General features: G+C 39.8%; 1 protein-coding gene and 1 non-coding gene across 2 annotated transcripts; both read right to left on the reverse strand.

The window, feature by feature from the left end:
• Positions 1–6118: 6118 nt before the first annotated feature.
• On the reverse strand, positions 6119–6225 carry LOC136136751 (U6 spliceosomal RNA). Its single transcript, XR_010656686.1, has one exon. It is a non-coding gene; the product is annotated as a U6 spliceosomal RNA (small nuclear RNA).
• Positions 6226–9386: 3161 nt separating this feature from the next.
• Positions 9387–32160, reverse strand: ZNF365 (zinc finger protein 365). Its single transcript, XM_065894668.1, has 5 exons — positions 32092–32160; positions 29649–30404; positions 16981–17161; positions 10465–10502; positions 9387–9723 (listed from the first exon to the last, which is right to left on the reverse strand). Exons 2-5 carry the CDS (start codon positions 30389–30391, stop codon positions 9459–9461), a joined length of 1227 nt encoding a protein of 408 aa, XP_065750740.1. The 5' UTR covers positions 30392–30404; positions 32092–32160; the 3' UTR covers positions 9387–9458.
• Between the last annotated feature and the right edge of the window lie 39929 nt (positions 32161–72089).

The following is a 72089-nucleotide window of genomic DNA, read 5'->3' on the forward strand; positions in this document are numbered from 1 at the left end:
ATATGGAAAAAAAAAAAAGAAACAGAAGACAGGATTAATGAACAGCAAAAATGATCAATAGAAAATGCCTAAATTGAAGCACAAAGAAAATAGGAATGGAAAACATAGGATAAAGCACAAAAGATATGTAGGACACACTGAAAATGTGTAATACACATGAGCCCCAGAAGGACAGGAGAGGATGATGCAAAAGGAATATTTGAAGATATAATGGCCAAGAATTTTCCAAATGAAGAATGATAGCAACACACAAATTTATGAAACTCTGCTACAGATTCAAGAAGCAACCATCAGCAAAATAGATACAAAGAAAACCACACTGAGGCACATCATGATAATACTGGCTGAAAATCAAAAGGCAAGGCAAAGGAGAGAATCTAGGTTTACAGCAAAAGGCCAGAAATTGGAGAAAGGCCGTAGAAACAGAAAAAAAGAAGCTGGATTACTTGGATGATCCACAGAGTGGTACAGTTGACAAAGTATTTCAGAGATAGAGGTGAAAGCTCTCAAGAATAAAGAGACAGACTAACTTTGAGTTTTACTTTTAGTTCACTTGTGCTAAGAAGCCTAAGAACAGTAATGAAATCCCACGCAGTTTTTACACTAATTAATTTGAGTCACAGCCAAGTTTTTTCTCTCTCTATTATATACAAATAAGTTCATTTATATAGTTTATTGTTTTCTAAACACTTTAAATTTCAGGAAGGGTTTGCTTCTTGCTGGGTTTCCTGAATCTGTGAGGACTGCTGTCCCCGACTCTCTCAGTCAGGAGCCCAGGCTTGGAAAAACGGAGCCAAAGAAAGGAAGATCCAAGACAGTATATCAGTACCAAGGGGGACTTTTCCCCCTTCTCTCCTTTTCCAAGAGTGAATCAGAAATTCTGATAGGGGATGATGAGGAAAGGGCCAGTAATTGCATATTGAATGGCTCCCCATGTATTTGTCTGCCTCCTCCCCACCCTTGCCCTCATTAAGAACCACTTCTCTATATTGGTTCAAATGAATCCCCCAGAGATCCTATTAAAATGCAGATTCCAACTCAGTAGCTCTGGTGTGGGGGGAGGGGATCTGGGATTCTGCATTTCCAACAAACTCCCAAGTGATGCAGGAGATTGCTTCACAGACTACTTTGAAAAGCAAGGTTTTAGGTGACCCCCAAATCATCTAAAATTGGCTACTCTGGCTGTTAAATGTGCACTGCCTTAAGATAGATCTGAAGTTCTCCCAAGAAGGTGGCTGGGGGTGGCAGCGGGGAGGCCAGCAGTCAGTGATTGCAATTTTGAAATGTTTACCAAAGTATATTCTGAACACTAACTACAGTAGTTGCAGAAGATGTTAATACATGTTCCTGAGAGGAAATAGTTCCATGGCCAAATAAGTTTAGGAAGCATAGTACACTTTTCCCCCTCTGAGAGATTCACGATGCACGTTTGCATTTTAATGATTCTGAACCATCTGCAGTAGGGAAACATTTAATCTGATAATTTATTTAATTAACCATTAACACTCTGAGAACTAGTGTTCCATGGAATAAATTTTGGGATATGCAGCCATACAGAGCAGTAGCTATCAAACTTTGGTGTGTATTGGAATTAGCTAGAGAGCTAATAGAGGACACAGATGCTGTTACTGAACCAAACTTTGGTCCACTCACCCACCATGCAGCAAAGCCAATTTACTGACACTGGGTTGTGGTAAAGTATTTATTGCAGGCACCAAGCAAGGAGAACAGGCAGCTCATGTTCAAAAGACCCAAACTCCCTGATGGCCTTCAGGGAATGGTTTTTAAAGGCAACATTTGGGGTGAGGGCTGCAGGGTACATGACTGTCTTCTGATTGGTTGGTAGTGAGGTAACAGGGTGGTGTTTTAAGAGTCTTAATCATCAACCTTCTGGTTCCAACCAGTCTGGGGTCTGTGTGCTTGCAGTCACCCTCCTCTACCAGGGCAGGGGTCTTAGTTTCTGCCGAACAACTCACAAAGATATATATTAGATTGTTATGTATATTCCTTGAGGAGGAACTAGGATTCTGTCTTATCATTGAACTATTATCATTACTTATCTTGCTTAATTGCTTTTCCTTTGTTTCTGCATTCCCTCACTTCCCTAATTAGTAACTGCTTGTGTCTGGCTCTTTGGAACTCAGGGAAGGCCTAGGAAACGAAAGCCTTTTTTCTACAAACAAGAAATGGGGGACACGGGCCCCACAGGGTCCTGCTCAATTTCATTGCTTGGTGAAGTTGGATACATCCTAGACCTTTGTATTTTCACCGAATTCCCCAAGTGATTATTAGTCCCACCAAAGTTTTAGAATGACTGCTATAGTCATCTCAGAGGAGTTTCTGTTACCAGCTGGAGAGGTAGGGTTGCCTGTTAGCCCAGCTTCCCTTTTGCAGAAGCCTATGTTATCCCTGGGAGGACCAGCATTGGCTGCAAACTGCCTTCATCTAAGGAAGAAGAACATTTAGACCAGGTGGGGCACCCCAAAGATTCCTCTCTATGTTCTGTTGAACATACTGCAGGGATTCCTCCAAGTCTTTTCACTGTAACCTCCCAGTCATCAGTGGCTATCCATTAGCCTTGCTCCAAATCAGAGCTCAGGAGAAGGACTTTCTCTCTAGAACCAATTCACTGATTCACTGAACAAATTTTCATCAGTCAGAATTTTGGCAGTATTCAATGAATAAGATGGACAGGCACTCCCACGAGGCAGCGGTAGGGAACAGACAATAAACAAGTAAATGAATAATTTCAGATAGTAATCAATGCTGTGAAGAAAATAATGTCACATGTTGGGAAGCGGAGATATTGAATAATATCATCTGAACTAAGATGGAACTCTGTGACTGAAAAACGAAGCAGGCAACTCCATGAAGTGCAATTATGAAGTTTATTGTGGGTAACTTACATTCAGGCAGGCAGGATCAGGCAGAGAGATGATTCAGAGGCACTCGCAGCTGCACTCCGCACTGCCAAGGGGTACAGGGGGATATAAAGGGGCTAAGGATAAAAATAGAATCTGACTACCAAGTGAGAAGCACGTCCACACCAACTGGAACTGGGGGCTTTTCCTTCCCCCCGGGTAGGGGCAGGTGTCTCATGACCATTAACCATCTGAGTCAGCAAAAAGCACTCTTCAAGTTTTCATATCAGTTGAAGGTAAGGGTAAAAGTTGATAGGGAACTCCTCTGGTTTGGTGCATTCCTTGTGAGCTAGGCTAAAGCTCAGTCACTCAGAAAAAGAGATGGGGTAGGACTGTGGGCCTAAGATGGAGCTGACAAGATGGTGCCAGTGTGGTTCAGCCACATATCATGGGACGGAGAATGACTGAGTCAGGGATTCCATTTAGATACTGTAGTCCTGTAAGACTGCAGAAGTCCTAGGGCCAGTCCGGGTAATGTAGATCCCATTCCAGAAAGGCCAACAGTGACTGGGATTGGCCTTAATGGTTCAGAAAACTTCACCAGCTACCCCAAATATATCTGGTTAGGAGGCAGCCTATATCCCTTGTACCTACTACAGTGACTGACTCATAAAGGGCCCCCAGTGAATACTGGTGAATGGTTGGCTGGCTGGCTGGCTGGATGGATGGATAAGTGGATTGTTGGATGTGTAGTTAGTTCCAGTGATTTTGACAAGATCTCTTTGGTGAGAACTTAAAGCGGGACTTGCTGAAGCTATTGGGCCAAACTGGGCATTCACTTTGATGAACAGCTCCCTTCTAAATGATAAGGCAGTGGTGAGATATGCTATACCTGACCCTGAACATATGTGGTGTTCTAAGAGTTATGAGGCTGCCTTGGGGAAGTGACGACTTGAAATCTGAAGGCTGAGTAGAAATTAACCAGGAGGAGAAGAAAGAAGAAGGCATTTCAGGCAGAAGGCATAACCCAGCATAACTGTGGTGCAGCGGGAGAGCAGGATACTGGTCAGGCTCTGGAAGGAAGCTGGTCTGGAGAGGGGTGAGGAGAGGTGTGGGGCTAGAGGAGGTGGGAGAGGTAGGCCAGAGCCAGAGCCTGCAGGCAAGCTCAGGACTTTGTTCTGAGTCTCAGTAACTAACTGTGTGTCCACTCATTTGCCTTTACCCCCCTGTAAGCTCCTTTGTGTTTACGCTAGGGTGTCCCTCACCTAATAAGAAACCCAGTTCCTTCTACCAGCCCTGTGTTTAGGATTATATTAGTATAAGAAACTTCAGCTGTGGTGTCAAGTTACAGGCAGACTTACGTAGGGATAAAAATAAAGCGGTACATTCTTGAGAATAAGGGAAATGGATGCTCCCCCTTGAACAAAGAGGAGGGATTGAGACATATAATCAGCTCTTTCTCTATGATATATCTGACCAAGGTAAATGCAGTGCCCCTCTCATCAGTCAGCAAACTACCAATTTGAAGTATCCAAAAATGTGTGCACTAAACTCTAACACCCTTTAGATCTGAAACTCTGGAATTCTTTGGCAATTTGGGGTGGCTCTGTTATAAAGCAGGGGCTGTGTAGAAATTACGGAGTGGTGATATTTATATCCTCCACAGTGGCTTGCATTAAGTAGGTGCAATAATTGATAATAAATACTAAGCTGAATTTTAGGACATTGAGAGCCATTGTATAATCAACAAATGCATGCATGTAGGACCATTATCTGGGACTCTTGTCAAGGAAGAGGCACAACGTTTTGAAAGAGCCCTGGCCAAGACTCATGGAGACAATATTCTGATTCTTGCTCTGGCTGTGTCATGAAGGAGCTCGTGGCCCCTGGACAACTCTTTCAAACCACCATAAGCCCCACCTTCATTGTAAAATACGGTGAAGTCATAAGTATTGTTATAAGAATGGCAAAAGTTAAGTATCATCAAAATTATCTGAAAAATGTGTGAGGAAGAAAGTGCCTGAGGAAGGCGCAGTCCTGCAACCTGACACACCACACCACCTCTTAGTAAGTCCAGCATTGCCAATTTCTCCCCCAGTGTTGGAAACAATTGCTGTTGACGCAACTGAACGCCAGATGAAGTGGTTGGCTTGCATTGAGGAGCCACGTTGTAAAAAAAAATGTACCTTCTCTTTAAACACTAAAGCTACATTTCAGTGAGGTGTGATGCTTCCTGGGAAGCACCTGGTTCTGACTGAGGTAACACTGCCCACATGGATCTCTCTCATCTCCCCGGCTGCTGTTTCTGCATCTGTTAAGAGAAGAAAGTGATACCTCCTTGTCCCTACCTACCTCAAATGCATTTTATGAGGATAACTGTGGATACGTGTATAAAGTCCAAGTCAATGGGAAAAATCTCCAAAATCAATTTGTCACATCAACGCTGTTTTATGCAGCCAACATTTACAATAATGCAGTATCACACAGGACAGAATCCCAGGGCTACAAGTGTTCTTCGAAGGATCCTCAGTTTTCAACAAGGTGACCTACTCTGTGTTGCACTTAGACATTTTTCCTTTAATAACTTACCATCTGCTTCTTTAGAAATTTCACTCACTGTCTTAGTAATGTCTTTTGCAGCCATAAAAAATAAGTATTCTTGCCTGTGACAGCACTTCAGATTTTCAAGGAAAGCAGCTGTGTCTCCTCTTCTCACAGGACATGAGTACCAAAGCTTTCATTCACCATCCCAGATATATACAAAAGTTATTTACCAACGTCCCTATTACAGGGCAGACAGGAGAGCCGGGCCTGCCTATGTGTGAGGTTCTTTGAGTGGAAAAAACTCATTTCTGGTTTGGAATAATGGCTGCAAACCCAGAGTAAATGTATCATAGGGCAGGTTGAAGATCTCTTTCTTAAATGAAAATTTCAGATTTGTGCATTTTACTGATACCAAACATGGACAAAAAAAGAAAAAGAAGAAAAAAAGAAAAAAATTCACCACCTTAATTCACCAAAAGGAATCCAATTTCTGAAGTCCGCCATCTTTTAAATATTTGAAATGTTTCCAGGGATTGTGTTTAGGTCATGCATGCATGCCATCTCTGGAATTCATTTTTCAAGGATCCAGGTTGAACAGAATTGAGATATGGGGATTTATTTATGTTTTCTAATGCCCAGAGATAATCAAGAATGCCACAGTTATTTCTCAAGAACAATATGACCTGGTGAACCCATTAACCTTTTTTTTTTTTTTAAATATGGAACGCTTCACAAATTTGCATGTCATCCTTGCACAGGGGCCACGCTAATCTTCTCTGTATCGTTCCAATTTTAGTATATGTGCTGCCGAAGCGAGCACCCCATTAACTTTAACAGGAGTAGGCATAAGAACAGACTGAGGTCATCTCCCTAACAACTCCAACAGCTTCTGAACAAATGGAATCCCATAAATTTTCCTAATTCCGTGGTTCTTAAAAGACCAATGGCTGAGTAATTCTACCAATGATATAATTCTGTTAAGTATCCTGATCACTTTCTGAGCCTTGTAATGACTAGAATGTATAGCACATATAGTCTGGGATATACACTGTGAAATCTGTTCATGGTTTTTGCTAAAAGTTGATAAGTTTAAAAATACAGGGTAGGAAAATTACTTATGGTTGTGGAGGAAGATGGGAGAAAAGTGCCAAATGAGCTTTTAATGAGGACTTCTGAGTGTGAACATATGTAAAAAGAACCTTTAGATAGAAGTATTATGATAAACAAAAAAGATCAAGCTAAGTTCTCAAGAAAATTTATAGGTACAAGATCATAGTGTTTATATGTATAATGAACAACTTATTCATGAAGAACTATTTTGTTCACTGTTAATAGACAAGCACACTTGGTTCCCTGGAAACACTTCGACTAGACAAAACATACCAACATATTAGTCATAAATATAGCTTTATTTCATAATCTAAAAACTTTTTTTTTTAATCTGGGAACAGAACATTCCTACTTCCATACAACAGAATGACCCTGAAGAATACCGGAAAACAGTGTCTAAGTTATCTGAACTTTGCATTTAAGAATCTGTAACCTAGTTTGGGAAAAGAGAATGAAAGAAGGTTTGAAATAAAGATTTCTTCCTTACAAAGCAAATGATAAAATTAGATCCATTCTTCAGTTTAAACTTGAACATGTTTTCCCAGAAACTTTGGTGATTTCTTCAAAAAAGCAATTCTAAGGTTGACTGCCTATTAAGAAACAGAAAATATTTAAAAATAAGACCCAAGTTGGACATGGCACAAGACTCAGGCCAAGGCATGTAAATGGGATATCCCTTAGAATGAGGTGGCTCCCATGTCTCAAAAGCAAATTTATGGTCTCTAAGGAAGCACAATATACATAATGCATCTCCTTATGTAAGAGTCAGAATTTAGTTAGAACTTAAAAAAATTTTTTTAATATAATAAACCTTAAAGTCATTTCTCTTGTGTAATGTACATAGAGTAGATATGACATTATGGTGCTTTCTTAAGGTCACTGGGTACCACTGTCAAAGAGAGCTGTCATGCCCTCTAGGCATATTAAATGAAAATTGAAAATGTAAGTTACATTAAATTAAATGGGGAAAAAATCTGGCTTCTATCACCTTTAAAAGCAAACTGTTGTCATTGCACACACACATTATGGGACAAAGAGCATGCAATACAACAAACAAGTCAAGTTTTTAGTATGTAAAAGGCTAAAGTGCAATCATGGTATAAACATCAATAATAAATAACCTTGAAGGAGATTAATTCTCCAAATAAATAATTATTATAACGTTACGGTTTTTAGTGTTAGCCTAAACAGTGATATTCACAGCAATGTATTTTCCCACTTAATAGTTGCCTATATGCCACGTGAAAAGCCCACCCCCATGAGCCAAGAGTCAAGGTGAAGATTCAAAAATTAACATTTTCACTACGATAGGTTCAAAGCATTTGTATAAGTTACACTTTTCAATTTACTGGCATTTTAAGTAATTGCTTTGTTACCTATTTTTAATGCATTGCTAATCTGATGCTTATTGCAATAACAATCATAATTCTACTAATGTTAATTAGGTTACAGCTTTAATTTTTAAAATAAGAGAATTCAATTTACATGAAAATACATAGTTTAAAAACCACCCACCACAAACACACACCTTTTTCATGAGTATTGAAAAATAAATTATTAATATACTTGACATATATATTTTGTATGTGTTATGTGCTGTACATTTATACAAATAAATGTATATATTTGTGGACATAATTGTTCTTATTTCCAAAAGAATGTCAGCACTTGTAAACTCTGCAGGAGACCTGATGATATTGCTAATTTAAAAAAAAAAAAAAAGTAACACGGAAATTCATTCTTGAAGAAAATTGTAAAGCAGGAGGTTCGTAACAGATGGTTCTTTATGGAAACCAAGGCCATTTTAGGGAGGCAGGGTGGGGAGGACAATCTCAGATTCTGGATCCCACATGCAATGTTTATTTCAGAAATTACTTTAGAAGGCCGTATACAACAAATACATCAGATACTTGGTTGAAAGGTAAGAACATGTATTTTAGTCATAAAAGGGCACAGAAGCAGCAGGAGGTGGAAAAAGTTAGGCCAGCAAGGAGAAAGTCATGCCTACAGCTAACAGAGAGGATGCTGACACCCCCCGGGAAGCAGGTCTTAGGAAAGGGCTGAGTAACATCTGTGGTGTCTCCGGGATGGCTCACAATGCACTAAATGTGCAATCCACTGGCATCCAACCATTCAGACCCTGAACTGGTGATGGGTGCCGATCAAAAGTGTTTTACTATCCTCCCCAACCATATCAGTAGAAGCAGCTATTAAGATAGAGGCTGGCAGCTTGGTCTTAGGGTGCAGAATACTCAGCCAAAGAAGAGAACAGAGGTGCATCAAAATAAGAATAAACATGCATCCAGGGAAACAAAAACCTGCATGAAACAAACTAGAAAACAGTCTGTCGGAATGACAACTGAAGTCTGACAGAATGAGTCCTTGAAGCAGCCCAAACACTGAAATCTTGATTAATCAGAATACTCAGGGAAACAGCCTTATTTTGGAAGCTCCCAAATTAATTGAGGGTAAGGTTAAAAATGAACAAAAATATGTTTATTTCACTACTATTAACAGGACTTTACATTCCCATTCCTTGCCTCACAATTCAGAGCAGGGGGCACAGGTTGAGTTTTTTTCCAGTGCCTGACATCTTCTTTGGCCTTGGGCTTGAGAATTAACCACTGCACAGAACTCCAGATGTGGAAATGGCTGGAGACGGGCTAACCATCTTAGAAGGTGGAGCTTCATTTTGCTAAAAGTTTGGAATAAGACTGCTTGCATTTTTAAAAAATTCTTTCTGTAATTTGCCTCTTGCTTCCAAAAGGGACTTGTAAAAAATTCTGGTTCACTGAGATTTCCGTTTGTTAAATTCTGGTTAATCCAGGTGCCTGTATGGACATGAAATGTGTTTTATGATGGCTTGTGTCTAAAAGAACATTACTGACCCCTAGAACAACATTCCCAAAGCCCAGTGGTGGTTGTCCAGAGCCATCCACCCTTTTAGATGATGTTCACAATCGCTGTTGGCTTTTTTTTGGCTATTTTCGGCCTTATGTTTCCTTTCCGGGTAAATCCTAGAGGCTCCCCTTTCTTTGCTGGTCTGCAGAGTTCTCTTGCGGACTCGGCCTGTTCGTGCATGGACTTATTAGCAGGCTGCATGCTGGCTCTGTCATCCTTGGCTTTTTTCAGGTAGCTCCTTCCCTTTGGATGGAAATGGGTCTTGAGATCAGGGTGGTTACACACAGAATGTGGGTGCCCTCGGCTTCTACAAATGGTTGGGGGGGAGGAAGGAGATGAGCAGAAAGAAAGATTTCTTTAAATCCTTAAAAGAATAAAAACTACTCATGGAACAATCACTCCTGCATGCTAAGGTGGCAATAATGCTGCCAGTAAAACAAATAATATATATTGATATTTTTCTTCCAAAAATTTCTATGGCCTTCATGAAGTGATCTCATGATACTAAATTCCCAGGGAGATATTACTAGTCTTATTTACCAGTGATAAAAACTGAGGTAGAGAAAACTTAAATGACTATCCAGGGTAATACATACAGTGGTCTATGGAGAAGATGGGACCAGAACCCTCATCTCTTGACTCTTTAAGTGACTTCTAGGGGATTCAAACAAATCTGTAGTACAGCTATCATAAAGTATATGATTCACAGTACAAATTTATATATATATATATATATATAAATTATTGTGCACACTACATTAATAGTGCTATAGAGATATTACGACTACACTATAGCACAATAAGAGAAAGTTATATTATTCAATATTTTAAAAAGACTCCTGCATTACTATCATACTGCCGTATACTCACAGACTATTAGCAGAGTTAAAAGTCACATCCACATTTTAGAAAGTTAGGTACACAAGCAGGTAAATTTTCTCCTGAAACTCTCAAATCCACTTATATTATAGATATCATATAAAGTGCAACAGGAACACATATTATGCAAACAATATCAAATAGCCTAAGTATAAAAAGATATACATACAGGCATTTGGATTTCCTATTTGAGGAGATATCTGTAAGCTGAAGGAAAACAAATAAGACAAAACATTACTTCACTTAAAGGCTGGATTCGGTTTTTTAAATCCTCGTTGCTTATATTTTTAAGAAACTGTATTCCCATTAAAGAAGCCGGTAACTGGTATCGGGATCACTGCCCATGGCACCATCCATCACCGCGGAGAACAAGAACGTTTCATGCTCAGCTCTGCTTACTCAGGAAGCCTCTGTGGCTCCCTGTTCTGAGATTTCCAAGAAGCCAGTATCAGCAGATCTCAAAAATTTCAAAAAGTTAAACAGCCCCTCAAGAGAACAACACTTGAAGAAACATGTTTTTAAAAACTGGAATGATGTGCCATTATTTCTTGATTGATTCAGGCTGTATTTGCAGCTAATTTACTACAGCTATGTCTGGTCACAGTGTATCAACTACGGGGAAAATTGGCATAAAATGTTTATTGCCTAAAATACATCATTTCTAAAATGAGAGCATACGAAGACCAACTCCACAAATGTCCTGAGGCCATCTATCTTTGAGGTTATTTTCCACTCTCAATAAAATATCTGCATGCACTTTTGTGGCTGGGCTCAGAATATCATTTGCAGAATAAATGATAATTATCATTTTGTGTTCCACATGTCACCAGACACTTTATAGGCAAGTGTATTTATAGCATATTCCCAACCTCCCTCATGCAGCCTTTACTGAAAGAAGTGGCGTCACATCTGCAAGCAGACTGACGGAAGAAGAGGACGACAAAGAGAATGTGGAGAAAGGGCCATCCTGGCGCAGCGTGGCCAAGACATGCATCCCTCTATACTCAAATCACCGGAGAAACCAAGCTCAGCATAACAGGATCTTCCTCCAGGTCTTCTGTGTGAAGCTTGAGCTTTAGTCAGGAGCAAATCAGAAAGCAGCTTTCTTCAGCAGACTTCTGAGGGTCACGTGCCTAGGAAGGTAAGATGGGACTCCTGCCTTCTGCCTTGGGACACAACTGAAAGTCAGCATTATTGCTGACCCTGTCCACGCTGGCTGGGTTTGGCATGAGAGTAGTAAACATGAACAGAAAAAGGCACATTCCTTGCGTGAGGGTCATGAGGTCTTGCAATATACAAAGAAGGGGGAACAGATGGCTCCGGCAAACACCAGACTGGTAGTTTCCGGGAACCCCAAAGGCATCAGCATTTCTACCCTCTTTCTCCCAGTCCGCCTGCCCCCGCTCCCCATCAGCTGGGCTCCTTGAATGGGTTTTAGTGTGTATATAAACTCTGAAAACTTACAGGGTTTTCCTTCCTTTAAATACTTTCCCACTTAAAAAAAAATTATTATTATTGAGGCATGACAAAATATGTTCAACTTCATGTATGTATGCAAGCATATAGTGTAATGATGTATTGCATATGGGTACATAATTCCCTTTGGAACTTTATGCAAAAGTTGTGTGTGTGTGTGCTTCTCTCACAGGGAAAAGGCCAACAGTGATCTGCTAGATTATGAGGCTTGGGGTGGAGGTGGGGCCGATATCACAGGCACCAAAGAATTTCATGTGCTCTCCTCCCTGTGAACACAAGAGGCCTCCACAGCCTCAGGCAGATGGAAATGCTCTTCCCACTTAGCCCAACTACCTACCTCCATTTTCTCCTGGTCCAGCTACTTTTGTCTTCTTTTTATTTAGGGAGAGGAGAGTATGAAGATGGGGATCAAGAGAGTCCTTGGTCAAGGTTTCAGGTTGAAAAAATATAAATAACCTTGCACTGAGAGCCAAATTAAGTACTTAAAAGACAAATATGGTGTCTCAGGTTATTATAGGTTTTGGGAAACTGGACACCTAGCCCTCCTCCAACTTCCCCTCTGTATATACTCAATTTTTGAGGCCAAAACCTTGGACTCATTTTTGACTCCTCACTTTCCCTCGCCAGCTAAATCTAATCCTTCAGCAAGGCCAGCTGGTCTTGTCAATTTTCCTCCAAGAACATATCCGATACCCTTCACCTCTCTCTACTCGGTTCTACCCAAGCTGCCATCCCCCCTCATCTGCCACAACAGAAGAGCTTTCTAACTTGTCGCTCATTTTTGCACCCCTCCAGTCAATTCCCCACAGAGCAGCAGAGTGATTTTGCTAAAACACAGATCACCTCCTACTTAAAACCTTCCAATGGCTTCCCCGTGTGCAGTGGAACATATGCACACTCCTTATATGACCAAGAAGCCCCCGCCTGATATGGATCCTTCCTACCTCTCTGACTTATCACCCACCACTCAAACATGCCAAGCTTGTTCCCTCCTGAGGCAGCTGCATTTCCTATTCCTTTGCCTAGAATATTCCACTTCCAAATTCTCACAGAGCTGCGTCCTTGTTATTCAGGTCACAGTGCAAATGTTGCCTCTTCAGCAAGGCTTTTTTTGAAAGCTTTTTGCTAAAGCTAAAGTGGCCATCTCAAACATATCATCTTACTTTTTTCTTTATAGTAGGATCTTCACTATACGAAATTATCTTCATTATCTGTTTGCTTATTGTGTGCCCCTCCTCCCTGAGACCAGGGACCTCATCGATCTCGTTCACAGCAGTTTCCTCAGCACCCAGTAAGCACTGCATCCCCAGTAAATATGTTAAATGAATTACTGCTAGTCCTAATTTAGCAACCTCCAGGAAATAAATGCAATGCTTAAAATAAGATTATCCAAGCTATTTCATGACCTTCCATTTGAGCAGTTCTGTGAGTGATTTTGGCAGATGAGATATTAGGTCACTTTGTGTCTAATTCGACAGCATGTTTCTGAGCATACAGACAAATTACCTGAGTAAGCATATTACATTTTTAGAAATCAGCCAGGTGAAAAAGAACATAAATGCTCAAGAGGATTAAGGGAAAGATACATATGCCGAAACATTATTTCAGAAAAGGCACTAAATATGAGGGGGAAGGAAATTCTTCTAGAGCACAAAAGAATCTTAAAGCTAGAAGACATCTTAGAAAGAAGCAATTTAACACGTCAATCTAGAAATGTCACTACTCTCTGGAGGTGGTAATGAGAAAAAGAGGGAAGAGGAGAGAGGGAGGGAACTGGGGGCTGGAAAAGAAGGGAGATGACAAGGCCACACTGTTTCTGTACAGCAGCCTTGTTGGAGATGGCAAGAGCCAGCCAGGCTCCTGACAGCATTCCCCACTGTTCTGGAGGAGGGAGCGGAGGTGGGGGGAGTCAGTCAGAAAGTTCTGCTCCATCCTGGGGTGCACTGCGGCAAGGAGCTCTCCTGCGCGGGGCTGAGGCTCCAGAAGCCCAGGCTTCTTGGTGCCCTGCACTTTCATTCAGCTGGGCCAAACAGGTTACTAAAGATACGATTCAAAGGTTTTCCTGCTAAAAGAATCCAAGTTCTTCCATAGCCACAGATACCAGAGAGGCCAGACCGAGTAGTCTGATTACATCAAAGACGTGGTGAATGTATTTTATTATGATGAAACAGACTAAGTAAAAAGGTAAAATGGGGCTTCCCTGGTGGCGCAGTGGTTGAGAGTCCGCCTGCCGATGCAGGGGACACGGGTTCGTGCCCCGGTCTGGGAAGATCCCACATGCCGCGGAGTAGCTGGGCCCGTGAGCCATGGCTGCTGAGCCTGCGCGTCCGGAGCCTGTGCTCCGCAACGGGAGAGGCCACAACAGTGAGAGGCCCGCATACCGCAAAAAACAAAAAACAACAACAACAACAACAAAAAAGGTAAAATGGTCTTAGGGTTTGTAGACTGTCTCATAACGTGGTACACTATGGTCCAAAGTAGAGTTTAGAGGACTATACATGAAAACAGGGGAAACGACATCTGCCCATACTTTCAGAAATCAAACATCTCATTCTTGGTGTTCTCAGGGCAGTGTGTTCTCCGTCCAAAAGTCAGCTCACCTCACTACAGCCTGGTCATGCCCTGCTCACAGACAGCTCTCACTTCTAAATTCACTGCTACAATCTTAACTGCACTTTATTTGATCCGAATTAGTCAACTCTTCCTTATATCGATCAAATCTGAAGAAGGCAGATGATGTCAGGTTTTGGGACACAGAGAACAAAAACAAATATTTATTAATTAAATGTCCTACCGTATTTGTATGTACATGTATATATATGTGTGTGTGTGTGTGTGTATGTATATACACATACTTATGTGTGCGTGTGTGTATATATATGTTATGTGTACACATACACACACATAATTTTATATCTATACATCTGACTAAAAGAGCTGAGATGCTGTTCAACTTTTGACTACATGATACAGCAGGATGAGAAGTAAGGACTGGCCATGTCTTTTAAAAGGTGTTCCGTTTCCAAGCTGGAAAAGTAAAGTCAGCAGAAGAAGTGAGCACAGAAATATAAATAAAGGCGAGAACTAATGGGCTTCCTTTCTTTCTCATTGCCTTCCATTATTTTCTCTGAGACCTTCTTAGCTCTGGGTTACTAATAATTTATACATTTCTTAGTTCTGGGTTACTAATAAGACTAGATACTGAAAATATCATGGCTACATTTTAATTTTAGAATTCCTAACCACCAAAGTCAGGTGATGATCGCAGAACTTAAGAGGCCAAAAGCCCTTATACAGCATCTAGTCCAACTGCTTCATTTTATAGAAGAATGATAGGCCCAGGAAGACAAACTGTCTCATCCAGTCAGAAGCAGGGTGGGAATGATCTAGAAGCCAGGCCCTCTCACCTCACATCTGGGCTCGGTGACCTCATGCCACAACCCTCCCCTGAGAGATGGCAAGGTGGAAGAAGGAGGCAGGAAAGGGCTCAGAGTGTCCCTCCAGCCGAGACTGCACTCTTGCATTTCCCAAAGAGGTGACAGGGGAATCGAGGAGGGGAATAAACGTTCCTTCTCAGGGGACCACAGACACCCACCTGGAAAATAATAAATACGTCAGGTAGCTGAAACTGCTTTGATGACAGTTACTGAAACCTCACAAACATGACACATTTACTTCCTTCCAGTCTACTTTGTTCCTGACTGGGAAGTTCTGGCGCTTGCCCAACTGTGCGGCTCGAAGGCTGAGGGAACGTTACTACAGTAGGCACCGTGTAAGATTCTTCATTTCTTTCCTTCCTCCATGTCTCTGTTCTTTCCTGCTGTCTCTCTCCCTCCGGTCTTCCTTCTTTATCCACATGCCTTTCATTTCATTCCTTCTTCGATTATTTAATCATGTATCCTGTTAATCTTGGCTTCCAGACTGCTCAACCTAAACTTTTCAATCCACCAATAGCAACCTTACTAACCTTTTGGTTAGCATAAATGTTCCCTATTTTTCTTTTCCTCATATATATAGTCCATTTGGGGGTTAGTAAAAGAATCATCTTTAAATCTTCTGGGAAGGTGGTAATAAGCATAAATAAAATTCAATGGATAATGAAAATGTTATAAATAAACCACTTTAGGTTTTCAAAAATCCATTCTTTGGCTTTGTTGTTTATACCACCAAGGAAATTGTATAGAGGGCAAATATGGCCATCCACCTCCGACACCTACAGCATGGTTATTTGTAAACACCCCACCCTCTGAAGAGACCAGGTAATCTGCATCAAGCCACTTATGAGGGCCTTCCCTGGTGGCGCAATGGTTAAGAATCCGCCTGCCAATGCAGGGGCCATGGGTTCAATCCACATCCAGGAAGATCCCACGTGCTGTGGAGCAACTAAGCCTGTGTGTGCCACAACTGCTGAGCCCACGTGCTACAACTACTGAAGCCCGCGCACCTAGAGCCCATGCTTCGCAACAAGAGAAGCCACTGCAATGAGAAGCCCGTGCACTACAACAAAGAGTAGCCCCCGCTCGCCACAACTAGAGAAAGCCCTCGCGCAGCACCGAAGACCCAATGCAGCCAAAAAAAAAAGCCACTTATGAGAGTCTGGACCTTCATCCATATTCAGGGTTCTCACTTGGGCTCTAGGCGTTTTTTAAGTCCCTGAAACCATATGTAAAATTGTATGCAAAAATGTATTATTAGCATATCACCTGTGAATTTTTCTTAGTCTTTTTGAAAATCTACTTAAAGAATGTTTCACCTATAGAGACTACCAAATAGTGTTTTCCTTCCTATTAAAGAAAAAATGTGGTTAAATTTTGCTAACTAAGAAGCATGAAAGTTTTCAGAAGATTCCTTGAAGAGCTCCAAAACAGGATAATAACTTCCAATATACTTGACACCAAGGTAGGGACAGATGATTTCTTTGTATACTTCAAACTGTCATTCTACAATATAAAAATATTTCTACCAACTCAGCTTGGTGTGGAGCTGGAGAGTGAAGAAATGGAGACCGTGCATCCAGGAATGTAGCTTACTTCCAAGTGTCTTGAACTCACCTGTATCACTTCCCCGACACAGGCATGGCCAGGGCAGTGCTTTCAAATGATGTCTAGAAAATTCCTGCAAATCATTCCCCAGTTCCCTTTTCTGCTGTCCTTGACCCCACCTGATATACCACAGCCCTCACACCTGGTGCGGGGCCTGCATGACTCACCACGTGCTCACTGGCGTCCCGGCAGAGGCCAGTGGCCTGCTGGCTGTGATAGTACTCCAACTGCTTTTCCGCCAGTTCTACCCGGTGCAGCAGGTTCTCAATAAAGTCCTGGAGCCGAGCTTTCCCCTGAACCTCCTTCTCAGCGGCTGCTTCCAGGAAATGGTTGAATGTAACCACTTCTCTGCAAGGCAAAAACATCAGAACACAAAATGGAGAAGCGAGACAGGAATTCATTCGTTCAATACATATTTACTGAGTGCCTACTATGTGTCAGGTACTGCCCTAGGCAGTATGGCCACAGCATGATAAAAGAGATAAAATTACATTTTAAGTGATACATTTAGAGGCTACATTTTAGTAGAAGAAGATAGTCACTATAAAATATACAAATAAACATATATGTCATATGGTGATAAGTGCTAAGGAGAAACAGGGCAGGGGGACAGCGAATGATGGAGGAAGGGAAGGAGTAAGTGAAACTATAGAAAGCAAAGTCAGGACAACATTTTGGATGGGGCAGCATTTGAACAGACACCAGGAAGCAAGGAACAGCCATGCAGATAGCTGGGAAGAGCAAGCCAGGTGCTCGGTGGGAATGTGCAGAATGGCCTGAGGTACAGCAAGGAGGCCTGCAAGGACAGAGCAGAGTGGGGAGGGGAGGACAGCCAGAGCAGGGAGCCAGGCGGGGCCTCACAGGTCAGTGTGCCAGATGTTATTATGAGATGGGAAACCACTGGCCACTTTTGAGAAAAGTTCTGACTTACATTTGAAAAGTCTGGCTATTGGGGAAGAAAATACAGGGAAGGAAGTATGGAAGCAAGAGACCACACTGAGCACCAAAGCATATAAAAGGAGTCACCATGTCCAATAGTGTGTATATATATATATGTTTTTTTTTTTTGCGTTACGCGGGCCTCTCGCTGTTGTGGCCTCTCCCATTGCGGAGCACAGGCTCCAGACGCGCAGGCTCAGCAGCCATGGCTCACGGGCGCAGCCACTCCGCGGTATGTGGGATCTTCCCGGACCGGGGCACGAACCTGCGTCCCCTGCATCGGCAGGTGGACTCTCGACCACTGTGCCACCAGGGAAGCCCCAATAGTATATTTTTGAGCTAAGAATGAAACAGTCCAAGAACTGCCATCTTGAGGTAGATCCAAGGTCTGTTGGGGAAGCTACGTTAGCTGACATAGGAGAAGCAATGTTCAGGTTGCCCTTCCCTAAAAAGTTGAGCAAAATACCTTTACCTACATAATTCATTATGATTCAGAAATCCAGAAAAATTTTAATAACTATATTACTATTTTATATCTTTTTATTTCTAATGCAAGTATGAAAATAATACTTTACTGAATTATAACTAAATAAGTTCTTTATAAAAAATTCAAACACATTAAAATATAATGAAGAAAATATCACCTGAAACCCCATTATCCTAAGACCACCACTGTTTACATTTTGGTAACCATCCTCACAAACATCTCTACATATACACATACAAATCAGTACTATCAATAGGTATACAGTATCAAAATTTTCTCACTTGATTTGCCTCACTTAATAAGAAATCAAGATCTTTTTGGCCATCCCCTTTGTATGTTTTGTCACACTCACTGGAGCTACTGATTTCCATAATTTCACTACCTGCTGGATATAGTATTTCCTTTATGTGTCTTTGAACTCGCAACCTTCAGAGAGCGGTCCCTCATGTTTCTGGCCATGTTCTACTCACGCAGAACCAAGATTCTAAGGACTCTGATCATTGTTCCCCTAAACTTCATTCATTTTAGATTAAAAAATCTAAATGTTTTCTTAAATCTAACCTCATGCAGTTGTTCTAGAGAGTTCATTAAATTCATTGCCTTCTCTGAATCTTCTCAACCTCCACTTGATTTTTATTTTCTGCTAAGCTCCATAATTTCTTGAGAGTAGAACTTCAGGGCTGTTCAGCTCAGGAAGTCATAGTTTCAAAGAAGGTCTTTGCAAAACAGTTGGTGGTGGCTTCCAGATCCTTTATTCTGTACAACTGGTCAGGGAGCCACTTTTACAATTAGTCATGACTTTTCTCTCATAAATATATTACATCACACTTGGCCATACTGAAACTTTTCTGACACTTCCTACAGAGTCAAACGTCTCTGTAAAATGTTATTTTATAAAATTATATATTTATAAAAACAGAAAAGAGACTGGTTCTAACAATGATTCACTCCAAAAATTGCTCATCATACCAGTCCCCTTTTTTCTAGTTTCCTATCCAGATCAAACATAAACCCAGAGCCCATAATAATTCCATTATCTTTCAGGAGCTAAGAAGTAGTCACATATAGGAAATAAGAGTCCTTTTGGAAAGTTCTCTTTCATCATTAAGTTTCAAGTTTATTTCCAGATGTTTCCGTATGAGCCCTGCATAGAAGATGTGCACTTTCCAAGCTGTTCAAGCCACGGACACAAGCCAGTTTTCAAGCTCTGCCGTCATTTGGCTCTGACCTGCCTCCTAGGTAAGTCACAAACCCCAACCAGCAGCAAAACAGTGGAGGGTCCATCCAGGTGCCACATCCAGCCCTGTCATGGTTCTTAGTTACAACTGAGAACGCTTGGATGGGATATCTTCACACAGCTCAAAAGCACCACCGAAAACAAAGCCCAGGAAATGGCTGCTCCTTCCTCTTTCCAATATCAAGGCTTCAATTCATTTGGAGTCAAGTGATGTTTAGTGGTGATGTTTGGTGACGTTTAGGATAACTGACTCATAAACCAGTCTCCAAATTGGTACTTACAGGGGAAACAACCAAAAACCCACAACCCTCTCGCCCACCAAAACCAAAAACATAGCAAAAAGAGCCAGTGTATTTTTTCAATTCATTTTGGTTTATAATATTTACTATATTTATCTCATTACAGAAATATTTCATGTTTATTATGGGAAATACAAAAAGTGACCTATGGAAGATCTAACTGAGCAGGGACTGAATCAGCTTTTTGTTCTTTGCTGTAAGCCCATCACTCAGTACAATACCTGACACGTAATATCCAATAAATATTTGTTGTAGTCAATGTTTAAAAAGGACAGGGAAGAAACAAAAAATGACCCATAATCCTACCACCCAGAGGTAACTACTGTGAACATTCTGGTGTATTTTTTCCAGTCTTTTTTTTTTCTCTGTGCATATTTACTATTCTTGAGCTCTCAGGCTGTTACAGTTTAGAATATAAGAGCAATATTTGACAGCTTAATCCCACAGAATTAACATCTCAAAAGCAAGAAAACAAATCTGAATGCAATACAGCTTATGATTGTGGCTACATTTTTAAATCATGTGATGTTTTATTACCGGTTCCATATAAAAAATTTTAAAACATTAATGCCACTAGTTGATTGTGGAGTGTTATGTTGTAAAAATGAAGCATCTTTTTCTAACCTCCCTCATTCAATTATCTTGTCCCCTAAAGCCAAGAAGTTAATACCCTTTCTTCCAAACAACCTGGCACCAATGCTAACCTAATTTCAGCTTATGGATGTTTCACATCAACTAAGAAAAAAAAAAAAAAAGACATTTAAAACAGTGATGATTTAATTTTAAAAGAGAAGTTACACGAGACAAGGGCTGGAGATGTTCATACTGAGATTCTGTTTGGGTATCTGTATTAGGTAAAAACAGGAACAGAAACTAGTGATTAATTGTGGAATAGCACATGTACACAACTTCAAATCCCCCTCTCACATCCTGTTCAGTCTGGATTAACAATATCCAGAAACGCGTCTTATTTTCCCAAGGAATCTTGTGAATTTCCTGAATGAAAAAGACAGAGATTTAACTACTTTGCATTTGTACTTTCTTTAATCATTATACTCCAAACAGTAAAATATCCATTCAAAGTGCAAGACAGACCAATGGATTTCAATGGAAGGGAGAAGGAAATGTTCGTTCACTGATGTGGTTTCAGATTCCACATTGCAGTTAACCTTTGAGAAGCTACCAACTGTCAAGCTCTGGCATAATATCAAAGCAGAATATCCACTATTCTCTCAAAAGGCTGTTAACATACCTCTCCATTTTCCTACCACATATCTGTGTGAGACTGGATTTCCTTCATCTACTTCAACCAAAACAACAAATTTGCAACACATTAAAGGCAGAACTAAGTTTCAGCTGCCTCCTATTAAATAAGCCAGGCATTAAAAGTATTCGCAAAACTTTGAAAACAATACCACTCTTTTCACTAAATTGTTTTTGGGAAAATTGTTCTTTTTCACAAAAATATGTTAACAAGTAATGGATTTAATATCATTATTTTTATATGCATTAGTGTTTTTACTTTCTAAATTTTAATTTTTAATACAGTAAATATTGATAGATAAAACCCACACAGAGAAAACTTCTTGGGGTCCTCAGATTTTTTTAAGAGTGTAAGGGGAAGCGAGGCCAAAAAGTTTGAGAACTGCTGCCATGCCATGTACAGGGTGATCCTAAACCTCAGAACTCTGGTAAGGGTGGACGACGTGGGCTAGAACTCTAGTACGATGCAGCCACAATCCATACATTTATTTACTCCATTATTCAGGAACTCAACAAACATCTACTGAATGCTACAAGGTACTGGGCTTAGTGCGAGGGCATTCATGAACCGGTGGCTGTCCTCATGAAGCTTACTGTCTAACCAGGGGTCAGCCAACTTTTTCTGTAAAGGGCCAGAGAGTAAATATTTTAGGCTCTGCAGTCCATATGGTCTCTGTTGCAACTACTCAAGTCTGCCTAGCACAAAAGAGCCACAGAGGCTGTGTAACAATAAAACTTAATTTATGGACACTGAAATTTGAATTTCATATAATTTTCATATATCATGAATTATTATTTCTCTTTTGAATTTTTTTCAAGCATTTAGAAATATAAAAACTATTCTTAGCACGGGGCTCCACAAAAACAGGTGGCAGGCTGGATCTGGCTGTCTTGCACAGACCCCTCACATAGTGGGGGAAGCAGACATTAAAAGAAACAAATACTGAAATAAGTTCAAAATTACAAAGCTGGGCTGAATGTGACTAAGAAAAAGAATAACACATGCTATCAGACAGCAGAGTAAAAGACCTGTGCGGTTTTATTTTAAGTTCTCAACCCTAACTCAGAATACTGTGTAAAGCTGGAAGGCCAGATGAGAAGATAAGGGCAAACGTGAAATTCAGTCCAGGTGTGGGTGCAGACCAGCTCTGGGGAAATTAACTGATTCTAGGCTGCTTCCAGCCCTATCTTTGACTTCTTTTTTTTTTTTTTTTTTAAAGGTTAAAAATGACTGAAATCCAGGTTTTAAGCTTCAGTGGAAAATATGCTTATTTAAAGCAATATCTGATACTAAAGGAAAAGATACCAGAATACCACTATAGTATAAGAAACTGGCCTGAAGTTCGTTATCATGCTGAATGATTTGCAGACCTAGAAATCTTTCAGTATCCTGAGATTCACAGGCATTCAGAAACAAACACAGTAGAAGAAAGCACTGAGTGAAAAAGCCCCTTCAGTACAATCAAAGTTTTATTGAGAAAAAAATATTTGTTCACTCATGCACTCATTTATTTACAGGATGGTTATAAAGGTCTAAAACATAGATAATATTTTATTTTTCACAGATTGAACCCCTTCAATTCCTTCTTCTGAGGTGGGTTAAAGATGGGTTAATTTCAAAAAATAAATCGAAGATATACTATCATGTGAACAACACACTCTAGAAGCAGGTGTAGAGATAGAGGGAAATGCACGTTAATGCACTGTGGTGTTCATTGCGATTTTACATTGGCATTGAACTATGCTTTGCTTTTGTTTGTTTGTTTGTTTTAAATATTTACTTATTTATTTTGGCTGCAAAGGGTTTTATTTGCGGCATGCTGGATCTTCGTTGCAGCATGTGGGATCTTTAGTTGCATCATGTGGACTTCTTAGTTGTGGCATGCAGACTCCTAGTTGCGGCATGTAGGATCTAGTTCCCCGACCAGGGACGGAACCCGGGCCCCCTGCATTGGGAGCACGGAGTCCTACCCACTGGACCACTACACCAGGGAAGTTCCAAACTATGCATTGTTAATGAGGGAGGACACACTGATCATATCACTCACTGTAATCTACTATCCACAAACCATTTATCATGTCTATCTCCCTACGTTTCCACCTTTCATGGACATCCTTTAGCCTTACAATCCCCTTGGGTCTCATCACTGCACATCACCTCCTTTCTGCTCCAGCATCAGTGAACTCCACTCAGCCTACAAGCCAGATGCTTTCTTCTGCAGATGCTGTTCCCTTCCCCAGGGTCCCTTCCCAAGCCCCGACTCTAATGATCCCTCTAACCTGAGGGCTCCACTCGCCTAAATGTGGGCTGGGTGACCTGCTGTATTCTCCCGCAGACCATGCAGCCTATCACAGCACACACTGCAGGGACTCGTCGTGCCACTGACGCCGTCAATCACAAAATCAGTGAGTTCAGGGCCCTGGCCTGCTCCTACACTGTGATTCCCACAGCACCTAATGTTGAGCCCAGCACACAACAGAGACTCCACAAATTTCTGCTGAATGCATGAGATGTCTAACTGCATCTCTAGACAAAAATGTTTAGCTGACTAAAAGATACTTAGGTTTCCTTGTCTCTTTTTCTAGACAAGTATTGGGGCATAAAACCAGTAAGTAACCTACAACACAGGTACCTGCTGCAGAAATGAAGGTGGGATCTAAAATTGATGCCTCTCTCCTGTTCTTTTTTGTTTTTAAACATCCAACGCTTTTTTTTTTTTTTTAAGATGTTGGGGGTAGGAGTCTTAGTAATTTATTTATTTATTTTTGCTGTGTTGGGTCTTCGTTTCAGTGCGAGGGCTTTCTCTAGTTGTGGCAAGCGGGGTCCACTCTTCATCGCGGTGCACGGGCCTCTCACTATCGTGGCCTCTCTTGTTGCAGAGCACAAGCTCCAGACGCGCAGGCTCAGTAGTTGTGGCTCACGGGCCTAGTTGCTCCGTGGCATATGGGATCTTCCCAGACCAGGGCTCAAACCCATGTCCCCTGCATTGGCAGGCAGATTCTCAACCACTGCGCCACCAGGGAAGCCCTCTCTCTCCTGTTCTTAAACAACACCTTTAACAGCTTCTTATCCCAAGGGCAAAGTTCTACCAAGTTATTTAAATTTCATTTTGCATTACTGATTTATGAACCTCTTCAGAAGTATATGAAACAGTAAAAATACCCCTGGCTAAAAATAGCCTAGCTACTGATCACAGAACACCTCAGACCGACTGTAATGTCAGCCACGAGGCAAATCATAAAGCTGGAGCCAACCACCTCCGAGCACTGGAAGCCAGGCTGCACACTCAGAGCTCGGGGTCAGCTCCTGTATCCCTGGCGGGGCCCACAGGGTGGAATCGACACCTGCCCCACATCAGGAGCCATGTCACATTTCTACTCTTGTCAGCCCTTTGCCTCATCTCTCTTTTTTCACTTCCTGGAACACACCAAAAAGTATAATATATGGTTCTAATTAAGAACTTAAAAAATAACTCTAAGGAGAAAGTCAAATTATTCTTATAAATAGATCAAAACCACATTCTAAGCCCCTCAGTCCAGACAGAAAGGGTAGTTTGGGGAGGGAAGGACAGACATGAGAGAGACAAATAGAAATTTCTTTTGGGGGGGGGGTCTCCAAATTTTACCAGATGCCATCTCTAAGAGGGAATTTTTTCGTACATTGGTTCGTAAGTCTGCATGGAACACAGCCTGGATAGAGAGGCCCCATTTACATAAATGCAGTAAAATGTGGAGCAAACAGACACCTCCCTGTCCCACTGAACTCTACATCTGACATGATTTTTCTCGGCCTGCTTCCTAGCTACGGATCAGTCTGGAGACCACGCACTGCTTTAGCTGATCAAAACCGGGAAAGACGTAATTAAGTGGCAAGAGGGTTTAGTTGTGCAAAGCAAGTTACCAAGTCAAACTTGTCCTTCAAAGGACAGCATTCTACAGCCAGCTTTGGACAGAAACCTAAATGGACATTCCTGGTTCAAGCCACCCCTCGATGTCTCTTTTAACATACCCCTAATGATGTTTAATGTCTAATTTATCCGCTTGTCTACTCCTGTCATGAAAGCAGGAACTGGACTCATTTGGGGATCACTGTATGACCAGAACCTAGAATAGTACCTGGCGCTCAGCAAGCACTCAGTAAAGATTTGTCTTCTGGCTGACACCAGGCTGGGAACAAGTCAAATGATGAAGGAAGAAGGGAGAGATTCTATCTGTCATAGCTCGCAAGGGAGCAGGATGGAAATTAGAGATGGAATTTCAAAGAGGTCCCTCACTGCCATCAAAGGCTGGTAGTGGCACGTACTCTACCCTGACGGGGAACAGACATCCAGAGGATCAAGTTAAAAGCCGTTGTTGGAAGTTACAAGTCCCAGGTTGGTGTTCCAGAAGCTTAATATCAACTATACTGATGATGCCACCATTTCCCCATTTCCCAACACCTTTGATGCCACCTGACATTTTCTTTAATCTCATCAGAAAAATAAATGATGTCACCATGGCAGCCCTCTCAACACAGCAGAGAAGCAAGCCATTCCAAAATGGGCCAGATATGGTATTACCTAAGTCTTGATACTCTGGGCAAATAGTGTATTTTCAAAAGTCTGGCTGAAGCACAGTGAATTAATGGAAAAAGCACTCAGCAGCGAGATAGGGAACTTGGGTTCCTGTTTCAGCTTTGCTACTAAATTTCTGTCCTTGTCATTCTACTGTTCTGGGCTTTATTTTCCAAATCTGTAAAATGAAGGTGGGTACCTTCCAGAACTAAAATTACACAGTCTCCTCAGGGTTCGTTTACAACAGTCACCTCTCTGATGTCCTTCAATGTCACTGTCCTCCAGCTACCAATGCAAATCCCGCTTTTCCTCCTCACTCCTTCAGTTTGGCCTCACCACATGGGAAAATGTGTTCTCTAATGTTCATCAACTTGAAACTGTGGCTTGTATGTAAGCACTTTTTCAAACTACCCTGAGTTTGAACATGGGTATGTTTTATTCTTCCTGTGTAGCGTGTAAGTTCCTTAGGGAAAAAGACCAAGAATTTCATGTCCCCCAAACACACCTAGCACAGTGCTGGGCACATCACAGGTGCTCAGTCGGGGCCTTCCAACCTTACCAACAGATGAGTGTGCAAGTAAATTTAGGATCACTGCTATTACACTGATGTTCTCCAAAGCCCAGGTCACCAACTCAGCCAGGAATCAGCTACAATCTGTCCTTTCTTGTTAAGGGACACCTTACTGCAAGGTTGGCTGGGACTGATTTACCTGATCATGGGCAGTGCTACCCTACAAGCTCTGAATACTCCTGAACAAGTAAATACAAGTACCTGTTTCCATAGGACTTTTAAAGTTGCACAAACTTTGTGAAGACAATGAGCAGTTTCTTTCTAGGATTTGCACTCCAGAAACATACAGACACCTCTCTGTGGAGGTACAATGAGACTCAGGACAAAAGTACAAAACACTGCCAGTTCAAACAGTCTCCTCTGTTACAGAGCATATATATGACTTCTGTAATCCGAGTTGATTCAACCTATAGATGGCCTCAAGGCAGAATCAGCCCTCAAGTCTTTTTTTTTTTTCAGTATGAAAGAATTTTAAAGTTATGGGGAAAATCCATAAGCAAGAGAGCCTCATGTGAATGTCAAATACTAGGTGTTTGCTTTTTTTTAAACCAAAGTTACTATCTGTGTCTTAAAGGGTCCCCAGAGTTTAAGTCAATTTCAAATGGGACTGTAACAACATACTTCTTCTCACAAATGGGCCTTGAGAGCTCGTTTGGAGGGGTTTAACAGGAGAGCACAACTCCTGGTATGTTCGTTGGCCAAGCAGGTCTTCCGTATATGAAAGGTCATCTCTTTGGTGGAAGGCTTAGCACTGTGAGGGAGTGGTGGAAGGAAGGATCGTGGCCCAGCCAGGCAGATGTAGTCAAATCACCCTGGTTTCAGTAGTGTGACAGATGGGCAGCTGGCTTGCTCTGCTCCCCATTTTGGGGTGGGGGATTTAGACACTGTAGCCACTGAGGCTGTTGGCCACAGTTGCTCTCTCAGACCAAGAGCTCCACTGTCCTTCCTGGAAAGAAGACTCTTTCAGTTCTATTTTATGTACAGAAAGAGTGATTATTTGAGGCTTGAATACAGAAATTAATGGCACAGGCCAAATGAAGGCTTAACAAAATGAAGACTTTGTTTATTTTATGTTTAAAAGTTTAAGGCAGTTTCACTGAATTTTCATTTAAGGTGTTTTTTTCAATGTCATTGCTTTTTTTCCCCTGGTAGTTCAAAAATGTCATACTAAAAATCAACTCATAATGTACCCTCAGGTATACACCTAAAAACATGAATGAAGATATATGTACAAGGACATTAACTGAGACATTATTTTTAACACCAGGAAAAATGGAACAAAACCATGTATTCATCAATAACAAACTGATTAGAATAGTATGTGTCATGATTCCACTTGGGAAAACACAGTAACTCTGTATGTGCATAAAAAGTATGTATGATTGTATGGACACAGGAAAGGTCTAGAAGGACAGTCACTGAACTAAACAGTGGCTGTCTCCAGAGGATGGGGTGGGGGATGTTTGGTGAGGAGGGAGGACTTTTAACACATACAATTTTACCCCATTAAATTTTTTTTTTTACAAGTATATTTAATTTTTTAACTGGTCCTCAGGTAACAGCACTGGATTAACCATATATAACATATTATCACTATGGATTCATGCATGGCCCACTTTTACTAAAGTTAGTTAACCAGTTATTTTTAATAATAAAGCACCCTTTGGGCTTCCCTCGTGGTGCAGTGGTTGAGACTACGCCTGCCGATGCAGGGGACACGGGTTCGCGCACGCCGCGGAGCGGCTGGGCCGGTGAGCCATGGCCGCTGGGCCTGCGCATCCGGAGCTTGTGCTCCGCAACGGGAGAGGCCACAACAGTGAGGGGCCCGCGTACCGCAAAAAAAAAAAAAAAATAATAATAATAATAAAGCACCCTTGAACACACCACCCAAAATAAAAGGTAGATCCTTGACAATAACCTACATCGAACCATATGCTCCTCCCTACCGTCTCATTGTTCTCCCATACTCCAGGCAGCCACCACCCCAAATCCCATGTCTGTTATTACCTGTGTACTTAATAAATAAAACATGACAAACAAGTAAATGCACACAATTAATTTGGTTGCCTTTTAAATTCAGTGCTCGTCAATCACACAGAAATATCACTAATTTAATTCCAGGCTTTTCTCTGCACATAGAGCAACCCCATGTGCCATTTTTTCAGTGGTGCAGTGTTAGTCACCCTGGGTGCTACAGCAGGTCAAGGCACTAGCTTCCCACCAGGGAACATCAAGAACCAAGAGAGAAACATTTTTCGATGGAGATCATCTCCCTAGGAGCAGAGTATCAATAAATCAATGGCTGATTCAAATCCGTCCTCACTACATGATTTTAAAATCATCTAGTTGAGCAGAGCAGGCTTTCCCTCTAGGTAGGCAGTAAGTATTTAGTAATAGCAAGTGATGATCTCTTTAATATATAGAGTTTCTCAGCCTCTTACCAAGTAGAGAAGCTTTAATTTACTACATTTTAAGAGAGAACACAAAATAGAAGAGTGCCACAGGGCAAAGAAAGCATGAAATTAAGACAATCTGTATAATAGAACTCAACTTATTTGAAAACCTGCCTTTTAGGCTGTTTCAGTCAATCAATTTTTACGTCCTTTGGTTCTGTGAATTCTGAGCCTCCATTTAAAATTAAATCCAACATTAAGCATTTGGGAAATAACACTGCATTGTTACATATACTTTTCTAGTTTGAGTTGAATCCATACTCATTGATAAGGAAATGCTTTTCCAAGTGTGATAATTTTTAAAGTAATAGCTTCTCTGATGACCTATAACTTATAAAAACCCGTGTGAACTCTTTGCAAGCAGGCATGACTTAGTCTAGCATTTTACAAAAAGAAAATTCTCAAACTTAAATCAGAAGAGTATGGAAATCTCAGAAGCTTCCTCTGGGTATCCTAATGTCTGCTTCTTCAAAATAAAAATTATAATTAACAGATTCTCTGCTACTGACATGTAATTAATATAGACAGGTAATCCAAAATGGCAAAGAAGCCAAAATTATTTATATTTAGAGTATACTTGAACAAGACAGCCTCTCATGTTCTTGATTTTATTGCCTGGAGACCGTCAGTGAGACGGAAAGGGTCCCCTACTACTCCCTTTCTGCCTTCCCTCTCAGCTCCCTCCCACCCCCCCTCCCCACCCCACCCATGACCACGGCCAGGAAAGGGTCCCATGAACAGACTGCACTACTCCTCTCTCTAAAAAAATTATTTGTAGTGGTTTACAGTTTCCAAAGTGAGAAGGAATTCGATTATTTCGACTTTCATGTTGCTGAGCTGGAGACCACAGTGGAGAGGGTAAATAGTATTAAAAGCCTTATGCCTCCTACATTCAACTATATCAATGGGAGATGTAGCCAAGGTACCTGCAAGTGATTAAAACCAAACCTTCCTTAACATTCGAGTGTAACTTGTGAGGGGGTGGGAAGGGCCTAAAGCAACGGGGTTAGCATCCTGTTTCAACGCCACTTACTCTTCTTTCCTGAGAAGCTCCTCTTCGGATTCCGTCAGGCGTTGCCTCAGCGCTGCGATCATCTCCACGGCCACATCCACCTGTCTGTTCAGGGCCCGCTCTCGTCTCTGCACTTCCTGCTTTTTCTGAGTCAGCTGCACAAAAGCTGCCCGAACTTCCAACAGTTCAGCCGTTTTCTGGGCCAGCTCTTTGGTGAGTTTATCGATTCTCTTCTCAATGGTCCTGTCCACAGCCTCGACCATCCGATTGAATTTTTCTCTGACATGTGCCTCGAAAGCTGCTTTGGTGTCTGAGGTGGGAAGGCCAGGACTGGACCTCAGGCCATCCAGCGAGTCTGCACGTAGGTCTACCGTAGTGTAGGTCTGCACATAGGACACAGGCCTCTCTGCCACCACCTCGAATGGCTTCCTGTCCTTGCCGTGTTCATGCGAAATGCTACACAAGTTAACATAGGGCGGTTTCTGCTTCACTATGTTGCCACAGCTCTGCAATTTTCCCTGTTTCAGGGGTTCTGAGGAACTGACTAGGTCTGTGTCTTTGAGGGACGGAAAGAGGCTGCATTTTGTCAAGAGGGTTCTTTCCTGGTAGCTGTGACTGAATTCCAGATGGGCCCTCAATGAGGACAGGCTTCTAAATCTGGTATGGTCCCCACACCTCGGGCAGCGGAATGGCAGGCACACAGCGACATTCTCAAAGGACTCCTGCCAGGGGTATCTGCTTTCCTCAAAAGCCTTCTGTTGCATTACTCTCAAAGTCCTGGGCAGGGGAGAATAAAACAGGTAATTGGCACATCTGTTTAAAAAATGCTACTGAAACGATTGTTGCTGATCATCTCCATGAGGACAGAGGCTTTTAAATTCCAAATGACTTTTGCATTTAATATCTTATTACTAAAATTAAAAACCTACAATCCATGGGCCAAATCCAGCCACATTCCACTCATTTGCATATTGTCTACTGCTGCTTTTGCCCTAAACGATAGAGGTGAGTAGTTGAGACAGAGGCTCTACAGCAGGCTAAGTCAAAACTACTTACCACTTGGCCTTTATAGACAAAGTTTGCCAAACCCTGCTTAGGATAAAAAAGGTGGGTAACATTCCCTTTCCACAGATGAGAAGACTGGAGCAAGGAGGTAAAGTGATTAATCCAAGGTCAAAGGACAGTGTCAGATTCCGACGTGGAATTCAAGTTTCCTGCCCTCCTGAATTTAGTACAGTAACTGCAAAAAAGTGTCCTATTTTACTGATGACACTGATAAGCATGAATACAAAAAAAAAAATGAGAAAAACTCACATGAATTGCCAAAACAGGTCCTAAGACAGCAAGCTCAGCAGTCTTTCCTCAAGTATAGGAAAGGTTATCACTCAAACTAGGTGCAGTGGCATTAAGCACACAATCAGCTGAAAAATTTTCAACCTGAGATTTTTGCCTTTAATTTTTTAAAAATTATTGCCATGATGATTTAAATCAAAGTGTTATCATAATAATGATGCCCCCCCAATACTCCAGATTTACTGAAATCTGGAAACCCAATATATCAAATACTATTGGACGTTAAGTGGGGCCACAGACAAGATTTTATTAAAACAGAGTGTCCTGGTTGGATTTGTCCTGTCTGTTTTAACACGAAAACCTCTAGGATGGCAAAAGTTTGAACCAGGTGGGTATCAGCATAACTCTTTTAATAACGGGAAGTTCTTATTTCCTTGCAGACATTTATTATCTTAGCCCTAGCAACAGATGACTGCTAGCAACCCGATTCCACAAGCAGCGCCTATCTATTCCCTCCAGGAAGGGTTTCTTCTTAAATGTAACAAGCGCCGGGCCCCAAAGAGAGGTCTAGACTGAGAAGTGTTGTTCCTAGGCCCCTCAGCCTCTTCAGAAGTAGAGGCACCAACGATCCCCACACAGCTAGGCAAAGCTTCCAGGTTAATAAGCCTCTGGCCCCGAAAGAGGGGACCCTCTTCCTGTGCTACACCAGGCTGTTGGACCACGGGTTTTCTGGAGACAGGATGCCAACCCTGGCCGGAAACTCAGGCCAGAGGTGAAGAAGGGGAACTCGGGATTCTAGGGAGCAAGGGGAAGGGGTGGAACCCCTGCATGGGGAAATGGGTAATCACGCACTCCGGGAGTACGCAAGGTTTCAATGGCCCAGAGGAAGCTCCAGTTCACAGGGTGGGCGGACAAGCCCTAATTTCCTCTGCCTACGCAGGGCAAGCTGGAAATGACTGTGCCTCGGGGGTCCCGGCTCTCCCCGCCCCTGCCCCGCAGCGTGCCAGCCCGTCGGTGCCAGAGTGGATACATGCGCACACGAGTCCCCGCAGGCGGGGGCCGAGAAGCCCAACTCCCCGCCGTGGTACGGGGACGGGACCTACTGCCTAGCCCGGACGGCCCCCTCTGCCGCGCCCCCTGGGCCGGGCCGCGGGCGCAGATGCCCACTTACCCGACTTGTTGCTGCCCCTGCAGCTGCTGCTGCCGCTGCCGCCGCGACGCTTCTACTGCTGCGGGTGCGAAGCGGTTTTCAGCAGAGCCGTAAATCAGGCTGAGCTGGTCCGCTCCCACCCCCCCTCCCGCGCACCCCCGCTCCGGGACGAGCGGCGTCCAGGGCGGAGCATGGCGCGGGCCAGCGGGGGCGGCGTGCGCGGTCGCCGGGGTCCCGCGCGCTGAGAGAGCTTATGCCCTGGGGGTCCCGGACTGCCGTGGTCTCGCAGGGGACACCTCTGCTCTGCTCAGCTGCCGAGAGCACCGTCTGCCCTCCTCCAGCCGTGGAGCGGGATCCGGCTCAGGATTCCACTGACATCACCGGGAGCGGTGCTGGGATCGCTCCCCTGGAGAGGAAGGAGGAAAGCGTGCCAGCCTCGGAAGCGCTGCGCTTTCCGCAGGCCCTGGCAGGGTTTTTTCGCACTTTACAGTTATTGGGGAGCGGGAGAGTGTGCATCAGGATGAAGCACGGCTGGGCATCTTCTTTGAAAATCTGCCAGCAGGAAGATCCGGGTGTATATGTTAGGACCTCTTCATCCTAACATCCCCAAATAACTAACCTAGAGTCTACCCTAACCTTCCTGGCAAGTGTCCTCCTGCTAAGTTAACTGGCAGAACTAAATCTAGAAAAGTACAGGGTTGTGAATAAAGAAACGAGACCCGCAGCATTCGCACCCCCATCTCTGAGGGGCACCCTCCCCCGCCAGCAAAAGTGAAGATTTATCACCCTAAAGGGAGGTTTCTTTCCTTCTAAAGGACACTGATGACTCAGCTTTTTTTTTTTTAAAACCTCTTGGAATATTCCTAGTCTAACTGTTGAAATACGAAACCAGAATAAAAGTTACCATTGGGTTTTCTTGTCAAAAGGAGAGGTTTTGTTCATCTGCGGACACTTACTCTAATGAATCTTCTTGACTCCATAGGGTGTCTCTCTTCTCAGAACTTACTCATTTCAACCTTGATTTTATTTTAACTGTAAATATCTCAGTAATTGTCTTATTTTGTTTGTTTGTTTTTTGGTTTGTTTTGTTTTGCAAATGAATCATCACATCAATGTAATTAAGAGTCCAAACTCTGGAGTTAGGCTTGATTCAAATCCTAGTTCTAGAATTGAAATGTATTTTACAATATATTAAATATGGTGATTACATTAACCAAAAATTGACCTTAGAAGAACTGAACAGGAACCTTCTCAGATGTGAATACGCTCCTGAGAAGGGAACCCAGATCAGTTCCTATACCTTCTCCATGTCTGCAACACTCATGTGTGTGCAGAGTCCCCTGCGTTGCAGAGCCCATAAGTGGCCTGAAGACCAGAGGCAGTCCTTTGGAATCAGACAAATCATTTCACACACCGAGGGTCAGGTAATTATGAAAATCCAGAGGTTATGAATGAACTTGCTCCAGACTGACTGTAAGGATTAAGTAGCATCTGCTGCTACATCGTCATCTCCCTAATGCAACTAATTGCATTCATGTTTTCTGTTTTTCAACCAGTGTAATTGTGTACCTACCATCTACCAGTACTAATCAGTTGCATCATTTAAGCTTCAGAGTCAGAGCTGTAATCTGGCTTTCGAGCCTCCACCAGAATAATCTACTAGAAAACTCTATTTCTGTTCAATTTCGTTGGCATGGCAACCACCACGCAACACCATGCCTTAAATCCCACAGCAGTCTGTTAGCCAGAGTGAGTCTGCAGAGAGCAGGCCGTATACAGAGGCTAAAAATAGACAATTTTACAGCGCGGTTTCCCCTCCCCCACTAGGAGGAGTGTGACTTACTTGCTCCCTTTGGTGGGGTCAAACATGAGCCAGTTGAGAGAATGGGCTAATCTTCCAGTTTACAGATTTCTCCACCCCAGTGCCTGGACTAGGAATGTGGAGACCCAAGGTCTAATACCAAGTTCACTCCCTAATTAGCTGTGTGAGATTCAATGCAAGAGGGGCAACATCTCTGGGCTTCAGTGCCATCATTTGTAAAAGGCAGGAGCTGGAATGGACTAAGGATTTTCCAGTGCCACAGTCCTAGCTGCTAGTTCAGTTAATGTGTTTGTCATTTCCCTGCTAGTGTGGATGGGGTGGCTCGCAGAGAGGACATGGCAGGCAGGCGCGGTGCTGGTGAAGTTTGTGGTTTGTCAACAAGTGATTTGGCAAAAATCATTAGGTGTGATCTCTGGTAATTATAGCTGACGTACAGAGTGCTTACTTATCACATGCCAAGGACGGTGCTAAGTGATTTTCACATAATATGCCATTTAACTTTCCTAACAAGGCCAAGAGAGAGAGATTACTAGTATCCCTATTTCATAAATGAGTAAACTGAGTCATAAAAATAGTAGAATTAATAGATCGTTTTTACATAGGTAGTAAATTATATAGCTGAAATTTGAACCCAGGCTACCTAAATTCAGAACCTGCATGCTTGACCATTATTCCATTGTATCTCCAGTGCTCAGATCATTTCCTGCTCCCCTAAGGGCCCTCAAAAACTAATTGTTGAATGAGCAGTGAATGACCACTATGCTAGAAGGTTCTCAGTGCATATTATTCACAAAGCTTCAAAGCCCTTTCCTTTCTTAGTAGTTTATAATGTGAAGAGAAGCCTTTGCGACATCCGCCCTAAGCTAAATGGTTGTAGGGGAGGTAGAAAACTCGTTACTCTGGAATAAAATATACAGAAAAAGATACAGTTAAAATATGAGTATTGGTAGGTAATGAGTCTGAATTATGTAATTATGTGAAAAATGAATTGTGGAACTGATGCTCTGTCAAAATAGGGCCTGTTTTCTAGGACCTAGAATACATAGGCAATTTTCTCCTACTATTTTAGGCAAAAGTTATATTTGTTTTTAGAAGCAGAGAGGAAAAAGAGGGCACTTAGGACTATGGGCAAGCGAGAACTGAACTTGCGAATAGCATATAGGCTATAGAAATAAATCTGATTGGGAAGAAGGATTCCCACCACCTCCCCTGTCTCAGCCTCCCACAGCAGGTCCTAGGTTCTGCTAAGACCATAAGATGAGTTGAAAAGATAACTTCTTTGGAACAGTAGTATTATAAGGTGAAAACTAGTAGTGTTCTTCAGTCTCTACCTTCTAGTCTAACGTCTCGCTAAAAATGAGTTGTTAGCGTACTTTAAACTTTTTTATTGGAGACGAATATACCTATACTAGTTTTTCATATCGTAAGGGAAAGCCCTAATGAATTTTCACAGCTGGAAGCATTCGTGTGAGCAGCATCCAGATCAAGAGACAGCAGGTCCCTGCCTCAGAATACTCCTTGGTGTTCCTAGCAAGCACCTGTACCCTCCTCCACGAGGGCAACCATCATCCCGACCTCTAACAGCACGGCACATGCCTGCCTCTGTATGCTTCATGTCAATAAAATCCTGTTAGGGCTTCCCTGGTGGCGCAGTGGTTAAGAGTCCGCCTGCCGGTGCAGGGGACACGGGTTCGCGCCCCGGTCTGGGAGGATCCCACATGCCGCGGAGCGGCTGGGCCCGTGAGCCACGGCTGCTGAGCCTACGCGTCCGGAGCCTGTGCTCCGCAATGGGAGAGGCTACACCAGTGAGAGGCCCGCGTACCACAAAAACAAAAACAAAAAATAGTGTCTGGGTCCATTTTAGGTCATGGTTTCTTCATATAAAGTTTTAAATGGAGAATATCCTATCAATATCTTTGACATCTCCACATTATTGGATCTTCCAATCTTTTAATATAGTGTAAATCTCTAATTTGTCTTTACACCTTTTATTTAGTTTTAGTTTTTTCTCCGTAAAGGAGTTGCTTTTGGGGGGGTTAGTTTTATGCCTAGGAACCTTATATTTTAGAATAACTTTTTTGGTAAATTTTCATACATGTACAGAAAGGGTATGTCATAAATTTGTGGCTTGATGAATTTACACAAAGTGAATATACTCATGTAAATACTAACCAAATCAAGAATAGAACATTACCAGGCCCATCCCTTAAGAAGTTTCCTTTGTATTTCTTCTAAGTCACTACCTCTACCCTCTTCCCAAAAGAAACTACTCATTTAATTTGTCATTTTAATGTAGTTCAGTTTTACAATGTTTCCCTTATAATTAGTGCTTTTTGTTTCCAGTTTAAGAAATCTCCTTCCCAAGTTTATTAAAGTATTCTCCCTTGTTATACTCCAGATGCTTCCACTGTGACATCTTTGGCTCAGAAGTTAAGTAACTGTATGTGATTGATCTCCAGCAGTTGGGGTTATTTTCTAATTTTCTTTTTATTATTGATTTCTAGTTTAATACCAACATGATCAAAGAGCATATTCTGTATGTTTTGAGTCTTGTCAAATTTGTAGAGGCTTGCTTTATTGCCCAGCATGGGATTAATTAAGGTTTGTTCCATGTACACCTGGAAGAATGTGAATTCTTTCACAGTTGGGTAGAGTGTTCCGCATATGTCATTTATGTCAAGTCTGTTAATCCTCTTATTCAAATCTTCTTTACCTTTAATGATATTTTCACCTTAAAAAAAATTTTTTTTTTTGGTGAGAATGCTGAAGATCTACACTCTTAGCAAATTTCAAGTATATAATACAGTGTTGTTAACTATAGTCACTATGCTGTGTATTAGATCCTCAGAATTTATCTTATAACTGAACATTTGTACCCTTTGATTAACATCTCCTCCCCCACCCCCAGCTCCTGGCGACCACCATTCTACTCTCTGTTTCTGTAAGTTTGATTTTTTTAGATTCCACATATAAAGTGATACCATATATTATTTGTCTTCCTCTGTCTGGCTTATTTCACTTAGCAAAATGCTGTCCAGACTCATCCAGGTTATCACAAATAGTAGGATTTCCTCCTTTCTCATGGATGAATAATATTCTGTTGTATATATATACATCTTCCTTATCCATTCATTCATTGATGGACACTTAGGTTGTTTTCATATCTTGGCTATTGTGAGTAATGCTGCAATGAACATGGAAGTGCAGGTATCTCTTGTGATTTCATTTCTTTTGAATATATACTCAAGAGTGGAATTGCTGGATCATTTGGGAGTTCTATTATTAATTCTTTGAGGAACTATTTTCCATCATGGCTGTAGCAATTTGTATTCCCACCAACATTATCAAGGATGAATTTTTGACTGCTTGTTTTATCACCTAGTGAAAAAGTATGTAAATTCTCCCACTATTCTTGTAGACTTGGATATTCCTATTTTTAGGTCTTAAGTTTTGCTTTATATATTTAAGAGACTTATAGCCAAATATAATATGCAGAACTTGTTTGTAATGTGATTGAAAAATGTATTTTAAGACACCAGGGACATTTGAACATAGGCTGTACATTGGATGATATTTAGGAATCATTGCTAAATTTGTTAGATGTGGTGATATCTACTACAGATAGAGACTAAAAGGTTTATGGGTTAAATTTTACAACATTTTATAGAATTTGCTCACAGAGTAAATTGAACAGATTAAGAAATATATTTCCTTAATATTTTTATACTAAATGCCTCTTCCTACACACAAAGATATTATAGAGAAATGATTGATAAAGATATGATTTATCACATGCTAAATAAATAAAGCTGCCTCGTTTCCCATGGAAAGCTGGCTTGGAATTTTGTGAGAGGCCTTGGTCAAACATAGACAAATACTCCATTTTTTTAAACCACTAATAGATGATTCTTCTTTCTTTTTCTAAATGTGAGCAAAAAATATTTTGGGAAAAAAATAATATAGTATATGCAGTTGTGGATGGCTGGGAATATTTTCAGAGTGAAATCAGAAAACTCATGTGATTGTTAATTTTATGTGTCAGCCTGACTGGGCTGAGATGCCCATGTAGCTGGTAAAACATTATCCCTGAGTGTGTCTGTGAAGGTGTTTCTGGAAGAGATTAGCATTCGATTCAGTAGACTGAATACAGAAGATCTACCCTCACCAATTGTGGATGACCATCATCCAATCCATTGAGGGCATGACTAGAACAAAATGGAGGAGGATAAGTGAATTCCCTCTTTCTCTTCTTGAGCTTGGACATCCATCTATCCGGCTCTTGGACATCAGAGCTCCTGGTTCTCTGGCCTTTGGAGTCTGGGACTTACACCAGTGGCCCTCTGGTTTTCAGGCCTTCAGCTTTGGACTGGGAGTTACACCATGGGCTCCCTTGGTTCTCAGGTTTTCTGACCTGGACTGAATTATACCTGCAACTTTTCTGGTTCTCCAGCTTGCAGGTGGCAGATTGTGGGATGTCTTGGCTTCCATAACTGCATAAGCCAATTCCTATTACAAATTTCCTCATATATGTGCATATGTATCCTATTGGCTCTGTTTCTCTAGAGGCTCCTGACTAATAAAACCCATAAGAAAAAATTGTATTTAAAAAAATATTTCTTAAACATGGTCTAAGGGGAGATTTTGAACTAAGATAAGTTCGCTAAGATGTACACTGTCATTAGTACCCAGATATGTGAGCCAGTAGTCTTCAACACAGGAATCGACTCACAAGGCTGTGAGCAACAAAATAAGGGAATACCATTGGGAAGGTATTCAACTAGAATGGTCTTTTGTAGGCTGATTATGAAGTGGATTTAATGGAAACTAATATTTTTTTCCTTTATGAGTTGGAAATCACCTGTAAGTAGCTCTTAGGAAATTTGTGCAGATATTAAAAATGCAATTTGCTCATTGCCTGAGCTCATCTCTCTGTAGCCCATATAATGGGTACTAATTTTTCTTGTTTTCAGATGTAGAAACTGAAGTTGAGACTTAGATCCAGACAGCTTGCATATAGTGTAACAACAGCAGCAACCCTTACTGAGCAAATACTATGGCACAGGCAGTATGCCATGTATTTTATCAACATAATTTTCCTTGTCAGGAAGATATGATTATATTCATTTGATGAATGTGAAAACTGAGTTTCTAAAAGTGAAAGTGACCTTCCCAAAGCTCTACTCTAAGTGCTGGGTAGCTGGAATTTAATCCTGGATTTGTCTGGCTCCAAACCCTGTATTCTTTCTTGTGTATCGTAAAACTATTGACCGCCATGTGCTTCAGATTAAAATGATCATTTAACTACATTATATGGGATTGTTTTAGAACACGTTACTTAAAATTTTTCTTTTTCCTTTTCCTTGCCAGTTATTTTATTTCTTCACCATTTAATTCGTTTTTAAAAGTTATGAAAGTATGCTCGCTTGTGTTTTTTTTAAAGATCAAATAATAAGAAGGTATAGTTAATTCCCCTGTTTACATCCCATGCCCTTCCTATAGATGACCACTGTTAAATTTCTTATATAGTCCTTTTCAGAAATGTTCTGTCTATTCAAACACATACACACACATTTTTTTACTTAGATGAATGTATATTTTATTTTGCATATTGTTCTGTACCTTTTTTCACTTAACATATCTTGCACATCTTTCCACAGAAATATATAGAGAGAGCTCTACATTTTCATTTTAATGGCTATGTATATTGGCATTCCATTGTATGGATGTACATCATCCAGGTAAGCAGTTCCTATTAGGATTGCTTCCCTTTTTTTAATTGCAAACCATACTGCAATGATCAGTCCTATATGGATATCTTTGCATACTTATGTGAGTATCTGTCAGATTGAATTAGGTGCTTGAAAACCAAGGATTACCTTCTAAGCAAGTTCTAATTTTGGTTCTAATAAGTAATGGGGCATAAATTTCAAGGGACCCAAGAGACCCAGAAGCCAGCTAAAAAGAGTTATTATATAGCACCTTTATTCTCTACTCAAAGCAACTTTATTCAATATTCAGATATTACCACATTGGCTTCCTTCTGCTGCTGGTGAGCAGAATTCTTTCAAATATCTGAGCTGTCTGCACTCTCTGTGTTTTACCAGGATGATCATGGAAGGTTCTGCCTACAGGTGAACGACATCTTCAAAGGGCAAATAAGTTTTGATTCTTTCAATTACCTTCCTTGAGGTAGAAATCCACTGGGACGTGCCAAGTCTCTCATCCTAATTGTTAAAGTAATATTACACAGCATTCTGGATCAGTTTATTGAACAGACATTTTCCATAAACTCTGCAGTCTTTACACATCCAATTTGTGGCAATAATGTGAAGCTGTTTTTACTAAGAAAAGAGCATTCCCATCCTGATACATCTTACTTGTGAACAATTGTTATCTCTCAATTTGATATTTCTTTTTCTTCAAAAGACAAAAAAGTCATTAAATATATGGAGTGTGTTAAGAGAGGGACTTGACTAAGGATTTATTGGAATGAGGATAAATTCCTATAAGTAGAAATGCTGACTTAAATGGCATGGTTTTTAAATTTTCATAAATATCGTTAAAATGCCATTCAAAATTGTTTAAATGTATATTCTTACAAGCTTACAGTACTCTGAACCCCTACCCATCTCCACACACACATTTTCATCTTGGAAATTGCTAATGTTCTAATTATGGAAAATATTATTTGTAAAACATGTTATCTTGTTTTTCAATTGCATCTTTAAATTATGAATGCATTTTAGCATCACATATTTCTTTTACTTATGACTGAACTGCCCAGCTAGAATTTATTTTAAGCATCTCAAAGAAAAGTGGGGAAATCATCTCATGATGGGTAAATATGAAGGGAGACACGTCCAAATTCCCTTGGGAAAACTGCTTGTCTTCCGCAGCCTTGCTGAGATTCTTTAGTACAGTCATGGCCACTGTGATTCTCTAAGAGAAAGGGTGGAAGAGGGGTTTGAAGGAGAATCATTGCACACTCCTCCCCACCCCCAGCCTTTCTTACCACAGCAGTTCTGATGACGCCACCTCTGGCTCCTAAATGCTGTGGAAATTTTATGTACGAGTATATATTTCTGCATGTAAAAACTGTAAAGTAAAAGTTTATTTGTTGTTATTCATTATTCAGTTCTGTTATATACTTATTTTCAAGAATGTCTTATGTAACGATCAAAAAGGGGGTTAGATAGTATAATAGATCATCTGCAAAGATAACTGTGCCTCCCATCAAGCAGTGAAAACTGTTTCCCCTCCCCTTGACTCCAGTTGGTCTTGTGTCTTGCTATGACCTATAGAATGTGATAGAAGCATTGTTGGGCAAGTTCTAGGCCCTGCCCTTCAGAGGTCTGGCAGCTTCTGCTTTCACCTGTTTATAGAGTAAAACAAGAGTTGAACCATAATTCTAAGAGAGAGAATGAGAGACCAGCCAGCTCCCAGCCATTCCAGTCACCCTTGCAGAGATGCCTGGCATGAAGATGAAATCATTTTTGACATTCCAGGTTCATGTGAAGTGTCCAGCTGACTGCAGTCACGCAAGAGATTCTAGTGAAGAGGAATAACCATGTGAAGAGGAAGAACCACCAACTGAGCCTGGCTAACTCTCAGAATCATGAAAATAAAATAAATAACTGAAACACTAAGGTAGGTACTAAAATAGTACCTAGGGAGAAAATCTTGTGAAATATAAAATAAAAACCAGTTGTCAAGACAAAGGAGATCAGTGTAGATGGATAGAGAAGGCCCCAGACAAACAGGAGAGTACAAAATTCTTATCTTGAGTTAGGGTTCAATGACTGGGACAAGTATTCTAGACCTGTGTTTCCAGTATAACTTTTTTCGATGATGGAAATATTCACCTGTGACTATTGAGAACTTGAAATGTGACTAGTGCATGTGTGGAGCTGAGTTTTAATTTTTATTGAATTTTAATTAATTACATTTAAATTTAAATAGCTCCACGAGGCTAGTGACCACCATATTGGACAGTGTAGCCACTATATCACATGTCACACTTCATCCTGATGAAGGGATAAAAATCAACAACCCAACCCCAAATTGTGTCTTTTCACCTGTACTCCTCCTTAGAATTCTGAGAGGAACTTCATTATACTCAGACCTTCATTTGCTTTAGAGTCTCAGCTGAGAATAACCATATCATCTGTCAACTTCTGCATTTGGAAAACCAAGAGTTAGAAGTGGGCTCCCCCTTGTTATGGTCTCTGAGTAAATAGAGAATAAATAGGGGCTGAGAATAACTTTTTTTAAAAAAACCTGTCTTTGCCTTTTATTCTATGTCTATAAATAGTCTTGAAGTAAAAGCACTTGTTATAAAGGAAATTGTTAAGAGCTTTAATTAGGGTATTGAATGCAAACCCAAACATATATAGGTATGTGGTATTTCCCAAATTTCCTTCAATATAGAAATATTTTGTGTGTGACCTCTATTAATCTCTTACAGCAGCAATAGGACACATTTGGGGAATGCTCTCCTACAAAACTGCAGAATTTTTATTAAACTGGGTTAAATGTCATAATGAAATATTGAACACTTCAACCATGAATACCACATGGTAACTTTCCAAAATCAATTCCATTTCCTTAATTAGAAAATTAATCATTTGAGATTATTAAACAAATATGAGGCAAGATTAAAATGATGATTTTCATTTCCTTATGGGTTAATTTTTAAATATTTAACAAAAACAGAATAATACTTTTCTCAAAGAGGGCAAGATTATAGCTGAGATTTCATTATATGGTAACTAGACTCCAAAATTTTCAAACACTATTTTTAACATTCCTACCTCCTAAAGGCAATATTGACATTCACATGAATAAAATCATTCCTCTTCTATACCATCTGGCAGTAAACCATGATTTTCCAAAGAGCCAAGGACAAATAATTATTCCAAGGACTCTTTTTTGCTGGAAAGACATTCTTACTTTCTTAGGAGAATGTAATTCGTTCTGCTTCATTGTTGGATTTAACCCCAGCGAAATTGAAAATATATTATTCCTACTGCCTATGAGTCCTCAAAAGACTCTCCTACCCTCCAGAGTTTGTTCCAACCGGTTTGTCAAATTAAGGTAAACAAGCAAATTATTCCAGTCACTTAAAGATCCGGTTAAAATGTGAGAAAATATCTCTTCTCCCCAAAGTCCTATTCATGGAATTTTATGGTTGATAGCAATCCTCAAAGGTCATCTTCCTCCACCTTCTCGTGTTGGCTGCATATTAGGATGAGGTGGGGGTGCTTTTAACAATGCAGATCCCTGGGCCCCACTCCAGACTATCTCAGCAGGGGAACGGGAAGCAGGCACAGACATCCTTAAAGCCACTTTGGAGACTCTAATGCCAGTTACGCCTTTGAGCCAGTCCATCCTGCTCACTTTACAGACGTGTAGACTGAGGATCAGCCGGCTAGGTGCATCACCATTTTGTTTCTTATTTATGAGGCCATCAAAACTAGAACAGTCTGAACAAGTGGTGGTTTTCCAGCTCGTACACAGTCACTAGGATTACAAGTGTGTGTGTGTGTGTGGAGGAGGGTGTCTCTAGGACCACCTCAGGGTGAAAGGGGACAGTGAGGAAGGGAGAGACTCTAATCTCCCATCAGAACACCCCACCTAGCTGTTTGTATATCGAGGTACTTCATATTTCATTTGAAGAGAGGGTTCCACTGCTGAAAGTATGCCAAGTCTGAAGAATAACAAGGTGAACATCACGAGTCGATTTCTGAGATGTTTATCAAAGTATCTCAGGAGCCAGACACTGGTTCAACTATTCATGAAATGTAAAAACATTTAAAAGAACAGAGGAGTGTTTATTCTTAAATCACATGTTTTTTTTCCAGGTGTTTGATGAGCTCCAAGGGACTATCTAAGCTCAAATATTTGCACCTATGAAAAGTATGTGTAGCAGGTAAGAATCTCAGGCCACAAGTGTGAGCTTTTAAAATGTATTTCATTTTTCTTCAACTGACTTAATTTCTATTTTTATGTTCTATTACCCTGATATCTGATATACTTTGACTCAGGGTATGTAGGTTATTGCAAGGCATCAGGGTGGGTCTCTGGTCCCTGATCCTGTCTGCCCTCAATGGTATCTTCTGAAATATCCTCTTTCCCACCTGGCCTCAGGTCATGGGTCATGGGTACATATGGATCCTGTTTACTCCTGACCACAAAGTCTCTTAAGTCCTCTCTATTGGAGGCTTGTGCCCATCGCTTGGTCTCTCAGGAAAGCATTCAGCTGCTTCCAGCCCACCTGGGTTTGGGGGACCATGTGAGGGTGTCTCAGGCTCCCCTGGGCAGACAGTCCTCCACCATATCTATTGCTTCCCCACCATGCTGCTGAGGGGAGGCCCATAAAGCTTGCTGTCTCTCCAAGTTCCACTCAGGAAGTGAGGCACAGCTCTTCTTTGTCACTGGAGCCCCAAAACTTTTCAAGGGCATGCCCCAGCAGTGGCACCAAGGCAGAGGACCCTCTCCAGAAAACAGTATCTGAGTGTGCTCTGATTCTTCTCTCTTATGGATATCATAGTTGAGAGGATAGGGAAACTGTCTTGAACTGAGAATATTTTCTTCAAAAACCATTATTCTGTTCTAAAGCCTTCAGAATCCAGGCTCTTGCAACTCAGAACACCTTTTATCTCAAGGCAGTTGTTTCTGCTATCATTCCAAAGGCCTATTTTAATACTCAGAGAATTGCCTACTTATCTTCCCAGAAGCCACCCCAGTAGAGGTAAGGAAATTGATAAGAGACAAAGGTGGACAGGGGGAAAAATGCGTCAGTTAATACATCAGTATCATCTCTTTCTACACAAGCATAAGGGGAAATACCGATCAGGTTCTGATCAATTTCTTGACATCTCTTCAATGCTCATCACTGTTTCATCCCTTTCTCCTTGTTATATATATTCTCTAACCAGGACCATCTACATAATTTGAGGAGCCCAGCACAAAATAAAAATGCAAGGCCCCTTGTTCAGAAATTACTGCTAATTTCAAGACAGCTATAGCAGAACATTAAACCAAGCACAGGGCCCTTTTGAACACAATGGCCTGGGTCACACCCATGAAGCCAGCCCTGTTTCTAACCCTCAAAGCACCTCTTTCTTTGATTTTTAGTGGAGTGTTGTTTGTATTGTCGAAAGAAAAGTCAGAGAACTTTACTTGATATGAATAATTTATTGAATGAGAAACAAGAACGGGGAGATTTCAAACCCAAAACTTGTGTAAAGTTCAGAGGCATGGCATTGCAGGATAGCTTCTAAAGTGAAAAGGAGGATGTTGTGTAGCCTTTACAATGATTAGTTATTACATTGGGGGTTTCCAGACTGCAGGAGGTTGGTGAAAAGTGATTATCTTATACCATTTGGGGAAGATGACTTAAGTTTTATGATTATCAAAGACATTGACAAGAAATAACCTAAATTACATTTCACTTACCTTCATGAAATGAACCACTTAGTTTTGCATAAGTGGCTTAAATGGTTTTTGTCAGCTTGAGGGATTTTTAAACCTGGCTTCATTTCATTTTATTTTAAAAGAATTATCAAAATAGCTTAAGACAATCTAAATGTCCAGTAATAGGAATTCATAATATAAATTACAGAATTTCCATATGATAGATGACTATGAAGTTATTTATAATCACGTGGGGATATTAAACAACATGGAAAAATGTTACCATGATTCTATATATTGGAAATGTTAACATACCTGCCCTGACCACACCCCATTGTGAGGGAAACAGCCCCACCCATTCCTCTTGCAGCCAGGCAGCGGGGCCTTGCTTTACCATGTTTCCTCCTTCCACTATTGTTGATTGGCTCAGGAGAGTAACAGATCCAAGGGTAGCCAATTAGTAGACTTGCCAGCAACCTATTGTCTGTATGCGCTGGATGAAACACAGCAGGGCAAAGTTTGAAATTTGTACTAAAAACCCAGAAATCATGAGACAATAAGAGTGAGAGCTCAGTTAAAAGGCAATAAGGTAGATTAAAGATTGAGAAACTGCTGTAAGAAGTAGTAAACTGAAACTATGAGGGAACAAAAATTAAGAATAGTAGACAGAGCAATTGAAGGCGGGGCAAACAGGCAGATGGAGGGCAGCCAACGATGCTGTCAACGCAGCTCTGCAGCAGGGACTCCAGCTCCTGCTGTAGGGTTCTTGGCAGATGCCTGGGCTCCAGATCCAGACTCCAGCCCTTTGCACAGGAACCTGCCCTAACCTGGCCCCTGTTCTTAGATTTCCAAGACAATTTCCTTGTCATTCTTTGTAAATCCTTTCAGGACTGGCCTCAGTGGATCTCTGTCTTGCAGCTGTTACAAGGATGTGTAGACAGCCCAATTTTATTTTTAATGTTTGCTTACATGTATCTATGGATATGAGGTAGAGTCGCCAACTTACTAACAAAATTCTTAAATGTACCGAGATTACGTTGCTTCTTTATTTCTCCATTAACTGATCTGATCCCCTAAAAGATACTTCTCACTGGGTGCCTGGGACAATCAGACTTGGCAATGTTCCAATCTTCTGTGGCATAAATGTTTCCATCCACTTAACACATTTATTTAAATTTCAACTCGCTCGGTTTCTGTTAAAGATATATCTGCATGTAGACAAAATAACATATTTGTAAGGCTATTCATTGCAGCATTGCTTATAATAACAAAATTTTATCTGTGTTCATCAATAAGGAAAGAGTTGAATAAATTATGAAGTATCCTTACACTACTCTCCAAAAAGCAAACAAAAGAATGGGTACACTATATACTGTCCTGATACAGAAATCCCAGTGATACATTTTAAATGGGAAAAAGGGCCAAAAATAGTTATGCTCCCTTTGCTTTAAGAAAATGTAAAAATAAGATTAAAAATATGTATTAACATTTCTAGTAATAGCATAAAGAAACTCTGGAAAGATACACAAGAAGCCAATTAAAATTGTGTTCTTTGAGAGGAATGCTATTGGGGGATTAGGAATGGGGTGGATGGGAAAGCAAGAGTTTTTTCTGTACATTGTATAAATCTATGGACCATGTCAATATTTACTATAAAAATGAAGCATATTTTTTAAAGCAATAACATTCAATCCATAGTTTCAAATAGTATCTTTTGTGTGACTGAGTAAAGTGATCCATCCCTCAGACTTACCCTAATGCTCTACGAATAGCATCTGATTAGGGTAGATTAAGCCATCTAATGGTGGTAGAATGCGGTGGGAGGGACTTGGACCCTTGCTGGCCATCTCTCTTTTTTGCCTGGTCATGCCTTCCCTCTGGCACTGCAGCTGAAGTTGGCAACTGGTGTCCTTTACTGTCTGATCTTAACGTGGTCTGGCCCAGCGGTGCTACCAGGCTGACTTGGTCTTATCTTAGCACTTGATGGTGCTCAGGACCTCCCGGGTCTCTCCCATAGCCCCCAGCTGGCTCTGCTTTGCATCTGATCCCACAGCCTCTACTATAAGATCATCCTTCCCAGGCCTGCTGACTTCCACAGGGTAATCTTCTGATTTGACCCCCAGCCCCCCACCCCATTCCCCACCTCCTCTATCAGGAAACCCTGGACCCAATCAGTGGCATACACAAATTAGAAGAGCACTGGAAAGCTAAACCTTCTTCCTACATATATCTCCCAGAGAGAGAACTTCCCACTTCACACTGATATGGCCAACTTCCATGTTGGTATGTGGGAAACTTACAAGGCTATCTTCCCAAGAGACCCAGGAAGAGATCCTGGGCAAAGGCCTCTGCCCTTAGCATCCTGTCCACTTTTCTTACACACTTGGCTTTGGTCTAGAGGGGGATTTTGTTTTATAAGTTTTACTTTTAAAAGGAGCAAGTCTTTTTTAAATGTTAATTTTCTGTTGTAACTGTTGAGGACATGAGAGTTTGATGTATTGTCCTTTGTACTTTTCTGATTTTTTTTTCTCAATTATTACTTTTTTTAATTTAAAGACAAAAATTCAATCAAGCCATTTTTGATTGGGCCATTTTTAGAACTATTTTGGGGGGACTATCTTGGGGGGCCTATTTTGATAGGGCCATTTTTTAGGACTATTTTGGGGGGACTATTTTGATAGGGCCATTTTTTAGGACTATTTTGGGGGGACTATCTTGGGGGGCCTATTTTGATAGGGCCATTTTTTAGGACTATTTTGGGGGAACTATCTTGGGGGGCCTATTTTGATAGGGCCATTTTTTAGGACTATTTTGGGGGGACTATCTTGGGGGGCCTATTTTGATAGGGCCATTTTTTAGGACTATTTTGGGGGAACTACCTTGGGGGGCCTATTTTGATAGGGCCATTTTTTAGGACTATTTTGGGGGACTATCTTGGGGGGCCTATTTTGATAGGGCCATTTTTTAGGACTATTTTGGGGGGACTATCTTGGGGGGCCTATTTTGATAGGGCCATTTTTTAGGACTATTTTGGGGGACTATCTTGGGGGGCCTATTTTGATAGGGCCATTTTTTAGGACTATTTTGGGGGACTATCTTGGGGGGCCTATTTTGATAGGGCCATTTTTTAGGACTATTTTGGGGGACTATCTTGGGGGGCCTATTTTGATAGGGCCATTTTTTAGGACTATCTTGGGGGGCCTATTTTGATAGGGCCATTTTTTAGGACTATTTTGGGGGGACTATCTTGGGGGGCCTATTTTGATAGGGCCATTTTTTAGGACTATTTTGGGGGGACTATCTTGGGGGGCCTATTTTGATAGGGCCATTTTTTAGGACTATTTTGGGGGACTATCTTGGGGGGCCTATTTTGATAGGGCCATTTTTTAGGACTATTTTGGGGGGACTATCTTGGGGGGCCTATTTTGATAGGGCCATTTTTTAGGACTATTTTGGGGGAACTATCTTGGGGGGCCTATTTTGATAGGGCCATTTTTTAGGACTATTTTGGGGGGACTATCTTGGGGGGCCTATTTTGATAGGGCCATTTTTTAGGACTATTTTGGGGGGACTATCTTGGGGGGCCTATTTTGATAGGGCCATTTTTTAGGACTATTTTGGGGGGACTATCTTGGGGGGCCTATTTTGATAGGGCCATTTTTTAGGACTATTTTGGGGGAACTATCTTGGGGGGCCTATTTTGATAGGGCCATTTTTTAGGACTATTTTGGGGGACTATCTTGGGGGGCCTATTTTGATAGGGCCATTTTTTAGGACTATTTTGGGGGGACTATCTTGGGGGGCCTATTTTGATAGGGCCATTTTTTAGGACTATTTTGGGGGACTATCTTGGGGGGCCTATTTTGATAGGGCCATTTTTTAGGACTATTTTGGGGGACTATCTTGGGGGGCCTATTTTGATAGGGCCATTTTTTAGGACTATTTTGGGGGACTATCTTGGGGGGCCTATTTTGATAGGGCCATTTTTTAGGACTATCTTGGGGGGCCTATTTTGATAGGGCCATTTTTTAGGACTATTTTGGGGGGACTATCTTGGGGGGCCTATTTTGATAGGGCCATTTTTTAGGACTATTTTGGGGGGACTATCTTGGGGGGCCTATTTTGATAGGGCCATTTTTTAGGACTATTTTGGGGGACTATCTTGGGGGGCCTATTTTGATAGGGCCATTTTTTAGGACTATTTTGGGGGGACTATCTTGGGGGGCCTATTTTGATAGGGCCATTTTTTAGGACTATTTTGGGGGACTATCTTGGGGGGCCTATTTTGATAGGGCCATTTTTTAGGACTATTTTGGGGGGACTATCTTGGGGGGCCTATTTTGATAGGGCCATTTTTTAGGACTATTTTGGGGGAACAAGCTGGGATTTGATTCAGAATCATGATTGGTTTGTGAGCTGTACAAAAAGTGAGGTGGGGAGGGGTTTAGAAAATTAAAAATGGAAGATACCCCCCCACACACACAAACACACAATACCCCAGTTAATGTTTATTTCTCTTCCACTATCCAGATAGTTGTTGCAGATGACTAGTTTATTTGGCTAGTTCAGACTCAGACTAAGAAACAGATAAAGGGAGATAACTTATGTGGTTCTCCCATAACTCTCTTTTCTCAAGTGAGAAAATTTGGTCTTTGATGTCCATCCTATTTGATCAAGAGAATGCTGACCTTCTTCCTTAGTTATAGCAGATTTTATTCAAGGTAAAAATGTACTTAGAAAAATACTACCTCTTTGGAAATCTCTTATGTAAAAAATAATTCTTGTGTTTTTAAGCTACTGTAGTTGGGTTTCTTTTAATATCAACCTGACTTAATTCCTAACTGAGGTAATCATGGGTGGCGAATTTATTCATTCATTCAACAGATTATTATTGAAAATCCAGGTCCCAGGCACTGTGCTAAGTGTTGAGGATTCTGGTACTAGATATTGGAATAATGGGGAAAAAATAGTTATAATTATGGTTATGCTGAGTCCCTTTTCCATTTGCCCCTCCAAGGCCACTCTCCATGCACCCTGCTTTGTACCCCTGGGAGGCTGACCCATATGGATGTCATCAGTGAGCTCTCTTACTCTTTGGCTCCAGTTGGATTATTTATTCCCCCGGCTCCCTCCTGTGGGATTGCTACACACTGGCTTCATCCGTCTACTGAAAGTCCCAGCTTCTCTTGGGCATCCCTTTCCAACTATTCTCTGTCTCCAGGTTCTGGTAAATACCCCCTTTTCTTATTTATTCAGGCCTCAGGTGAATAGTACAGTTGTACTAAGCTTGGGGTTTCACCACATCCTTCCCAGGCCTTTATAAAGAGTTCCTTTACAAAATGCTCCTCAAGTTAGTCAGCTGCATGGGCTATCTGTTTCTAACGACACAACTATCATTTTATCAAGAACTCCTTTTGTGTTAAGACGTTGCCAGGTGTGTCATTTCATTGAATCTTTACAATCTTGTTAACACTTTACCCGGTAAGGCTGAAGAATAGAGATTAAGTTAACCATAACCAAGTTGTTAACTAGGTTATTTTATATTCCTAAGCAGGAAACTTACAGAGATAGGCACACCCTTATACAAAACAGCACGATCAGCATTTTTCATGGGCGTACCCCTCCACCTTGCTTCTCACCCCAGCTTTCCTTTCTGTGCGTCTGGCTCACAGCATCCCAGTGCTGCCTCCTGAGGTGCGGGGTTCCCTTCCTGATGCCTCTCTCTGGTCAGCCATCCCAGCAGTTCTCCTGGCTCTAGTCACAGTTACTTTCTCTGTGCCTCAAGCTTTCAGAACACTGCCCTCCCTTCCCTTCAGTAATGGCAAGTTATCTAAATAATAATACTGCAGCACCTGCCAATGATTATTATTACCTTTCTGAGGGATAGCAAGAACTCTAGTTGACCCATTACCTTCATTTAAACAAAGGGCTTGACCTGTACTGTTAATTTTAGAGACAACTGTGATGATTAGGAGAGACATTTTGGTATTTATGTCCTTATCGACTGCAGATCCACTTGGTATAAAGCGGTCTTGTGCAAGACACTAAGAAAATCTCTCATATTTCTCGGTTCTTAAAACTAACTCTCACATTAGTTTTGTGAAACAATTCTATGGCAATTTTCCACCAATGTAATTTGATTCCTGAAGTTATTTTCCATTATGTGTCTTTAAACATTTTGAGTTATATATTCCACGTTAGGAGAAGAATTCTCCAGGCAACGTGTAGAGTTAACAGAGGTTAAAAAAAAAGATCATTTTTGATAGTGACACAGTACTCCCTGTTACCTTTCATTTGTGTAGAAAAAGTCCAGCCAAGTCCTTTTAACAGTACAAAGGAAAATAAGAAATTTAGCCTCCTAAACACTTTCACATTCTCTTTCCACTCTATAAGACATTTTAAAGAAAAGAGTTGTGTCCAAAAGTGCATTCAGTATGTTTCCCCAGACAACATACATTCTATGGCTTCAACTTATTTGTTTCTAATATTACTGGGAGGCAGGAAAAAAATATCCAAATGGTTCTAGCTGCATAACAAAACCTACATGCCAGGAACTCTTAGAATCCCAATTCTAGAAGCAGCCCTCCAAATGTGCATGTGCTGTTTCCATTATCCAAACAATGGTTGAGTGGTTTAGTATGTCCTAACTAGAGAAGCCTTGTTTATAGTGAATGATACCAATGGCAAAGAATTCTGCCAAAACATTCTGTTGCACAGGTCTGAGGCTTGCCTGAAGCATGGAACGCAAGAAACCCAGTAGTCATTTGGCTTGGCGTGGTACATTTAATTCCAACATGGAATTTTCGAAAAAGTGTGGAATCCCTTGTAATATTCTTCTCCTAAGACTGTGGAGAGAAATATATTACTCACACCTACCAATTTTCCTTTACTTCTGCAGCAATAAGACAGAGACTGAAGAGTAGAATAACTCTGGTAGGTTTAAAACATGGCTGCAAACTCTTTGACACTCCTCCCACTGAGAGGTGGGGTCTTAGCCCCTCCCCTAGCATCTGACAAGCTTGTGACAGCTTTCAGACCTACAGTACTGGCACAGGGATGCTATGTGATTTATATCTAGTTATTGGCCAATCAAGTTCCATGATTCCTATTACAGTGATTTTATCATGATTATACAATTAGCCTGTGTCATACATATTAGCAACACCCAAGACAGAGCTGAGTTTATTTATCCAATTAGTTTATTTATCCAATTAGTATCTACTGAACATCTATCAGGTACCAGCTCCCATACCAGGTCCTGGAGATGTGGTGTTGAACATGATGGGCAAGGTCATCGCTCTTGTCAGGGTTGCCACTCAACAGGAAACCATTATCAACCAGTCACCCATGAGCTTCGTTTCCATAAATGGCTTTGTCTTATGTCTCCGTCTTATTCATAACAAGAACTATCTATAAAGAAAATGTTAAAAGTCATATCATTTAGTTTCTTGCTGAGGACAAAAGGGGAAAAGGAAGGAAGCAGGGAACTATAATGATCTAAAAACAGGAACAATTAGGTTCCAATTAAGCAGAGTAGGGCCATTATATAAAAAACAAGGCAATCTAGAGTTTTTAAATTCCTATAAAGTTGCCAAAATGAATTTTCAAGAAGTCTTATCCACTTCTTTGTGTTGTTTATTCAGTTTTGTTGAGAACATCTCAATTATTCCAGGAAGGTTTTAAGTGCTCCATGTTTCAGGTAGCATTTATATAGCGTATTTTATAAAGATTAAACTAAACACAGGTAGGAATGTGAGATGGTTTTCAAAAAGAAGTAGGCTACTTAAGAGAGAATGTGGACGTGGGCGATTTCTGAGCCTCTTTCTGAGGACGTGGGTATAGAGCTAACAAATAAAGTACCTCATCGGTCCAGTCTTAAAATTCAATCTCTTCAGGTCAATCAGTTGTAGAACCTGCGAACCAAATAACTCTTAATGACTGAGTTAACACCCCGGACTCTTTATTTTTGAAGATTCAAAAGGGATAGTTTACACTTTCTATTTTAATTTAAAATTAAATAGATAAGGCTCTGCTTGAACTGTTGAGAAAGTTTAGCTGTAGGAACAATCTTTCTAACTCATTCTCTTCTTTAAAAGACTGCAGTTTTGGCACAATCATTTTCAATTCATCCACAAATCCTTTACTTTGCACAGTCCGTAATTTCAAGCCAAAAGCCTTTTTCTTTGTTAATAGACAAAGCTCATTTATCTGGCACTGTCATCATGAAGTAGTAGTGTGTTATGGCAAGCTAAAATTCCAGAGAGTGACCATTTTTACTACATATGAATGACTAATTTTCACATCTATGAAAACAAACCAGAATATCACACCCAACTGTGTACTGATGATTTAACTTTTGGTGGTTCAAATGGCACAACAAAGATTGAGCCTCAGCATCACATCTTAAACATTTAGTACCACTGACTACAATAACAGATATAAATGACGACAAATATTGGGCTGGGTCTCCACTAATATGAGAACAAAACTTTGAAGTCTTTTAAAATGAAACTTTTATATGAGCTTTTACTTCCATTTGTCTAGAAGGCATTCTTAAAAAGAAAAAAATGAACTTCATACACACACACAAATACACACATATAGTTACATATATTTATCTATCTCCCCACATTAGAGATGAAACCTGTGATTACAGCCTGTATCTTGAAGCTTTATATATCAAGCTCCTAGCACAGAAGCACAACCCAAAGATGGCACTCAATGAATGTTTGTTAAGAGAATAGAAAATAAGTAATATTTTATCACATTTCACTTACATCGATTAATTTTGTTTTGTTTTGTTTTACAACAATCTTATGACTGAAAAAGTTTGACTACAAAAATGAGGCTTAGAATATTTATCACTATTACAGCTATAGTATTATTATGTAGTGGGCCCAGAACTGGATTTTTCTGACCAAATCCTGAATGACACACTGGTCTAGAGTCTCATGATTCACCCTTAGGCCCGAAGTAGAAACCTATCTTTCCTAAGACCAGGGATCTCCCCTCTTTAACTGAGCAAGTCTGTCCCCTAGCAAGGTGGAAAAGGCTGCTGAGTAGGTAACAGGGAGTATCTGCCACAATGTTCTTACATAGGAAATTGAAAGCCTTCTGTTGCTTCCACCCAGTTAAAAAAATTTTTTAAAAGTATCTAGAACCCTTCCTGGCCACCAGTATTATTACGTTCCTACCTTTTCATCTTTGTCCCATCCCTTCCACAGGGCTAATGCCTTCAGTCCTCTCCCCTTCTGAGTTGGACAGCCCTTCTGGGTGCACCATCACTTCTTAGCTGTCCATCTTCTCTGCATTGAACCCTGACAGCTTCCACTTCCCAGGGCCGCCCTATGGGCAGCTTCTTTTTCACACTCCAGGCCCCCCTACTGTGGAAAATAGGACCTAAACAAATTAAACACTCTTCTATGTGTCTTAAATGTGAATTCCTAAGAAAAAAATCATCAGTAAGTTCTAATGACTACATCAGTCAAAATTGAAACAAAATATATTAGATCCATTGAAACAAAGTATATTAGAAGGCACAATAGTGAAATAATTATTTAAGTAGAATTCCTAAAAGATAAATTCTGACTCTACTGACATGAATCAAGATTTCAGTCCTTGGTCAGCAGTCACCACTGGACATGTAATTAGATTCAAAATAACACATTCTAAATTGGTCTCTTAACTCTCGCAAATTGTTTTCTGCCCCTCAGCTTTACCCCTCAGCCTCTACTTCTCCCTGGATTGTTCCAGACTTGTATCAGGATTTCACCTCTATTATTAGCCTAAACTTGTTTTTTAGCAAAATGACAATCAAATGTCAGGAAATTGGTAGCGTGCTGCCTGATCCTGTGTTGCGCAGTTTGGAGAGTGGATGTGGCCACAGTGTGGAGAGCAGTCAGTGGGGCTGTAGGAGGGAGACGAGAGAAAGCAGGACAGATTCCCCTGTCCCTGGCGTGCATGGAACATCTGTTCCTGTATATTAAATGGAGAATCAGACTCGCCACAGCGCTATAAACCAACTTCTGAGGCATAATTGGGTAGTTAACATTCAAAAGAAATAGTAGGCTCTGTAAAAACAAACAATTTTCTCTTGGCAAGTGGGAAATTACTATTGAAATTTTGTATAACATTAAATAATCTCTTATCACCATTTCAACAGTCGATTTCAAAACAAACCTAAAAGTGTTCTGTCTTATTTCATTTGGTGTTACAATGATAAACAGATTGGTGGTCCTCTCCTCTCCACCTCCCTGCACATAGGGACATGTGTGGTGTACATACATTCATTAAACAGATAGAAATTGACCATCTATTATGGGCTGGACACTGTAGGTAGAGATGATAGTGTTCAAGACCAACAAAATGCCTGCTTTCAGGGAGGTTACATTCTGGTGGGATGTGACTATAAATAGCCATCATACAATAACTGAATAAGCTATATATGTATATATATGTATATACATATATATGAATGCTGTGTACTGTATTATATATGAAAACATGATGGATGAAATGAAAAATACATACATATTAAAAATATATATATTATATATCTAATTAAAGCAGATTTGAGAGCTACTTTAGATTGGGTGGTAAGAAGCCATCTCTAAAGAGGTATCATTTAAGATGAAATCTAAGAAGCAGCCAGCCACAGAAAGGTCAGGAGATCTTCATTCCAGGAAGAGAGAACACCTAGGCCAAAGGCCCTAAGGGAGAATAAGTGACACACTTGAAGAACAGGAAGGTCAATGGCTAAAGCAAAAAGGAAGAGGGGGATGAAGTTGGTGAGGTGGGCAGGGCCAGGACCTTGTAAGCTGAGGTAAGGTATCTAGGCTTTATTCTACTCCTTGCCATACAGGATTCATTTTATTTATCCATTTGATTGTTGATAGGCATTGAGGTGTTTCCGATGCTATGATAAAGGATTTTATAATGAAAGGGTATATCTATACCTTCCTATCTCCTTTGGAAACCCATACCCCGCTAACACCAAACACACGCTTTGTTTAGATAATAAGAAAGTATATCTAGGACTTAATAGCACGTTTTTACATTTTAAAAGTAATATATGAAATAACATAACTATGACAGGAAATGTAGAGGAAGAAACAAAAAAAGAAAATCATCATTTCTAGTATTGTATCACCTGATGTCCTAGATACCCTCCCTTTGTCTCTGAAAATCCATTTTCCACCCTACTTTGAGCTCTGGAAGCCTGATCTGCATAGGCTGCATTAACCAGCCCCCTTTGGCTTCTGGACTCCTATTAGACTTGGCTAATGGGAAGCACCAGCCAGAGACTGGAAGGATGGAAAACAGAGAAATTGAGGCATTTATTCTCCTTGTTCACTTCCTGCTAGATCTCCATGGATTGGGTGTATCTTTCTATAAAAGGCCTCAGCTTCTGTTAGACGGCCCTCTCCACATAGCCACTTTCTGGGTTCTAACAACTATTCTCTTTAAATCCTTTCTACATCTTTGTAAATAGTCCCTTTATTAAATTCTCCTCAAAATACCTGCTCTGAGTGTGCCAATCGTAACTGTCAGGAACCTGACTGATAGACCAGAGATAATATTTTCTGTAATTATTCCAATATATTTCCAATAACTAATGCATGGTTTGGATCATTCTCCTGTCTCTTAATATTTTCCCATATTATTAACTATTATTTGAAAATATTACTTGCATGGTAATATTTTTCCATTTGTGATTTAAGCATTCAGTAATTATTGAACACTTAAATTATTTCCAATTTCTTGCTATCATGATATGATGAAAAATATCAGTATTCCTACCTTTCTGATTAAAAAGCTCTTTCCTGGGCTTCCCTGATGGTGCCAAAAAGCTCTTTCCTGGGCTTCCCTGATGGTGCCGTGGTTAAGAATCCACCTGCCAATGCAGGGGACATGGGTCCAGGAAGATCCCACATGCCTCGGAGCAACTAAGCCCATGCACCACAACTACTGAGCCTGCGCTCTAGAGCCCACGAGCCACAACTACTGAGCCCACATGCCACAACTACTAAAGCCCGCATGCCTAGAGCCTGTGCTCTGCAACAAGAGAAGCCACCGCAATGAGAAGCCCATGCACCGCAACAAAGAGTAGCCCCCGCTCGCCACCACTAGAGAAAGCCCGCATGCAGCAACGAAGACCCAACGCAGCCAAAAATTAATTAATTAATTAATTTTAAAAAATAGTAAAAAGCTCTTTCCTTACTCTGAGGTTATTAAAATATTCTCCTATATTATCATCTAAAGCTTTATTGTTTTGCCTCATATTTAGATCTACAATATAACTATAGTGGAATTTTCTTTCAGGACACCCAAGCTGTCCCAACACCATTGATTTGAGTGACCATCCTTTCTCCCTTGGATCTGCAGGGCCACCGTTTTCATAAGTTATATGTCCATATATACATAGGTTTATTTCTAGGCTTTAGTCTGTTCCATTGGTTTATTTATTCTTGTGTCAATAATACTATATTGTTTGAATTAACATGACTTCATAATAAGTCTTGATATCCAGTACAGTAAGTCCTTGTACCTCTTCTTCTTCTAAATTGTCTTGGCTATTCTTTTTTTTTTTTTTTTTTTGGCTATTCTTTTATTTTTAGGAAGAGGAGAGGTGCTGAAGGATTTCCTGTTTTGTTTTTAATTTTATTTTTTAAATGAACATACAATAACGTTGAATTTTTTGAGGGGTACAGTTTTATGAATGTTAACACAACTATAGATTCATTTTATTACCACCCAAGTCCGGACATAGATGGCTTCATGACCCCAGAACTCTCTCATGCTGTTCCTTTGCAAGCCACCTTCTTTCCCACCCCAGCCCCTGGCAATCACCGATCTCTTCTCTATTGGTAGTGTTTTTCTTTTTCGAGAAATTCGTCTAAATGGAATCATACAGTATGTAACCTTTTGAAACTGCCTTCTTTCACTCAGGACAATGTCTTTGATATTTATCCAAGTTGTTGCATGTTCCTTTTTTTTTTTTTTTTTTGTGGTACGTGGGCCTCTCACTGCTGTGGCCTCTCCCGTTGTGGAGCACAGGCTCCGGACGCGCATGCTCAGCGGCCATGGCTCACGGGCTCAGCCACTCCGTGGCATGTGGGATCTTCCCGGACCGGGGCACGAACCCGCGTCCCCTGCATCGGCAGGCGGACTCGCAACCACTGCGCCACCAGGGAAGCCCGCATGTTCCTTTTTATTGCTGAGCAGTATTCCATTGTTTGGATGTGCCAAAGTTTGTTTAAATATTCGCCCTTTGGAGGACATTTTGGTTGTTTCCAGTTTTTACTGATTATGAAGAAAGCTGCTATAAACATTTGTGTATGGGTTTTTGTGTGAACATAGATGTTCATTTCATTAGGGTAAATACGTAGGAGTGCGACTGAGGGATAAGAACTGTATGTTAACCTTTGTAAGAAACTGCGAAACTGTTTGCCAGGGTGCTTCTACCATTTGGTATTCCCATTAGCAATGCTTGATGGTTCCAGTGGCAGAACACCTGACATTGTCTTTTCTTTTAAGCCACTCTAATAGTTTGAAGTGATGTGTCATTGTGGTTTTAATTGGCATTTCCAAGTGACTAATGATGTTGAACATCTTTTTATGTATATATTTGCCGCCTTCTCTTTGGTGAAGTGTCTATTCAAGTCTTCTGCTTTATTTATTTATTTTTTGATTGACAGAGTTTATTTTCTTATTGTTGAGTTTAAGAAATTCTCCCTATATATTGGATACAAGTCTTTTTTGTAAGAGATGTGATTTAAAAGTATGTCACGCTCATCTGTAACTTGTCTTTTCATCCTCTTAACTGTATCCTTCACAGAGCAAAAGTTTTTAATTTGAGAGAAAACTTTGATGCTGGTGGTGCGCCAAAGATGACTGAAGCAATAGTTGTGGTAAAAATTCCTTGATGGCCTCAGGGTGATGTGGTGCCCCGGGTGTCTGTGATGGTGGTTGTAGGGGTCAGAAAAGGAAGGCCTGTGTGACCTTAAGTGGTCACCATCACGATCTTGCCCTCCAGGTGCAGCCCAAGCATGTGAATAGAAAGTAGTAGCAGCCAAGGTGGTGAGAGAACAGATTAGAACAATACTGTCTGGGGTTTACGGAGTGACATCTTAACAGACTGCCCTTAATGGAATTCAGAGGAGGGGGAGGTCCCTTTTGTGCAGAGTGGTAAATTAAAATGAGTTCTTTGATCCCAACACATATTAAATAGTAGTAATTTCTCCTTTTCCTGTCCTGGATATTCCACTTCACCAGCTGCAGCAAGTTGACTATCCCATTAGCTTAGTACAACCTAAGAACACTGTCTTCCAAAATAATTACCTTGGGTTCATCTACAAAAGGCTGAAACTTTCCAATAAAAGCAAACACAAAGATGTGCTTTAAACAAGCTGTGTGTGCCCTCTCGTAGTTTCCTGTCAGATTCCCAGAGAAAGTCCATTATTCCTCCAGATGAGTTTTTTGATCACTTAAACAAATAGAGCATTCCGTTCCTCTCATGATTTGTCATAATGAATATTTTCAAATTAATGTATCACACAGTTAATAAGTATGGCATTATTGTTTTCTTATAAATTTGCTATCAAGCTTTGGAATAAACAGGCCCATGGCAGCAGAATAGATCTATACAGTTTCGAATAGTTTCAAAGCTTATTTCTATTCCTACCATTCTAATTTCTGAAAAAATAACAGAAGCATAATAAATTCCTCCTTTCTTGAACATAATTTTTCGAAGCTAATGAGAAATATAGGACACTAAAAATGTTAAGCCTCAAAACTGAAATCTTTCAATATTTGTCCAACAAACATTAGCTTTTGTCCCATGTAATAGACAGTGGGATTTTCCATTGCTGTTGATGTTTTAGAGTAGTGAAAAGAAGGTGGGAAAGAGATGAGAACCTTCTTTATTTCTATAGAGGAAGATGTTTTCTATGATGAATTTAGATTGTATATAAATATAGCTCTATTCCAAGTTAATATTAACATTAAGACACATTTTAGAATAACATAAGTTTAAAAGGGGGGCTTGGGACTTCTCTGGAGGTCCAGTGGTTAAGACTCTGCGCTTCCACTGCAGGGGGCACAGGTTCAAAGATCCCGCATGCTGTTTGGTGTAGCCAAAAAAAAACGGGGCGGGGGGGGTTATTTTGCAAAAGTCCTTCTTTGATAACATGGCCAAAGTCAATAGTCAAGATGAAGAATAAATCCATATTTATTTTTTGATGATTTAAAACAATTTTTAATTTATTTTTTGATTGCATTGGGTCTCCGTTGCTGCGCGCGGGCTTTCTCTAGTTGTGGTGAGCGGGGTCTACTCTTCGTTGGCAGTGCGCGGGCTTCTCATTGCGGTGGCTTCTCTTGTCGCAGAGCACGGGCTCCAGGCACACAGGCTTCAGTAGTTGTGGCGCATGGGCTTAGTTGCTCCGCAGCATGTGGGGTCTTCCGGACTAGGGATTGAACCCGTGTCCCCTCTATTGGCAGGAGAATTCCTAACCACTGTGCCACCAGGGAAGTTCCTAAATCCATATTTATTAAACAAAAGGTATTAAGAGATGAAATGCTCTCTCTCTTTTTTCTCTCTTTCTTTTTAAAGAATAAATAGGTGATAAATTCAGGATGATCAGTAATCTGACTCAGGTATTCTTAACCTGTCACCATAGGATCTGCCCCAGAAGAACTTTTCTTTCCTCAACTTCAACCTTCTTACATTATTTCTGCTTCCTTACTTTCTCCTCTTCACTTTCTGAACTTTACTGTACTGTGCAGTGGTGGTGCAATAGGGGCTTAGTAATTCAGCTTTTCACAGTAAGTAAACAGGTTCCAGCATGTAGGTAAATGAGTGTGAATGGATCCTTGAAGCCTCAAAGGAAGGCCAAGAGAATTTTAGCTTTCAGAATATGTATTATCAAAACAAAACAACTCAGGAAAGCACCAAATGAACTTTTGACTTTAACAACATCGCTTCTTGGAGAACTCACTTGAGAGAAAAACAGTAAAATGTATCCCTGGGAAATTAGTTGTTAACTATAAGGCAGTTAATTTTAGGGGAACATTTTCCAAATGTGATCATTTTAATTATGTTATTCAGTGTTTAAGTCTTTTTTTCTAGCAATAATTAGAAAACTGGGTAAGTTGTCATTTCATTTCATGATTGATCAAAATCAGTAATTCTTTGTTTTTAGGTCTTTATTGTATCAATTGGAGATATTTGTAACAAGAAGTTGTAATAGAATAATTAGATTCTGAATCTGTAAAGAACCTTGGAAAAGTCCTATCCACCCTTTCCCTACTTCCCAGCCCACCCACTGTTAATTTCCTGATGTGAATACTGAGAGGCTAGAACACTTGTCCAAGGCCACTGGCAGAGTTGGAAGTAGCCTAGAATTAGCCAAATGCATCAAGAGTTTAACTGCCCCTCTGACTTAGCTCATGGTGTTCTCATCATCTCAATTTTTTAAAACTTGGTTTTCATCTCACCCACTCTTGGAAAGTTTTTTGGCAGAAACTGATGCCTCTCCTTTGCCGTTCTCTTGTAAAACCATGACACGCAGTGCACATGGCATTTATCTTCTATGTTGTAATCACGGATTTCCCTTTATCTCCCTCACCAGACTGGGATGACAGGTATTGTGTTCTGAAATTCTGTATCCTCAGCACCTATGTAATATCCTGGATTGTTCTAGGAAAGGATATAGAACTCAAGTCAGATTCATCTGACTAAATCCTAGGACTGCTTTCAGAACTCTATTGAAGGAAGTTATCCTTAGGCTGAAACCATAGCAGTAAATATGATGTTAGTCTGAACCTGCCTGGGGCCACTACCTGGAGCCTGATAATGAAGCCAACACTGAGGAAAACAAGAGTTGCGAAGAGAACAGATAAATATTTGTTAATATCCCTCAAGCTTCTGAACACTGCAATGCTTGAAATCAGCAGTATCAACTAGGATGCTTTTGGCTATAAATAAAGCATTCCATTACAATGAGCATTTCTTTTCCTCATATAACAAAGAGTTCAGGTGTAGATTGTTCTAGCAATGACTCAATAGATCAAACTAGGGCTCTTGGCCCACACATCTTGTCCAATCACTGCAGCATCACTTCACACAACCATGTCCAAAGACAAGAAGGAAAAGTGGATTCTCCTTAAGGACTTTCTCTTTTTATAAAGAAGGAAAGTTTTTTAAGGGCCCTAAGTTGGCTTCTCCTTATGTCTCACTGGCCAGGATTGGGTCACATGCTCATATCTAGGTCAAGGGAGGCTGGGTAAGGGCAGATCTGTCATTTTTCACCTCCACAGTGAGAGACAGGCTCTTCCAGCAAGCAAAAAAAAAGGTGGTAGGGGGAGGTAGACCACTAGCAGGGTCTACAACACTGATTTTCCACGGGTTTTTCAGGTACATGAGGAAAAATATTTAATTTATTTAAGACTCTTTGAGTCAGTTTCTGTCCCTTACAACAAATCATGTATAACAAAATATTTCATTTTACACATTTATTTTTTATTATAAATTTCTTAATATTTAAGATAAATTTCTTATAAATTATATACCACTTCCAAAGAAATAAAAAATTATGAAGATTATAAAGGCTATTTTTTTTTTTGCTGTCCATATTTTCAGGAGACCCAAACATTCATGTATGTTAAGTAGAGCATTCATGCACTTACTGAGAAGATAATTGAGCTATTATCTCACAAATAGGGTTTTGGTACAATTTCAACATAAAATCAGTTAATATTTTATAGAATTATTCACTGTTATCTTGTTTTCGATCTCTGAGATTAGAATTTAAGATTAGTGTGCTCTTTTATCCACCACACATTCTGCAAATGCATGTCATTCCATTGCTCACTGTTTAAAAGAAATTCACAGAAGAAGAACATAGAGTGTAAAGACATAAAAGCTGTACTCAGTTGACTGGCAGAATTGGGACTCAGAAGTTTTCTGTACTTCACAAGAAAAAAAAAAAAAAAATCTTGGCTACTTCCAGTTAAAAATGTATTTCTTTAGTGTATTTTTCAGTGACTAACTTTTAAAGACTTGAACCATTTGTAAATTAGATATTCTTTCCAATTTTTTTTCTTAATGATGTTGCTTTATTTTTTTCAAAAGCCAGGACAGATGGCTTTTTTATTTTCAAATTTAATTATAGCTGTGCATATGAGAAGCAAACTTGTCACTGCCTTTTGCATGAATTTTCTCAAAATTTTGCAGACAATTTTATACATACTAAATTTTCTCAGGTTTCATAATGGGTTCAGAAAATAGATATCAGCAGGACAGCTGGACAAATTTGGAATGAGTAGTATTAAAAAATGTGCCTTGTACCCCAATCACAATTATATTGAGATATCGAACTCTTATGAGTATAATTATATTTTAGTGAATAAAAATATAATCTGATCAGGGAAGCAAGGTGAATGCTAATCCTAATTGCAGTTTTTTTTTTTCCAAGAAACTTAATTTAATGGATGGACTATTTGTTTAGCTTCAAAACATGTTCATTTGGTTTGAGGCACACCCTGACAACAAAAAGAGTGGGTGATCATTTTTACCGAGGAGCTCTGAGAAATGGAAGAAAAAGAGACATCTAAAAGTCTATACACATAGACTTAATATAACTTGAAGCAGAATGACACTTCATGGGAAAAATCTGAGCTTTTTTTACCAGCTTCCATGAACCTCCAGGAGACCACGGCATGCAAATAATTGCAGTTTTGAACTCTCTTTAAAGTCATTCAAAATTTTAAAAAATCTATGGTATATCTCAAATCATGTTAAAAATCATTAAAATTGATGTAATTAATGCCAACAATTACTGTCTAAAATGTGAAGATGATAAAAATATTTAGACAAACTGGAAAAAGTTGGGGAAAAATATCAAGCTTGACTTGACTGGGCCTCTAGAGTCCCTCAACCTTGGCACTGTTGGCACTTTGAGCTAGATAATTCTTATTGGGGCAGGGGGCCTTTCCCATGTATTGTAGGATAGTTAGTAAGTATCCCAGGTCTCTTCCCACTAGGTGCCAATAGCACTCACTTCCAGTGTGACAACAAAAGTGTCTCCAGGCATTGACAAATGTCCCCTGGGGGCAAAATTGTCCCCCTAACCCCCACTGAGAACCACTACTGTGGATCCAACTACCAATTTACAAGAAATTCAGAGGACAGAGGAACAGGAGATGGAATCAACAAAATTTACTCTGTGGGAAATTCTGCAGATCAAATGACCTTGTTTTTTCTACAAATAAATTGCAAGAAAGAAAGAAAAAGAGGTTAAAAGAGACTTAAGAGGCATCAGCCAATTGCAATGTATGGAACATATTTTTACCCTGATTCCTACAAAGTATAAAAATATTGTGCAACGATAAGAGAAGTAAGAACACACTGAATGGATATTTGATAATAGTATGGAATTACTGTAATTGTGAGATTGTGGCTATGTCCCTAAAAAAAGATTTTATCTTTTAGAGAGCCTACTGAAATACTTTCAGAAGACATGATATGGAATTTGGGATTTGCTTCAAGGTTGATCCAGGAGGGCTGGGGTTGGGAGGAGGGAGCAACTTAAATAAAACAAGACTGATTATGAGTTGATAGTGTTGAAGTCAGGTGATGGGTTCATGAGAATTCACTTAATTAGTTTCTTTTACTTCAGATTATGTTTAATATTTGCTATAATAAATAATTTAAAAATATTTAGACATGTCTTTTCGAATAGTTTTAGCCTCATACACTATCCCTATAGTAACAGCTTAATTTTGTACTGAGTTATTAATTAATAAGTTAATTGGCCAGAGAAAAACACAGTGCATTTGCTTTAATCTATATTGGTTGGCTCTATTGATCAACTTAAAATTATTGGTAAATCACTGTCTTATATTAGGTAGACAGAACAAAATCTGACACAATGCTCAGTACTGTAGTTTTCAGGTAGTGCCCCCCTCAACCCTGGGGTCCCACAGAAGTACTTTCAGAAATATTTGATTCAAATTTCACTTTTTAAACACTTTTTCCAATTATTTTTTTTAAACTGTCATTTAAAATAATCCAACTTGGAGATTTACCTATCTGTTAGCCTATAAGTAAAGTTAACTTGATTTTCCTGACACTGAAGAGTGAAGTTACGTCTGCCATCACTGTTTAATTGAGTAAAGAACATACTGCAATTGCAAGGTGAGTGGTTGAAAAGTAGTACAATTTCCATGACTAGTTTGTGTGAATTCAAAATTTCTCAGCGTTTTGTAACCCTCCCCAAATGCAAATATTTAAAGTACCTTATGACTGCAACTTGCAATACTAATATCCAAATATTAATTTTTTGTTATCCTTGATCATTGTATAATACTATAGAAATGTTTTCAATTATACTAAAATAATTGTGTGCCAATCAAATGCTGTATCATTTACTTTATACATTTGAAAAAATAGTGCTAGAGCAAGAAGTTTGAATATCAGTGTCCATGTGGAAAGAAAATCAGGAGACCTAGTGAGGCCTGGACATCAGGTTTGAGCAAACATACCAGATGCATCTGAGGCAGAACCACATTTCAAGAAATGAGGCCTTACATGTTAGAAATTTCATTCCAGTTAGAAGCCCCATAAGGTCAGGAATCATATCTGGGTTATTCACAACTGTATACCCAAGCCATTACCAACGAATGGCTTGTGAGAGCTTTATTTCCCACCTGAATCTCCATTAGTTCCCACCAAGACACTCTAAATTCCAAATTAATTATTTGCAAAGTCTCTAATTCATAGTTTATATAAGTTTCTCGAAATGATTAAGTTATTATCTAAGCAAACAGACTCCAATTCCATTTTTAAACGTGGTAAATATTTAGAACATGTAGAAAACACTTAGAAAAATGGCATGCTTTCCTAAGCATACCATTTATTCAGCATACTAAGGTCCATAGATACAATTTAAGAGTAGAAAAATAAGCCATGAAATCAAAGCCATTAGGAAAATATGTGCTACTTTTAAGTGATGTAGGTGAGAAAGGAATTGGCCCCAATTAACTTAAATGATAAACTTAACATTAAGAATAATTGGTTGGGGGACTTTCCTGGTGGCACAGTGGTTAAGAATCTGCCTGCCAATGCAGGGAACTCCGTTCAAGCCCTGGTCCGGGAATATCCCACATGCCTTGGAGCAACTAAGCCCGAGCGCCACAACTACTGAGCCTGTGCTCTAGAGCCTGTGCTCCGCAACAAGAGAAGCCACTGCAGTGAGAAGCCTGTGCACTACAACCAAGAGTAGCCCCCGCTTGCCGCAGCCAGAGAAACCCCATGCCGGCAATGAAGACCCAATGCAGCCAAAAATAAATTAATTAATTAAAAAAAAAAAAGAATAATTGGTTGGTAGAGTTTTCAAAAAAGAATTGTGTTTTCAGGTTAATGATTCTGCTTATCTTTATCCTGCAATTATTTTCACAATTTTTTCCATTTTATTATTCATCTGTAACTTAGCAATTGCTAAATGAAGTGGTAAATTCTATAAGTACATAAAGGGAATGAACTTTCTCAAATATAGAAACTATGGAAGAGCTTAAGCCTCTGTCAAAAACCCAGCATCTCTTCAACATGCCTAAGATTCAAAGGTTTAATTCTTATTCAACATTTCAGATCTATATTATTTACTATAGCTTGTTAGATAGTATGACTCTTGCTAGTATTATATCCTCTGCTAAAAGAAAATTCAAAGAGTTTGATCCTTAATCTCTTGGACTCTAGCCTAAATTAATGACAGATTTGTGTACCAAACATGAAGTCATAAAAATCCAAACCAGAGTACAAAATAATTTAAAAATTAAGGATGTTAATGTCCCCTTTTATACTTTTAGCTAAACATCTTGAAAATAAGTTTCCCCTAATCAATAGTGTAATAATGAGAATGATGTTTGTACTCTGAAGTCAAATATGATTAATTTTAGAGTAAATCAATTTTACAAAATTTATTAGAAGTAGAACTAATAAAATTACTGTGGTATTATCATATTAGTATATGATAATTAAAGAGAAAATGAGCATATCAAATTTAAAGGATCAAAACATGATTTATAATATCCATAAGGATTAATAACTTACAAGAGAATCACTCATTTCTTTAAACAGCTTTGGTTTATTAAAAACTAAAAGTGTGAAATGACTAGCACTCATTTCATGTTGACCTATTTTAGAAAAAAAGCAAGTTGATTATTAGGAAAGCAAGTGAGAGCCAAGAGAAATAATCTATCCTAATTGATCATTAATTAATTTTGACTGGTTGTTCTTGCTAGACATTTGTATGAAATTATTAACATTGAAAGTACTTCAATAATTTAGCCAAGTATTTGACACAAGTTATTTTAATGATACATGAAAGACATCTTGTTAACATTCTGGAGTGAATAATGTTATTCATACAATCATAAATATGATGATCATAATAATAGATTCAGATTTGTAGTCTCATTTTTTAAATTGATTACCATGGCATCAGACCAACATTTTATCTAGTTTTGTATAACCTTTTGATATTAACCTTGTTAATTTGGGGTTTATAGCCACAGAAATAAATAATAATGATCCTGAGGAATTATTTAATTCAACATACAGCATTTTATAAAGTATATGGGAGAATTGAGACTGAGGGTGAAGGTGGCAAGGCTTTTTCTTATACTTTTCATCTGAAAAATCAAGTACATAAAATTAAGCAGGTAAAATCCTATGTTGGTTATACTTCTAACAGAAACCTTTCTCTAATAAAACCTGAAAATGAATTCAACAACACTAAGGCTGACTCTTGACTTTAGAGAGACTGAGATGTGACTACTGATCAAGAGCTCTATCTTAAAAGCTAGATTATGCTTTATTTTTCAAAAGAAAAATTGCTGCTACTGCTAGGAAGAAAAAAATTACTTTCTCAGTGGACAAATGAATATGTTTGTTTTTTGGTTAGTGCAGCTGTACCATAGTGCAGTCAAGGAAGCGTTTTATTTAAAAGACATTACAGCTGTCACGACCCCTGAGCTCCTGGTGATTAATGAATCTTACATAAACTATGACAATTGGATATGGAAGACTGGAAAACAAGTGGCACAGCAGGATCTTCAATACTAGGCATCTTTTCCTTCTCACTCTTTTCTTTCCATTTAACTGTTTACATGTCCCATAGTACATGTAAACTTTTAGGCTCACAGCCTGAAAGAGAAACCATAGCAGGAGCCTTTCATATATTTCTGTTGATGTTGATGAACATGAGGAGATGGCCATTGGGGAAATCATAAATTGCTACCTGGGTGAAACCTTTACCAATACTGTAAGCAGTCATTTTAAAGTGATGGAAAAATATTGTGGTAGCCAACCATTAACAACCAATTCATGTCCTTCAGTAAATGTTATCATCAAAAAGGCCACATCAGAAAACCACTTTATGAAATGTTCTTTTGTCAGATATAGGAACTGCACCTTAAGATGCCTTATAGTATATATCAGTGTTTATACAAATACATAATAAATGAAAGCTAGCAATTTATCATATTACTAAAGATCTTTAGGAAGAGATTGCCAGTATGCCTCAGTAGCATATTAAAGGTATTTAATAAGAAGTAAATTCTTTGTTATTTTTATAACATTTTACAATCATTACATTGTTTCTATCCTCTTTTATACAATTGTGGAATAGAACTAGATAGATAATCTCTAAGGCTTGTTCTAATTTCTAAAATTCTGTGATTGAATCTTTTTTGCTCTGAAAGTCCTATAGTACATTTTAGTAATAGTCACAAAAATTCTGACCTGATAAGCCATAAAGAATTGACATCAACCCAGATCTTTTTTTGCTAACATTGTTACACAATACATTTTATTCTATACCTTAGAAAAACATAGTATAGCACCTATCTTGTTCATCTGGTGATAATTAATAAACCATTCTCATATTCAAAATATGTATTGTAAGATCTTCTATTTATTTAATAAATTTAATCTGTTATTCTATTAAGATGAATTTTCTGGGACAACCTACATTTTTTCAGGGGGAAATATTTTGTTTGAATAATAAAAGGTGATTGACATGCTTAGTCAACAATTAGTTTGTTTCCCCTATTAATGAATTAAGGCATAGAAAAAAAAGATACACTAAGGGCTTTTAAGAATTCTTTTTTTTTTTTTTTTTGCGGTACGCGGGCCTCTCACTGTTGTGGCCTCCCCCGTTGCGGAGCACAGGCTCTGGATGCGCAGGATCAGCGGCCATGGCTCACAGGCCCAGCCGCTCCGCGGCATGTGGGGTCTTCCCGGACCGGGGCACGAACCTGTGTCCCCTGCATCGGCAGGCGGACTCTCAACCACTGCGCCACCAGGGAAGCACCAAGAATATTGAAAATTCTACAGACATCTTCAACTTATAAAACTTATATTTGTTAAAACTGCAGTATGTTAAAAAGTAACATAGTAATCCCGATTTTGTTAACCATTATTTTAATTTTTTTAATTTTATGAATTTGAAACACAGATAACAGAGGCAAATTTAGTTTCAGTAAATAAATATAATGTTCAAAAGGGGAAACTAATTTCACATTAGGTAATAAAATACGTATCATTTTGTATGTAATTTCTATAATTAGCTTGAACATAAGAAACTATTAAGCAAAGATGCAAAGTAGAACTCAATTAAATAAAAACTATGCAGAAAAATAAGGTATTAGGCATTGGGAAGAAAATTCTTTCAACAGGGAAACTACCTTATCTTTTCTATTTAGTATAAATATCCTTTCTCAGTACAGCAACATTTAAAAGAATATTTTGGTTAGATATTTTTCAAGTAAAAATCAAGTGTATGATTAGTACATAGAATTCTTCAAAGTATTTAGAGCTACACATTAAGGAACCTACACATTAAACCTGCATGTAAAATCTAGGGTTTTATTAATACTATGCTAGGGAGAAAGAGTGACATTGTTATACTAACATCTACAAAGCAACAAAATGAAACTCCAAAAGATGAAGATATTGTTAGGACATAAAAAGTACAGATGTACATCTAATGACTATATGCTTTGGCATGCACAAATGTCCTTTCAAGAACTCAGAGCCACATTATTTGAGTTATAAGTGACAAGTTTCTTGTTGATGCTATACAATATACTATTCTATATTTTACTTATTTCAACTAAAGAGTTTAGTGCATGTTTTACAAAAGGAATATTTTTCTGTAAGTAGCAGAGAAATGATTTGAAGAAGTAACTCAGCATTTCATGTATAATTATTCATCACACATCATCCTCATTACTGTGATAGCACCAGACAACCAAGCACTTTATAGAATTAGCATGGAGCCCCATCCTACCTGCCTGGCCATTCATAACACAGCAAATGGCAAGCCAAAAATAACATTCCCATAAGACCCAGAATTCTCTCTCACGGACAGCTCTAGTGAACAGTTTACGGTCGTTGTTAACCAGTGAAGAAGAGCTCAACAGGCTCACACACTTTGCAAAGTGGTCAAAGGATTCTCCTGCCTTTAGGTTTTCAGAAAATAATAGAAACAGCATTTTTACAAGACTCTGTGATTCATTCTTTCCAATGTGAGGATCTCAATGGAAGACAGGGGTCAAGCCCTTGGAACTCAGAATGCGGGGGTGAAGGAAAGGCAGATGGAGTTTGAAAACAAAACAGTTTAATAAGCTTGACTCTGCAATTTGTGGTAAACAAGCCAACTCAGTGCTCACCTTGACATCACACAAAACAAAAATGTAATATTTTCTAAGGTCAAAATAAACTTTTTTCTTCTAAAATTACCTTTGGTTTTACTTTTGTTAGCCACAACTTTTTAACTTACAATAAAATTTTAAAAGCATTAAAGACTCTTTAAAGAAGTTTATGGTTGTAAAAGAAGGTGTGCATAGTTATTTAGCTACTTTAGATGGAAATATTACTACTTCATGCTGAAATTATCAAGTCATTCATTCCACTGTTATCTGATTTAAATCTAGAGTTTTCATAACTTCCCTAATGTTTTCTTCTTGGGATTAGGATTATATAGGGGAGAATAAACCAATTCAGTGTTGTTAATGATACTACTGGCATATATTTGCACATGCTTTACATTTTTCAAACACTTTCACAAATACTGGATACCAAAAAAAAAAAAATCCAGTGACAAGGGAAGAATGATTAATCCTATATCACAAGTGATGAAACTTACATTTACAGATGTCAAGTGACTTGGTGCATAGATATTTGGTGGCAGGGCTAAGACTATAGTTTTAATACCATCTCTTAGTTTGGTACTTGTATCAATCAGGATGGGCTAGGTAATGCTGTAGTGACAAACAATCCCCAGATCCAGAGGCTCAAAACAACAAAGATATATTTCTTGCTCCTAATATATGTCCATCAATAGATGTCTGTGGGTTCTCCAGTTCTCTCACTCTGAAACCCAGGATTTTGCACCATCCACTGTCTGTAAGGTTGCCTGTCACTGGGACAGGGGGAAAGAAAATTATAGCAAATCACATACTTGCTCTTAAAGCTGCTGCACAGACACTTCTGCTCCCGGTTCATCAGCCAAAGCATGGCTCATAGGCACAGTCAACTGCAAACAGGCAAACTTAGGAGCAAGGGAACCAAACAAAAACTATTTTGTGAATGTCACTGATTACAACAGTCAGTCCTATTAGGCACTAAACATTCAATTCACTCTTCTTCCTATAGGCAATATGTACTCACCTGTCCCTGAAGGAGAAAACCCAGAAGTGTCTTTCAATGAGAACATCAAGT

Source organism: Phocoena phocoena, chromosome 16, assembly GCF_963924675.1.
Source record: "Phocoena phocoena chromosome 16, mPhoPho1.1, whole genome shotgun sequence".
Taxonomy (NCBI): Eukaryota; Metazoa; Chordata; class Mammalia; order Artiodactyla; family Phocoenidae; genus Phocoena; species Phocoena phocoena.

Coding starts and splice junctions, on each gene's coding strand:
- ZNF365 (XM_065894668.1), bottom strand. CDS start 30,391: ATGCAACAGAAGGCTTTTGAGGAAAGCAGATACCCCTGGCAGGAGTCC. Junction 10,503..16,980: donor GGGACGCCAGTGAGCACGTG/GTGAGTCATGCA, acceptor GTTTTCCTTCAG/CTTACAGATATCTCCTCAAA. Junction 9,724..10,464: donor AATAGGAAATCCAAATGCCT/GTATGTATATCT, acceptor AACCATTTGTAG/AAGCCGAGGGCACCCACATT.